The 64,579-nt window shown below is 41.0% G+C and overlaps 4 protein-coding genes across 7 annotated transcripts; 1 reads left to right on the top strand and 3 right to left on the bottom strand.

Annotated features, from left to right (window-relative positions):
- Positions 1–19,961: 19,961 nt before the first annotated feature.
- ccnq (cyclin Q) lies at positions 19,962–36,413 on the bottom strand. Its single transcript, XM_034140993.1, has 6 exons — positions 36,275–36,413; positions 36,024–36,199; positions 33,867–34,050; positions 28,349–28,481; positions 24,164–24,382; positions 19,962–20,987 (listed from the first exon to the last, which is right to left on the bottom strand). The coding sequence occupies exons 2-6, from the start codon at positions 36,166–36,168 to the stop codon at positions 20,898–20,900; spliced, it is 771 nt and encodes a 256-aa protein (XP_033996884.1). The 5' UTR covers positions 36,169–36,199; positions 36,275–36,413; the 3' UTR covers positions 19,962–20,897.
- A 319-nt stretch (positions 36,414–36,732) lies between these two features.
- Positions 36,733–37,877, top strand: cfap126 (cilia and flagella associated protein 126). Of its 2 annotated transcripts, none has more exons than XM_034140981.1 (5): positions 36,733–36,842; positions 36,939–37,004; positions 37,109–37,183; positions 37,314–37,529; positions 37,638–37,877. In XM_034140981.1, exons 1-5 carry the CDS (start codon positions 36,771–36,773, stop codon positions 37,764–37,766), a joined length of 558 nt encoding a protein of 185 aa, XP_033996872.1. In that variant the 5' UTR covers positions 36,733–36,770; the 3' UTR covers positions 37,767–37,877. The 2 variants fall into 2 exon arrangements, with proteins under 2 accessions (XP_033996872.1, XP_033996873.1); XM_034140982.1 differs by having other exon boundaries at positions 37,709–37,877.
- A 5,240-nt stretch (positions 37,878–43,117) lies between these two features.
- Positions 43,118–50,397, bottom strand: LOC117491125 (alpha-1,3-mannosyl-glycoprotein 4-beta-N-acetylglucosaminyltransferase C-like). 2 transcript variants are annotated; one of them, XM_034140976.1, is made up of 6 exons: positions 50,172–50,397; positions 47,691–47,807; positions 47,362–47,451; positions 46,997–47,141; positions 45,820–46,074; positions 43,118–44,447 (listed from the first exon to the last, which is right to left on the bottom strand). In XM_034140976.1, exons 3-6 carry the CDS (start codon positions 47,446–47,448, stop codon positions 43,549–43,551), a joined length of 1,386 nt encoding a protein of 461 aa, XP_033996867.1. In that variant the 5' UTR covers positions 47,449–47,451; positions 47,691–47,807; positions 50,172–50,397; the 3' UTR covers positions 43,118–43,548. The 2 variants fall into 2 exon arrangements, with proteins under 2 accessions (XP_033996867.1, XP_033996866.1); XM_034140975.1 differs by lacking the exon at positions 47,691–47,807.
- Positions 50,398–51,258: 861 nt separating this feature from the next.
- LOC117491153 lies at positions 51,259–56,607 on the bottom strand. Of its 2 annotated transcripts, none has more exons than XR_004556741.1 (3): positions 56,306–56,607; positions 53,590–53,742; positions 51,259–53,017 (listed from the first exon to the last, which is right to left on the bottom strand). XR_004556741.1 is itself a non-coding variant. In XM_034141017.1 (3 exons), the coding sequence occupies exons 1-3, from the start codon at positions 56,426–56,428 to the stop codon at positions 52,515–52,517; spliced, it is 903 nt and encodes a 300-aa protein (XP_033996908.1). In that variant the 5' UTR covers positions 56,429–56,605; the 3' UTR covers positions 51,259–52,514. The 2 variants fall into 2 exon arrangements, 1 of the variants encoding a protein (XP_033996908.1); XM_034141017.1 differs by having other exon boundaries at positions 53,590–53,866; positions 56,306–56,605.
- Positions 56,608–64,579: the final 7,972 nt, after the last annotated feature.

The following is a 64,579-nucleotide window of genomic DNA, read 5'->3' on the forward strand; positions in this document are numbered from 1 at the left end:
GCGTACCCCTTTCCTTTGCAGTGGTGTGCTTTGGCTCCTCCCTAAAAGCCCAAACTCACTCTTAGCCAATCGGTGGTATGTTTACTTCAGCTCAATGAAAATGACGGAAAGAGTGCCCTTTGTCGACAACAAAAGAGAAACCAATTTCAGTTATTTGGAAAAAGGAATTGTTTTCAAGGAGTCCCTATTGAAATAGTGATTCAGGTAGGGGACTGTAATAGGGCAGGGGTATTCAACACTAAAATTCAAACGAGGGTCCAGTTAGAGAAAATCTCCCCCATGCAAAGGTCCGGAACTTCAAAAATGTCTAAGTTGCTTTATGATTAGTGTGATATATATTGAGTAGCCTGTAGCTTTAATCAACGCTGCATTAATCACAAACTGACTGCCAAATCAAAATAAAGAAAAGTACAATTCATAAACAACAATATTTATTGTCAATTAACATTGAACTATACAGATATACAGTAAAATACTGTGGATATGTGTAATGTTCCTCTCGGGCTTGCATTTAAAAATAAAATAGAGAAAAATAAAATAAAATAGCTTTTGAAAAAATGTGTGCATCTTAAAAGGTGCTTAATTTCAGATCAATAAAATAAAGTGTAGCAGCAGCTTGAGTTTCCCTTTTTCTTTGTTAACCGTTTCACATCATGACTTAAGTTCAACAGCAGTCATCAGCCGATTAGAGAACAATATCAGTCTTTACACATCATAACAGTTGAACGAGTTTGTAAAGTTTCTCCTGTCTTTCCCTCTTAATATTACAGTCCCTCACAGTCACAATTTTTTATTCAGTTGCGAGAATTGAGCTTGAGCTTGTGCCTGCCAGGAGGTTTAAATTCTGGGCTGAAAATGGTGTCAGAGGGCCATTCTCATACACACAATGCAGGTGCTCATTGGTTAGCCTCGGTTAGCCTGCCCTGGAACGATATTTATTTTTTGTGACCTACAGTTCTGACTTGAGAGGGGATGTTTGGTCAAACACTTGTTTGTCTCATAGTGGGCGTTTTGGCACTTTTAAATTGAAGCGCCGCCACGGTCTCTGACAAATGAGACACACTGGGTTCTGTGCTCCCAGTGGGCAGGATGAACAGTGAAATGAGTCCGTCCACTCAGGGTTAAAAGCTCTGTTCTCACTGTCCACTTTCCACTTTCCCTCTTCTTGGAGAGCGCCATGTGTAATTATTTGTCCTCTCCCTGTCTGCCGCTAACACCGCATGTTCACTCTCCTCCTCTCCCGCTTCTCTCCCTGTAATCGATAATTACGCAACGCAGGAAACCACGCTCCGTTGGGCACCCGTGTCACAAAGAAACCAGTTTCCCGAGACACTGTCCGCTAACGAAGAAGAAGCCTGCTCGTGCCGGCAACGCTCAGGGCCACTACCGAGCGCCGGCCTTCGCGTTTCCCGGAGGTTTGTAACTGCAGGGAGCGATGCACTTCTTCGCCTTAGCCCCGAACCGTGCGTGGTAAAAACACTCTCCTGTGTCCCACGCCGGCTTGGCACCGTCACGGCCCCGCCCCCCCCCCCAAGCGTTCCCAACTGGCGAGGGGGCACCGAGCGTCACAGCTAGCACCTCTTGCACCGGGCTGTTGGGTCGCCAGAAAAAAAAAACGGTCTGCCTCTTCAACCAAGGCGCAGGGTTTAGTAATGGACGGGTTGGCCAGCGCCGTCTGAACCCGGGGCGGCAAGTGGCGCAGGAACGTCTCCACAAACAAAATCCGGGGATCTTCCCCCCCTAGCAGATTCAGCATCTTTCTCCATGAGCTGGGATGGCTTGCCTGTCTCCTAGGCCTTGGATCTCAAAAATCTGGCGAGCCCTCCTCCCTTAGCAGATAAGCTAAATGTCTTAAGGAGAAGGGCCTTAATCGCCTCATATTTGTCATGGCGTGGGGGAATCTGCGATAAAAACCAACCAACCTGGACGACGTGGAGCTCCCCAGCGCCGCCCACCACAATGAAAAATATTTCAGGTCCCCGTCACGGACATGGCGGCAGCAAAATGCGCCTCCACGTGTGCGAACCACGCCGCAGCAACATGCCTCCAAAACTCCGGCAGTTTAACAAAAACAAAAGCGGCGATCAGTCATGTTCATTAAGTCTTCGGAAACTTTCACGAAAACGTCAGGGTCACCAGTGTAAGCCGATGAAAAGGAGTCAGAGGCAGAGGTGGTTCAGTATGGAACTCCACACTTTAATTTCCATTTGCTTGAAGACAAGGTAAGTATATCTACTCGTTGCTACTGTCAAGCTAGCATGAATGACACCACACGGTACCCTCACTAACGGGTCCGTGTTGCAACACAATATTCCCAACGGTGAATTATGTCCCATAACGTGTCACCACAATATATAGAATAATTATGATGATGAGTGCATTTTTTTTTTTCCACTAAAATACAGCAACACATCTTTGATTCATGTCGTTTATAACTGGACTATTACAATTATTATTAACTGTGTCTGTAGTCTACAACACAACAAATAGGAAATAACAACAATAACACAATTTAAACAGACACAAAAATAAACCATGTAGAAGTACAAATGTCAAGGAAATATGCCCAAATCAACAAACTGCGTCTGCGAGCCTGCACGCACGACGCTCCGCTTCTGAAACGCTTCTGAAACGTGCCCGGTAGGTTATGACGCTGGAGGAGGTCGGACCAAAACCGCGCCGCAGCCGTGCCGCAGCCGTGACGCAGCCGTGACGCGACGCAGCCGTGACGCGGCGCAGACGGACCCGGTGGAATCTAGGGGTTAGCGTGAGTGTCAGCAGTGCACCTGATGACGATGGAATCTGACGAGGAAGACGCAACTATTTCTTGCACCGAAATGGGATGGGCACTGGAACCTATTTCGGTTAACTACGATGCTTTTACACCGCTCACTCTGCTGCTGACACGCACCTCATCTGCCCCAGTTACACACAAACCTCTCAAGATGGCACTCGTAGCTACCCACATTCAAATGATCTTCAAGCTTGCTCCTGTTTACAGACCTGCTGCGATCCAGTGTGATAGTGATGCCAAGTGACGACTTTATATAACAAAACTCTATTCAAACCAATGCTTTAAATGTACAGATATGATCATAACAGTTAATGAAAAGTACATTTAAGAGTAGCATTGCCCTTTGACTTCAAGCTGGAAACATTTTCATGATCGCTTTTTTCGTTTTACATTTTCATTTATTGTCATTTCCATTCAGTCAGTCATTAAGTGCTATTTAAAAAATGTTAATTGATCTACAGTGAGGGACGCGTCGTTTCCCTGCGTTTAGTCCCTCCCACCAGGGAAGCATGGAGAGACGCAAGGACACCACGAGAAAGCCAAGCCCCGAGGAAGTGCGCCGGACTCAGATGAAAATATTCGTGCTGGCCAAACGGCGGTACTTACACTTCCTTTGGTTGCCAGAGGCCCGGAAACACTTTGTTCCCATTGACTTACATGGGGAAAGAGTGGTCTGTAAATCGTTGGATATTTTTTTTTTAAACTAAATAAAACTACCCAGTATGAACACTTGTATAGCCCTTATTAAAAACATTCGTTCCTCAAGTTGTAAAAATGTGCTAATAACGTTATTCTGTGAGTTATTTCCCTCTGCATTATGAACGCGCATCTAACCCACGGGACCGCCCGCCCGGCACGTTCATGTTACGTGTTCAGCACTACATGCGTTTAATCTTTACCCATGGATGCAACAATAAGAACGGACCCATATCGCCTTACTGCCAGCACCACGGAGCTGTAATAATGGATATATTGCACATGTTTGCTGTAATTCATCATGTTGTAAAATATTATACTACATGGGCTGTATGATTAAATCTTGTACCGTAAATGTTGTATTAAATAAAGTTAATATTACCCGACGTAGATTAACGTCCCTGTAGCTTCTATTGCACTAAGAAGCTTATTGCAACTGTATATATATATATACCAGCGACGTGCAGTCAGTGGAGGCAGGGGAGGCAGAGCCTCACCTGTCATACTCCAATGTAACGGAAAAAACAATTAAAGAAAAACTAAATAATAATAATAATAAAATGTCTCCACTGATCTTGTGTAAATGTGATTTCTGTATGATTCCAATCGCATTTTATAGTCAAAATCAGCAAATTTGCCCGAGCTCCGCTACGGAGCGGTGAGAAGTGAGGCAGGCACGAGCACTACCTCACGTAAGCCCACAGTAACCAGTGTTGCCAACTCCATAGTAAGGAAAGTAGCTATTGGCTGTCCGAAAAGTCGCCAAAAGTCCCTAAATGACGTCATCGCCTAATTTGCATATCATGTAATGGCGGTAAAAAAAACGTTCCACCCCCTTCAAGGATCAAAACTTGAAACCACCAGAGTAAATCCAGACGACAGTAGATCAGAAATGTCTCTATTAGAAAAAGTAGAAAGTAGAAATTGTTTTAGTAGTTTTTAGTAGAAATCTCCCTTACAATAAGGCAGTATAGTATGCCCGTGTGTTATCTCCAATAAATGCCTTCAACCATCCTTTAAACTCAGGGTTTGATTCCCACTCCTTTCTGTACTTTTGTGAATAGGCTACAGTTTAGACTGTGACATGATGACCTATGTGGATGTTTAGCTTGTCACAGAGGCACACACACAGTGGACGAGGTGATTAAGTGACTGAGGCTGTGTGAGTCAAAGCAAAGGAAAGGCAGTTATTTATTATAGTGTGACAGTGACAGTGAAGAAACATTTACATTTTACATTTAAATCCCGCTCATGCGCAATTCATTTGCCGTCTCGACGCGGGAGTGTGGCTGTCTCCTCTCTGCTCTGACTGCAGCTGAGCTGCTGCGGGGAGGCGACAACTGTGAGTCTGAGCGCCTGTGAGTACTATGGGAGGGCAGAGGGGCTGCACTGCAGCACCCGCGGCTCGTTAACTGCTGAACAATATTTGAGTCCTCCAAACACCAGAAAAGTCCCTAATAACACCATTACAAGTCGTTAAATTAGTCGTTAGTCGCTTTTGACAAAAGTAAGTAGCCGGAGGGTTTGGAAAGCCGCCGAATTAACGAGAAAGTCGCCAAGATTGGCAACACTGACTGGAGCGCGGGCACTAATTTAGCGCGGGCCACTTATTTTGTGAGCGCGCTCAAGCCATTTACTGTGGGGGTGAGGTGAGGCACAGATGAGCCCTGCCTCACTTCAGAATGCGTCACCCCACAGAAACTGGCTGGAAAGCGGGCCCTAAGCGCATGCTGTTGGAGTAGAACACTTCTGCTACGCGCCGTTCGTTGGATGAGGCTGGATCTCTATTAAATTAAGAAAGGAATTGAAAAACACCGGAATCAAAGTTTATAACAAATTATCTGAGTTTACTTCTAGTAGGAAAACCAAACACATATACAAGTTATACAGAGTACTCGAGCACTCCGGACTTTCAGGTTTGTGATGCGATGCGGATAAAAGCGTCGGGAACCAGACAAAACTCATCAAACGAGAAGAAATTGGACTTCAAGTTTGTGATGCGATGCGGACACAGATATCAGGACCAACAAACTCACCAAACCCAAAAGCATTTTTACACTCAAAAACATCAGTATTCATATCTGTCCTTGGGGCGGAGATGGGTCATCTCTTCCTTCCCACTTTTCTCCCAAGCGAATTAGAGAGCCCCTGGGGAGGAGCTGTTTAAACTGACCCACCTCCCCAAGTGCCCTGATTGGCTGGATTCGCTTCTGGCCGAGGTCAATCAGAGTTCCGAACAGAGAGTGAGATCCCAAGCCACACCAGGTCAAAAGTCAATGTTTATATCTTTACCTTAATCTTTACTCTACATTCCTTTCCCAGGGGATCTTTTCACCTAAACTATCCTCCTTCAGACATTTAAACTCTTCTCCACCTATTTATACGATGTCTTTAATGACTTACACAACCGTCATCTGGCTTTAGGGATGATAAGAAAGGTATGTTGGTGTGTGACACACAGAATCTCTAAGCCAGTGAATTTAAAAGTGAGAATAACATTCTTTTTCTAAGTGATTATCAAAACCCGTTCAAACAATACATGTTCACTAAAATACAGTGTAGAATCATATCTTTTTACTTCCAATCCCTCTTTTGATCTCACCTCACGAGATCAACATATAGCATTTGAAACATTACCACTGTCAATTTTCTTCTTACTGTGTCTGTCCCAACATTTATATAAACCCATCAGAAGTTGGGATATAGAGCACTTTAAAACCTTCAGGAACAGTCCACAACAAACAACTTATTATGACAGTGGGAGGGAGAATAAATATGTCTAAAAAGCAAGTCCTTGTCAGCTGAGTCATCTTTACTCTTCCCTCAATGGTGGAAATGATGAGTCTTAACACACAATGAAGCAGATACAAGGCACACAAACAACAACCACATGTCACTAAAATGGCAATAAAAGTAGCCACAGAAATCAGAAAAGACATTATCATACTTTTCCCCTCTTTTTGGTAACACATAGTTCTGTAGAATAAAAATACAAATCCCTTAAATTATAGGATATAAAAATAAAGTTGAAGTTCCTCAAAAAAAATGGATTGTTCAGACAAAGTTCCACACCGGCTATATTCAACCTGTTTCAGCGGGAGGAAATGGAGTTCCCTGTGCCGTCTTGGTTTCCATATCTTCGTCCCCCCAGACCCGCCTGACGGCGGCTTCTGGGGTGCTTGCTAGAGAGATATGGCCTGATTGTCTTCCCCCGGCCCGCTGATGGCTCGGCCTCCGGGTCGATGCCTGGAGAGATGTCCCGATCCTCCTCCTCCGGCCCGCTGATGGCGCCTCCTGGGTCGACTGCCTTGACGAGAGCCAGATCTGTTCTGATGTCGTCTAGGGTCCTCGCGACGAGGGCCAAATCTGTCCTGATGTCGTCTAGGGTCCTCGCATGGTGTTTTTCCCGACCGCACACTGGCTCCAGTGGTACCAGTTGTCTCCCTTTCCATCTGGGCGGACGGCATGGGAGGTCCCCTCCAACCAGACGTAATCTGCTGTGATTGGCCTTGTGTTTCTCGGGTCCCCCTTTTGACGTCAGCAGCCTGTGTGGAGAAGTCTCATACCAAGAGCCCTTAAGTTGCTGGAAAATATGGTTTTGAAATCATCTTTTCTACTTCTTTAGTGTTTATTGGCGGCAACCAACTAGACTGGAGTGTGGACAATAAAAATAAAAAATAAAAAAATAAAAAATAAAAAATAAAAAATAAAAAATAAAAACTAAAAATAGACACAAAAATAAAAATAAAACAAAAAAGGAACAAACTAACACAACAAAAATAACCAAAGCTAGATTATTTTAAATGTATCAATTTACTCTCTAAAAGCAACAAATAAACAAAACAAAAAATACCATAACTAGTATTTTAAATTGATAAATTTCTCCTAAAAACGTAATAATCTCACATACATATTGTCTGATGTATATCCTATCTTTTTCCCCCTTTTACTGAAATAGAACGCCGTTAACGGTGTTCCTATTTTCAGAAATATCGAGCCTTATACATCAGTTATTTAATATCAGCTATATATTTATTATTACTATCACTTATATATCAGGCATTAAATGTCAGCCTTCTTCCATGATTGACCTCGTCTACATTATCTGACTTATATTGATACGTGTCTGTTTGTATTTATTTAATATACTGGGCAATTTATTGATAACTTTTGAATCTCCCTCTTTTCTTAACAACTGGAGCTATGGCTACTTTGAAATCTGACTTGGTTAAGAGATGATTTGTTTATTGGTGAGAGGCACACTCTTGCCCTCGTGATTGGGTGGGGGTGGGTAGTTAGGGAGAGTTCCTTACAATCTCCAGATCTTCCTCTCTAGAGGTCATGCCTGTCTCTGACTCTTTGTGCTGCTGTGAATCTGCAGCACCTCAGGAGCAGAGAAAGGGGAAGATCTCTTCCCAAAAGTGTAAGCTCCCTTTTGAGCAACATAGCTCCACATTTAACTCTCCCTGACTTGTTTTGTAAAGCGTTCTTTAAGGCCTGAATTGAGTCTTCTGTTGTGTAACGGAAAATCCCATTTCCAAAAAGGGTCAGTTTAATAGTCCTTATCATATTATCGCTCTGTGCTTGCATGCTAGGACCTATTGTCTTTGCCAGAGCTGCTGCTATTCTTTCTACATGTATTAGCTCCATATTAGCAGGGTTCACTAACATGGTTGGTTGATCCAGTTTAAGATTTTCAATATCTTCCATTACTATTTCCAACATTCCTTTTCCCTGAATATCAGGTCTAACAATGTGTTTTTCTTTTAGGAGTATTAGATGGGACACTCATAAGTGGCATTTGTGAGCTATTATCTCCGTAGGGTGGAGGTAGGGTCTCAGACATTATACCACCTTCTTGTTGCTCTGCTGTCTCTATGTCTTCTGCAATTCTTTACCCACAGTTCTTTTTACTGGATTTGTCTCTCAAGTATTACACAGATTTGACTTAAAAAAAAATCACACAGAGCTTTTCATACCTTATCATATCACAGTCAGGCAAATTTTTATTGTGCGATGTGTATTTTCAACAGATAGCGTGACTTCCAGAAGCAAGCTTCTACAATCTCTTCACGGTGATTGCGACTTCAGGTCAAGAGTTAAAACTCAGTCCAAACCAAAATCTCTTTATCGTCACGTTTAATGAGCTCTGGATTATCCCCACAACAGTTTTGTGATGAGATACGGTCGCTTCCAAATAATTAGTTGGAGGTCGCGTCTCTCTCCTCCTCTATCACCCACCATATAACAATTACAGACATTTTATACATTTAAAGCACCACGAAAGGTAACCGCATTAATCAATCTTATCATGATCTGCGGGGGAATTTAACCCTTCTGTTTTTTACCCCTCGTAGTCTTTAACAGAAGCACTGCAAAGTAACCGTATTAATCAATGTTATTTTGACTTACGGGGAATTTAACCTATACTTCTTGTACCGCCTTACAGTCTTCGTATTAGTGAGTGAAGGGTCGGGGACTAATCTACCCGCCTCTCTCTCAAACACTATTTTCGCTCTAGGTTCCAGGACTGAATACCCTTCTCTAAGCACTTCCCCAATATCCCCAACTTGTAATATGTATTGTATTTCCCACCGTGACTAAGAACACTGAGAACGCTGCTGACAACTCTAAATTTTTAGTATAATCAATCACAGATTTTTGATAGTCAAAACAGGTGTCTGCTCACCTTTTGTATATTGCCATGGTCTTAGTTGTCACCAGTATCTCTGTGTCCTCCCCCTGGACTGGATTCTGTCCCCTGGCTGTCGGTGTCCCTTTCTAGAGATCAGCTCACAAACGTCGGGGTCACCACTTGTTGGAGTAGAACACTTCTGCTACGCGCCGTTCGTTGGATGAGGCTGGATCTCTATTAAATTAAGAAAGGAATTGAAAACACCGGAATCAAAGTTATAACAAATTATCTGAGTTTACTTCTAGTAGGAAACCAAACACATATACAAGTTATACAGAGTACTCGAGCACTCCGGACTTTCAGGTTTGTGATGCGATGCGGATAAAAGCGTCGGGACCAGACAAACTCATCAAACGAGAAGAAATTGGACTTCAAGTTTGTGATGCGATGCGGACACAGATATCAGGACCAACAAACTCACCAAACCCAAAAGCATTTTTACACTCAAAAACATCAGTATTCATATCTGTCCTTGGGGCGGAGATGGGTCATCTCTTCCTTCCCACTTTTCTCCCAAGCAAATCAGAGAGCCCCTGGGGAGGAGCTGTTTAAACTGACCACCTCCCCCAAGTGCCCTGATTGGCTGGATTCGCTTCTGGCCGAGGTCAATCAGAGTTCCGAACAGAGAGTGAGATCCCAAGCCACACCAGGTCAAAAGTCAATGTTTATCTTTACCTTATCTTACTCTACATTCCTTTCCCAGGGGATCTTTTCACCTAAACTATCCTCCTTCAGACATTTAAACTCTTCTCCACCTATTTAACGATGTCTTTAATGACTTAACAACCGCATCTGGCTTTTAGGGATGATAAGAAGGATGTTGGTGTGTGACACACAGAATCTCTAAGCCAGTGAATTTAAAAGTGAGAATAACATTCTTTTTCTAAGTGATTATCAAAACCCGTTCAAACAATACATGTTTACTAAAATACAGTGTAGAATCATATCTTTTTACTTCAATGCCTGTTACCATCTCACTGTAGGTCACCAATGTAATGTTTGTAGATCCCTTTATTACATTTATCCTCGCCATCCATAGTCTCTAAATAACTTATTTCACGTATATATGATATTTAGGCTCGCTGGTCTCATCGTACAACGGCAATGAAAAAAGCACCAGGAGAGGCAGCCATAACCTCTGCCGCACTGAAGTTCTTGTTGCTACTGTTATTCTACCGCAAACAACAAACTAGACTTTTGAAACTACAGGAAGATAAGGAGGACTTTTACAAAACAGTAATAGAGATTGTTGTCCAGAAGGATAGCATGGACTTATATTCATCTTCAAGTCAAGGTAAGACCACAACTGTAATGAAAATGGGATCTTACTTAGAAAGAACAATCCAATATTTAGATTTTGGGTATCCTTTTGTTGATCGGTCTGTTTAAAATTAATCATAGCATCAGACTAAAAAAGCTTTTGAAAATAACAGAATATTTCGATTAAGGTCAAAATAGGCTATAATATTTGTAAATCTGACTCTGAAATAGTCAGTGCCTCACCAGCCATGAACCTCACCGCACGTCACTGATATATACCATATATATATATATATATACAGTGCAATAATTCTTTCATGCTAAATGAAGCTCTGTTGCTTGGATATCACTAGATCCTGTTACAGCGTAATATAAAAGTACATAACGATTGATGTGTAAATTAGCATAATTACTAGCTAACCGCTAGCTGCTAACTGCCGCCTCGTTAATATCAAATCTATCATAACAACCCATTACCATGCTGTCATGAACGTGCGGTGCTGTTACGTGTACGCAAATTGACGTGCTTGATGTGAACGAGCATTTTGGGGGGCATGGTTAAAGTTGCGCATGCACTATGAGCGCACATACGGGTACTTCTCAGGCATGCCGGATAATCTGTGACGTTTCGCTCTCTCAAAAGTTGGGCCATTTTATCATCATGCGCGAATGAACAACTCTCATAGGAATGAATGAGGCCCCGCCTCCCACGCTGTATCTAGTTCTTATTATACATCCATGCGAGAAGCAGGGAAATTAGTTTTAAGAGCAATGGGACGTCCTTTCCTCTGGAGCGTCACGTGAAGCGACGTCCGTTTGTGATGACGCCGCACAGCTGTTCGTCTGACAGCAGCCAACTCTGTCCCCGTTAATTTCACAAACACCCCCGCCACACATTTACCGACATAAACATTTGTATCATCTGTTGTAGACCCAAATATATTAAATAAAATAAGAACTCATTCTCAAAAAAAGATAAACGCCATTCTTAAAATGTATAAACGAACAATAGGCCTAGTTTGATTAATATTGATTAGAGTGCACAATAGAAATAACATAATTGAGAGAAGAAAAAGAGATATGTTATCTATCAAAACCCAGTAAGATTAACATTCATTGGATTGCACACTTTGTTTGTTTGTGTGGATATGTAGCAAATTAACATTTTAAATAGCACTTAATGACTGACTGAATGGAAATGACAATAAATGAAAATATGAAAAAGGAAAAAAACGATCATGAAAATGTTTCCAATCAATGAATAAAATGATTTTTGTCCACTCTGTTGTTCAGATATATCACATATTTGTAACTGAATGATGCATTAATTGAAACAAAACACAGTATAAACTGAGGAGTGAGTCCCGTGAGTTTCATGTGTTTTCTTCACTCCGCTGGGAAACTGCTCTCATGTCAAGAAGCATCAGATCAGTGCATGCGCTGCATCGTCCAATCAGTGAGCGATACACAGTAAGGGGGCGGGGTGAGTGTCTGAGGATTTCACCGGAGGATGGTCTGGTAGTTCCTCGATTATCGCTCCTCCGTTATCGCTCCTCGATCCTCAATCCTCCGGCACAAATAAGGCCACTGGGACGCTACTCAAGATGGCGCAGACAAATCAACTTCCAGTGATACCGAGACCGAGGAGCGAGGAAATGAAAAATAACCGAAGTGAGACGCAGCCAGTGACTCATCACTGAGGACCTGACATGGACTCATCACACAAACACCATCACCAAAACAGCGTCTCTTTAAAAAAAATTGTATTAGTCAATTTATTGAACATGTTAGAAACAAAACAAACAATAATGATAATTCAAGGTTCAAGGTATAAAAAAAATGTATTCTCAAAGCTTCTATCATGTTCAAAAGGGGCAAGAAGAAGCTTAAAAACGTTAGGGCCCGAAGACCAGGGTGAACAGGTGTGTTTTTAATGATGACTTGAAGATGTCCAGGGAGGCAGCATTACGGATCTCAGCAGGAAGTGCATTCCAGAGGGTGGGGGCCGCAACACTGAACGCCCTGTTACCAACAGTTCGGAGGCGTGAGCGGGGGATGGAGAGCAGGCCCGTGTCTGAGGACCGCAGACTCCGAGAATGGGTGTAGGGATGGAGGAGGTCTGTTAGGTACTGGGGGGCGAGGGTATGGAGGGACTTGTACGTGAGGAGGAGTGTTTTGTAGTGAATAGAGAGTATCCTGACTGGCTGCATCACGGCCTGGTACGGCAGTGCAATCATATTCCATTTACTTGCATATAGACTCTTCTATTTCTATTCTATTTTATTTGTATTTACTTGCACTATTTTATCTGTTTTATTTGTTCTATGTTCTATATATATGTTGCACTGTTGGAGGAGCCTGTGACTTCAGTTGTTCATTGCCATGTCTACACTGAAGCTAATGTACAAATGACAATAAAGCCTTGAATCTTGAATTTACGGTATCTTTTAAAATGACAACAGTAATCTTCTGTCTTTAAGCTTTTTTTATCATTTAAAAAAATATTGATACAGTTTTTTTTAGAGGTGTATGACTCTATTCTAACAATCAATATATGTTAAAAGAAAAAGATTTCATGGAATTAGAAAAACATTTCTTGTAAAATTACAGATATTTAATGTAAACTAAGGCTTTTGCAAAGTAAAACGACGTTCTTTTCTTTGTGTTTGACTTGTAAGTGGTCTTAGATACACGGTACTTTTTTGTAATAATAAAAGTAATTTTCTGTATTTTAGCTTTTCTTTATCATTTTTTAAAGATAATTATTCTGTTTTCTAGAGGTGTATGATGACTCTATTCTAACAAATAATATATGTTAAAAGAGAAAGATGTCATGTAAAATGACAGTAATAGAGGCTACTTGTCAATGTGAACAGTCACATATTGTTTCCTTTCTTTTATTCTTTATAAAAGAAATAAACCGTTTTTTCACATCTGTATCAAATAAAAATGTATGTGCCATCACAAAAATAAATATGACTTATTTATGGTTTCAGTTGTAGTTGACTAAGATTTCTTTAGTACATTTTATTCTGTATTTTCTTACATTTTATGCAAAAAATGTAAAGGAAACTTATACCATCAACAGATTTGTAACAACTGTTCAAGAAAACGCATTATTCAACTAACTCACTAACTAACTGTTGTTAAGAATACACATACATTCTAATTTAGTATTTTAAGACTCCCCAAATTCAAAGTCAGTACAAAGAAAATGTCACGAAGCTGGAGAGAATGCCGTGAGCAGAAGGCAACAACATTCATATACTTTGGTCATTTACGACTTTTAAGCGGCTTCTGGGAAACACCTTTAAAAGAACTGTCAACTAGTTCTTGTTTTTCTAAATAAAAACCCACTTATCCTACTATTTGGAAAAACAGCAGAAGAATTTAAAAAATAAAGATTCTCACTTATCAAAATAAGAACAGCAATAATCAACACATTTACAAGAATTGGTAAAAAAAAATTACAACCTCATCAACCCTGAATGGAAGGATCTTGTCAATGAAATAATGCAATTGGAAAAATAAATCAGAATTCAAGTGAATATATCTGATGATAGACAAAGCGACCCAAAGCGTATGACACACACACACACACACACACACACACACACACACACACACACACACACACACACACACACACACACACACACACACACACGTACACACACACACACACGTACACACACACACACACACACACACACACACACACACACACACACACACACACACACACACACACATTACATTACCGGACTGGTTACTGTCAGAGCTTGTTATGCAGCAAGCCAGTGCGTGGAGAAAGAGGAGAAATGTATTTATAGATGAATCAGATGAACTTATTAATAGATATCCTGTACACTGCAGGGAGATGGACCACATGCATGCCCCACACACACACACACACACACACACACACACACACACACACACACACACACACACACACACACACACACACACACACACACACACACACACACACACACCTCTTGAATCTATTGTCTATGCATTAGGCATTAAGAGTGTGCAGGAGCTCGTCTAATTGTTCTGAGGCTGAAGGCTGCAGAGCTTTTATCAGTTCAAGGGCGCTCAGCTCCCAGACTGCAGGCTGATATAACATCCCCAACTGTCATTTTGATACGAACATACACACTCATTGGGACATACAAACACAGCTGGCCATGTGTGTGTGTGTGTGTGTGTGTGTGTGTGTGTGTGTGTGTGTGTGTGTGTGTGTGTGTGTGTGTGACCTTGTGACTTCCCCTGAAGCCCATTTGAAGGCTGAAGTGATGTGTAAGCAGATCAGAGCATGCAGCGGAGTGTTGAAGTGTGATGCAGAGATAAGCTCCCCTCCTTCACTTTGCTATTCTCCCTCTTCACCTCCTTTTCCTCCTCACCCCTGCTTCCATCTTCCCCTCATCCATTCACGTCACTCTGTTTCCCTTTCCTCACTACTCCTTCCCATCTGATGGTTAATGCATGAAGTCTGGCTGAACATGCACCCACTCCATTATGAATATAACATTAGGGAGACAGAGGGAGAAGGACGGAGGAGAGATGTGGGAGAAGAAGACTGAAGGTGAGAAGAAGGGAGGAAAAGGAAGATGAGGAATTAGGGAGAGGGTGAGGAAGGGAGACAGAATGGATGGAGAGATGAATGTAGTAAAGCTTAGAGAAAGAGAGAGATTCTTCCACAGCTGCTACATCAGGACGGAGGGGAAAGGTGTATTAAGGGAAGAGTGTCCGACGAGAAAGAGTGTGAGGAAGAGGAAGACTGAGAGACACATGAAGCTATTTGGAAGTACAATAACTACTGATATCTTAAAGGGGACCTATCATGCAAAATGCACTTTTGTACGTCTTTTATACATGAATATGTGTCCCCGGTGTTCCAGGGAACTCACCAAGTGTCAGAAAACACAACCCTCTCTATTTTCCTCCATACCCAAATCTCTAAAAAAGGGGCTGCAACGGATCTGATAAAAACTGATCCAGATTTGAACACTGTCCCGACGTCAGGACGGTGGCGCTACGGCTATTGGGCCAACTCCACCAATCAGGAGGAGACAGCCACGGCCATTGCCGTTCGAAAGCGCTGGAGACGCTGTAGTACATATGCCAGGCCTGTAGGTGGTGCTGTTCTCACAGAATCAGCCCTTGCAGAGCAGAGCTAAAAAAAAGTGCAAATTGAGCGAAATGAGGCATGGCTAAAATGCATGATCTGTTTGGTATTTTGAAAACAGAAACGTATAAATATACCTTATATAGGTATGGCCCTACAATATATCATTTAAATATACCATGATAGGTCCACTTTAAGTGAGAGTAGAAATACCAGTGTAAAGGAAAGTAAAAGTAAAAGTACAAAAGTATTAGCATCAAAATATTCTTAAATAAAAGTATACATTTTTTTGTATTTGCCCATTTCATAATATTATTCATTATATGTTTTTGATTATAAAGATGGATTAATGTGTTTTCACAGCTAGTTTTAAAACATTTGCATATTGCAGGGAAGCTTGTGTAACTAAAGTCTGATTTAAAGGGCCCATGTCATGCTTTTCCGGTTATTACCCGTCCCCTTGTGTGTTATGAAGGTTTTTATGCATGTAAACGGTGTGCAGAGTCAAAACCCTCAAAGTACACCCTGTAGCGAGTAAAACTCTAACACAGAAAATACCTCCCCAAAACGCCTCGTTGGAGATACGTCACTGCCCATTTGAGTCTTCCATTTAGTTCCGGGTACGGCATGATGTCATGCGGTACCCGGAACGAAATGGACCAATCCCGAAGAGCTATGGCCACACCCTCTGCCAGCCTAACATTTACTGTTGGAAGCTCTGGTTCAGTTCACAATCGATCCAGTCATGCCAATGCCAAGGACCTGTTTCCTGAAATGTGAGGAGAAATCTGAGCTGTTTGTCCTACCGACGGAAGAACCACGACGAAGTCAGTGGTTGAAATTTCTGTTTAACACTGTTCCTTCAGAGGTTCGAAGAACGTTACTGTGTGCGCGGCATTTCACAGACGAAAGCTTCCAAAACATTGCCCAGTTTGAGGCCGGATATGCACAGCATTTGAAACTGAAGGACGATGCTATTCCTAGTTTGTTTGGACCGTTTGGAGCAGGGGAAGATTCGGGTACACAACCTGTAAGTTTGCATTGTTATTTGTGTATTTATCAAACAAGGTATCTACCACGACTGTTTAAATGTGTAAACGTGTGTCGGACTGCTAAGCCAGTGCTAACTGTGCTAACTAAGTTGCTAGTGTTTCCATATCAACTCTAATATCAGCAGATGGCCTTACATACATGTATCTCATAGCAGGAGAATGTCTGCATTCACACACGAAATACTCATAGACAGTATACTCCGGGTGATTTACCGTACGGTCAGTCGCGAAACGTAATTACATTATAGCTGGCGTTCCTAGCGTGTATGCTACCGAGCTAAACAACAGAGCTAGACATTAGTTTGCTCGGGAAAACATTGTTGTTATGCCAGCTACAATGAATGTAGCAGACTACCCGTATAAGATTGCAATTGTAAACATGTTCTTGATAGCCTAATATGAACCACTATCTGTTGTTCATAGCATAGTATAGTATAGTATAGTATAGTAGCCTATAGCATATTACACTGAACAACTAGCAAACGTAGGTTAGCATTGTAATCCAGCTGGCAAGCTGACGAACATAGAACGACTAAGTTTCAATAATATTTTGTGATTGGCACTTCATTTCGTTAGGAATGTCTCCCAAACAAGGTATCTACCACGACTGTTTAAATGTGTAAACGTGTGTCGGACTGCTAAGCCATTGACACAGTGCTAACTGTGCTAACTAAGTTGCTAGCGTTTCCATATATCAACTCTAATATCAGCAGATGGCCTTACATACATGTATCTCATAGCAGGAGAATGTCTGCATTCACACACGAAATACTCATAGACAGTATACTCCGGGTGATTTACCGTACGGTCAGTACATTATAGTTGGCGTTCCTGGTGTGTATGCTACCAAGCTACCGTTCATAGCGTGTATGCTACATAGCTAAACAACTAGGCTACCTCAAGCTTACTGTGTTGATTAGATAGATGGATTAGATAGATCCACACTCCTACCACAACTACTACTAACGAATCTAAAACTAAACTAAGTTTCTCTAATATTTTGTAATTTGCATTTGATTTCGTCCAGCCAGATCAGGAAACTCCTGGCGTATCTGGCGGACAACACACACACGGGATGACCCACTCTGATGCCTCGTCCTAAAAATCCCCGGCAGCCGCTTACAAAGCTGCGATAGGCAAGATGCCGAAAACGCCTATAAGGGGAGGAATGGATGATATACAGTGTATATATGTATATTTACGCATGTTCATTTTGTACATTTCTAAAAATAAAGTTTGATGGAAATACTTAGTAGGCCTATCCTTTCTTCCCTGAATTATTTGCTCCTATAACATATCATTCATATATAGCAAACCATGATTTGATTTCTCATCAAACAGTAGTAGTTTATTACAGGTAAAAATAACTTACTCTTCTATAACAACAGTTGTAGGTACAGTTCGGTTAGTTAGCGTATAAAATATACGGCTGTACCGAGGCCATTATAAGACTGATGTTCTGAGAGCGAGCCGAAAAAAGCACTGTTAGACATGGGCGGAGCCTCTCTGGTGGTTGACTAATCAGAACAGAGTGGCCGAGCTGACCAATCGGAGCACACTAGGCTCACAGGGAGGGGGGGGGCAAGAGCTCCAATGAGCCGTTTAGTGGAGAGAGTGAATACTGCTGAATACACATACTTTACAGAGATGCTGTATGCGAAACCAATGTGAGTTTGGAAAATTGCACAGCATAAATCTATTTTAGTATACCTCAACAATGGAATTATGATCAGTGGAAATGGCAATGACATGGGCCCTTTAAGTGTTGATTATATTTCATATCTAGTCAATGTACTGTAAGTAACTAAAGGTATTAAATAAATGTGGCGGAGTAAAAGTACACTTGTTACCTCTTAATTGTATTGGAGTAGAACTACAAAGTAGCATAACATTGAAATACCTTTTAGGTATCTCAAAATTGTACTTAAGTACAGAAAGAGAGACTGAGATATGCACACACACACACACACACACACACACACACACACACACACACACACACACACACACACACACACACACACACACACACACACACACACACACACACACACACACACACACACACACACACACACACACACACACACACACACACACACACACTTTAAATAATGGGTAGATTAGTACAGTACGGCATTATCAGATCAGCATATTTATAAAAAAAATATTCTAACTTTAAATGTTAAATAAATGTAGTGTAGCAAAAAGTACAACATTTGCTTCTAAAATGTAGTAGAGTAGAAGAATATGTAGCATAAAGCATAATAAAGTAGAATTATGTCAAAAAAAAACACTTATCGGCAAAACTTGAGGAGATGCACTTTGTTACATCCCATCATTGCTCGTCCTGACTCACTTTTGTGTCCTAGTTTGAGCACTGGTGCGCCTTAAGCAAGACAAAGCTATGATATAACTGGGCAGGATATTTACACTGCAAAATGTAAAAAGACTAACCCTACTATTAGGTCATCCTACTATCACCTTGAGAATATCTTTAAGGACCTTTTCTCAGCAGGATCTGGACAAACTTGTCGGTGCATTTATCTTCAGTAGACTCGACGACTGTAACGGTGTCTTTACAGGTCTCACTCAAAAAAGAAATCGATCGTCGAGCTGCAGCTGATTCTGTGGATTACATCACTCCAGTTCTCAGGTCTTCACACTGGCGTCCTGTCTGTCAAAGACTTCTAAATACTGCTGCTGGTTTATAAAGCCCTGAGTGGTTTAGGGCATTTCTGGTCTCCTGCTACATCATGAAGCATCAGGTCTGCTTCCTGTCCCAGAGTCAGAGCTCAACATGGAGCAGCAGCGTTCAGTTATTCATATCTTACTTCACTGTACATTTTATTATTGTATTTGATACCTTACTTCATTCTATATTAGCTTGTTTGTGTTCTCTTAGCTTTTTGCCCTGTCTTAATGTTCTTTGAACGCTTTTTGTAAAGCTTTCATTTGCCTTGTATTGAAATGTGATATATAAATAACCCTGCCTCTTGTCTTGTTGAAGCCAGCCGGCAGCATTTTATATATTTGTATTTAAACATGATTCAGCCTTCAAGTATCTGGAGCTCCTTTGAATGAAGCTGCTAATGTGATTGTTGTTCTGCATATCTTTGAATGTGTCCTGTCTGAGTGTGATATGATGTGTTTTACTGAAGGCTTCCCTTTTTCATTGTAGATTTAAAACATGCACATTTCTGCCTTTGCATGCAAAAAGTAGACAACTAAATGTTCTCCATTCTTTAGCCCTGGGAGGTCCCGCTGCTGTGTTCACAGATGGGCTCATCGTAGATTCTTCTGAACTAGATGAGATTATATTATGACAACTTTATTTGTGGTTTTTTGCTTTTATTCCAAAAACAGAAAAGAACAAAGAAAAACCTACTAAAGTACAATACTTGTTAGTATTCAAATCATTTTATTGTTGGTCTTTCCATGTCAATTATTGACAAGAATAACATATAGTTCATCAGCAGATATATCCTTGAAACAGGATGGAGGAGGAGTTCATTTGAACAATACAGAGTCCAAATTCAAACTGACATTTAAATAGCACAAACATTAGTCTGAAAAATACAGCAGGACGCGCCCTCACATCTTTTTCATCCAATAGGTCCTCCACCAAAATGACAAGCAATCTATGAGTTCATCCATGAGAACATCTCTGCAAATGGCAGTGCTGAAGAAACACAGAATATGCTAGAATATCCCATAATAAAAAATACGATGTACAGTATCAACACTAAGCGAGGCCGATTGCGTTGATATGTGAAATTTACATTTGATATAATAATATGCAATGTCAAGACCATTTAAATGATAGTTTTAAATCCCGTTTGATACAGTAAGGAACATTGAATTGTCCTTGTTATTATGTAGATCTATGCAGTCTGCATCCTAATTAAGACTCAACTTTAATACATGCTTTAATCTTTATGCACAAACATGTAGGACAATGCCACTCAATATGCAACGCATTTTTACCATATGGTGGAATTATTGATTATTATTTACAACAACTGTGTGATGACATTAGATTTCAGCATTGGAGACCACAAAGCAAGAAATGTCTCCCCCCGGTGGGAGGACACGGTAGTGCAGCTGGGATTTCTCTCATCTGTGAATAACTGGAGCAAAAACAAAGTGATCCTTTCTCTCACGCAAGTACACACCTGAACCCCGACACTGACATGCAGAATGGAGCATGCACATGATCTCCATGGCCCCCAGACACACTGACAAATCAGCTGTCATGTGCGCCCTTCAGATACACTTGGCCTCCATGTCGTAGAGTTGCAGAAGGTCAGAGATCACAGCATCGATGTCTGCTTTGGTCACGTCCACACACAGCACCTGAATACACACACAAACACACACTTCAGCTCCACACCTGGCCTCATTAAACATCAAAGCTCCACACAGCGTTTAGAGCGACCTACATTTCACCGCCTTGAGGACGTAAGTGGGAAACCGTAACAAATCTTAACATTTTCTATTTGCATTTGGATATAATGTCTCATAAAATCAAAGCTCTTACACGGAGACTTCATTTGTAAAAACTGTTTGACAATGGAAAACTAAAATTGCCACCACCCTCCACTTAATACTAAAGAGGCCCCTGTGCTTTGAAGACAGCTGCAGCTGCGTGCTCAGGTGCTAATGTCCCTTTGGTAGAAGAGCACAGTGGTACAAAGCTGGAGGACATCCTTGCTCGTCTCCAGCTGCTGTCAATCATTCGGCACGGTAAATGTTATATAAGGTCCCGACAGGATGGCACTACTATTTATTTAAAGGTCACCTATCATGCTATTTGTAGGCAATAGCATAGGTCTCAGATATATACAAATATATAAAAAACATGTCTATGAAGTGTTTTGCTCAAAATACCAAACAGATCACCCATTCTAGCCATGCCTCATATCCCTCTATTTCACTTCCTGTTTCAAAAGTGCTGATTTGGGGTATAAAGCTTTACAAAAAAAAAAGGAGGGGGCTGAGCTCATGCGGGAGATTCTACCAGCAGATTCTGCCGTGATGAAACGCCATATCATGGATTATCAAGGATTCTTTCTGAAACAGTATGGAGCTCAAAGGCTTTCTCTCTTGCCGGTTATACCACAAGGTGAGTTCCTTTTTATTTCCTGCTTCTTCACACACATGCTCTCAAGTACAGGTTAGCTCTGAGTGTTAGCGATGCTAATGTAAACACCGACCATATTACGTCCAAAACAGTCGGGCATTGTTTCTGATTGTTTCTTTACACATATTTATGTATAAAAGACATCAAAAAGTGCATTTTGCATGATAGGTCTCCTTTAAAGGCCGTGTCTTAATCTTTTGAAATGATTTTTGGGGACTATTTTTGCCTTTATTCGATAGTTCAGCGGAAGTTGAAATCTCAATGGCTCCCTCAACAAAAAGCAATGGGAATTTTCCATTGGATATTGGACTATGGCAGAAAATAAGATACTTAAGATCCACATATAGAGTATAAATTCCACTTTTATAATTGTGAAGAGTAAATACAATCAAAAATAAATAAAAAGCCAATGTTAGGCTATACAGGAACTGCATCACGGTCGCATGACTTCAGGTAAAAAGTGCTAAGCTAAAGATGGCTAATGTTTGGTGTGATAACGCTGATTGTCATTATATTTTCTCTTTTAGCTTCTTGTCAGCAACCGCTGTTCTTAAAACATGTAAACGCTTGAGAGGTTCACCAGGGGGGTATAAACTGACATATTTATGTCCTAGAGTAAATCCCTTCAGCTTGTATAGACCATATTTCAGGCATCTCACCAAAAACTCATAAAAAACATTGACTGGACCAGATCGAGGGAGCCTGGAAGTGCTAAAATGCTGACTCATTCCTGGGTTTACAACGTGTCTCTGCACCAAGCTATTGGGAATAAATAGATCCCTGAACTCTTCCTTCCTCATCATTTGTTCGGTAACACGTCTATTTTATGAAGTAAACATTTGAGGTACTTATACCTTACCAGAGTGTTTTCATTTGATATTACTTTATACTTCTACATTTTGGAAGCACATTTTGTTTTATTTACTAGTTACTCTATACATTCTGATTTTGACAGATAACAATAACTAGGAAAAACTTTTAAAATATGATTATTTTGTATACATTAAACCACTCTACAGTGCAGTACATTATAAAGAGTACTTTTACTCCCAATACTTTAAGTACATTTTCCTATTTGTACTTAGAATATTTTACTTAATTCTCAATAGCCGCTTTCACACCAAGTACTTTGCCGTACTTAGTGCCGGCACTTCGTGCCCCGGCACTTATTACCCCAGGGCACTAAGTACCAATCGCGTTCACACCGGAGTACTTTTCCCTGAGGGAAGATTACTCAAATGAGCCTGAAGCCTTCCGAGTAAATCGCCCGAACGCCGACACCTCCTCATCTCCCATGTTTTTTTTTGTGTTGCCATAAGTTAGTTTCTCTGCGTTTCTGCGATGGGCTAATGCTAATGCTAATAATGCTAATGCGAGGATAATAAAATGGCAGCTTCACAAAACTTTTTTTGAGTTTTACGGGGCGTGGTTTGCAATTCGCCCAGCCAATAGAAATTGGTACTTTTTTGGTACCACCTCTTTAGCAGGCACTGAAAATGGGGGTAAAAGTTCCAGGCACTAAGTACTCTTTTTGGTGTGAACGCGACATCATGGGTACTAACGGAACTAAACGGGAAAAGTACGGGGTAAAAGTACTCCGGTGTGAACACGCCTAATGGAGTAGTTTCACTTGAATGTTAGTATTCCTACAGTGTGGTTTTAGTACTTTAACTCAAGTAAAGAATGTGAATTCATTTCCACCACTGCATCAGAGGGCCTTTACTCTCCAACTGACGCTTTAACTTGTGACACTGTTGCCACTGTTAGCTAGCCTACTGTTTCTGCTTACACTGCGTTAACTTTGCTAAAAATGACAACAGCTTTTGTTGTTTAAAGTTCATGTGTTGTTTTCATGCTCTGGCAGGCCGCAAACCACTTCACGGCGTATACTGCCACCCGAAGACCCCGGCCGGAAGTCCCCGGAGTTGGGGACTCCGGGGAAGCCTTCCGAGTAAATCGCCAGAACGCCGACACCTCCTCATCTCCACCGCTCCCATGTTTTATTTTGTGTTGCCATAAGTTAGTCTCTCTGCGTTTGTGCACTGGGCGAATGCTAATGCTAATAATGCTAATGCGAGGATAATAAAATGGCGGCTCTACAAAACATTTCAGAGTTTTACGGGGCATGGTTTGCAATTCGCCCAGCCAATCAGAACTGGGGCACTTTTTTCCCCCAGGAAAGTACCATCTCTCAGCAGGCACTAAAAATGGGGGTAAAAGTTCCCGGCACTAAGTACTCTTTTTGGTGTGAACGCGACATAAGGGGTACTAACGGAACTAAACGCGAAAAGTACTCCGGTGTGAACGCGGCTAATGTGTGACATTTTTCATTTTGTAACACTTCTCTCTGTTCAGTGTGCAATTATCAGCACTTTTCATAAACACCCACCTGCCACCACTCTCTCTCCCCGACCGGCAGCTCCACTCCGTAGCTGTCCAGAGCCAGGTGCAACGTTGCTATGGCAATGTGTTGTGGTGTGTGGCGGATGCACATGGCTCCATGGTAACAGTCTCTCAGCAATGCCCAGGAAGTCTCGGCAACGGGGGTTCGAGACCACGCGTGGCGGTTCACCAGCGACTTCACAGACATCAGGTAGTGGAGCAAATACTGCAGAGAAAATATACAGCAGCATCACAGTGCTTTAGTTTAGGCAACAAATAAATAATGTGTGCAAGGGTGATCAGCCAATCAGGTATACTTAAATGGACTCTTCTGCACTAAACACTTTATACCTGATTTAAACTTGCTGTACCACTAAAGCAAGGCCAAGAAATAAAATACAGAAATGAGAAAAGCTTAAAGATTTACATCAGCAAAGGCAAGTAATACACATATTTGAATTCACTTATTCAGCCCAGATCACACTGCACTCACAAACAGTGGTGTAAAGTTACTAAGTACACATTTGTACTTCTATCCCACTACAATTCAGAGTTAAATGGTGTACTTTTACTCCACTAAATGTATTTAATCCCTTTTGTTACTTTACAGATGTGAAATATAACCAAGTGTTAAATCAGACTTTAGTTCCACCTGGAGTAAATTCACAAGCTACCCTGCAGTATACAAAGTCATTCAAACTAGCTGCACCTTTACCAGCTTTGAGAACACTTTAATGATCAATCATTATAAAACAGATCATATATATTATTCTGAAATGAACCAATCTGCATAATGACTACTTTTGGTACTAACTGCCCATTTTCGTATTTTGTACATATTTCTTTTACTTTTGCCGTTTTACTTTTAACATGGTTCGCAACATGCTAGCCGACCGCACCTACTCTGCCATACAATATAGCAGAGAGGAACTTTTCCAATTGCGAAACTTCGTGGACAATATTAACCCTCCGACAGACAATGGAGATTCACCATGGCTACCTGTTGCTGTTCTACCTGAGAGACGCAAGAAGAAGACAAAGCGGGGATGCCGGGCCGGGTTGCTGGTCAAACTGAGAAAACGTGAGAATCGGCCCCCTCTTCCGAGTATTCTTCTGGCTAATGTTCAATCCATTGAAAATAAGCTAGATGAACTCAGAAGCCGGATTGCTTTTCAACGGGACATTAAGAACTGTAACGTGTTAATTCTCACTGAGACTTGGCTCAACCCCCGCTATCCCGGACTCCGCTATTGTCCCTGACGGATTCTCTATTTTTCGTCAGGACCGGACTGCAAACTCGGGGAAAAGTAAGGGAGGCGGTGTGTGTGTAATGACTAACAACAACTGGTGCTCAGATGTGAAGATTATTTCATCGGACTGTTCCGCACAGCTAGAGCACCTCATGATCTCATGTCGGGCCTTCCATCTGCCGAGGGAATTCACATCTGTTGTGATAACAGCAGTGTATATCCCGCCGCAGCCACTCGCCGACAACAACACGGCACTCGATCAGCTGTTTGGGTTTATTGATAAAACCGAGACTTCACGGCCAGATGCGGCGTTCGTTGTGGCCGGAGATTTCAACACCGCCAACATGCAGAAGGTTTTGCCAAAATATTACCAACACATCAACTTCCCGACGCGCGGGGGAAACATACTGGACCATGTTTATTCCCCTTTCCGGAATGGATATAAGGCTCTCCCTCGCCCTCCCTTCGGCAAATCAGACCATATCTCACTACTGTTGTTGCCTGCTTACAAGCAGAAACTTAAAAGGGACAGACCGATAACAAGGACAGTACAACGATGGAGCGAGGAGTCAGATTCAGCACTGCAGGATTGCTTTGCATCTACGGATTGGAGTGTGTTTGAGGACAATAACATCAACACACACACGGACACTGTCATCTGCTACATTGGGAAATGCATCGATGACGTGGTACCGAAGGTTTCTGTACGGACATTCCCAAATCAAAAGCCCTGGGTAAACGGTGAGGTGCGCGGCAAACTGAAAGCGCGCACTCTCGCGCACACAGCGGGAGATTTGGAGGAGTACAGGAAGTCTAGGTATGATCTCCGGAGAGCAATAAAAAATGCAAAGAGACAGTACAAAGAGAAGGTGGAATCTGACTTCAAAGGCTGTAACACTAGGAATATGTGGGCGGGACTAAGGACAATGACTGACTACAAAGGAGCAGCGGGGGGTGCTGCGGGAGTGTCTGCGTGCGCATCTCTCCCAGATGAGCTAAACAGTTTTTTTGCACGCTTTGAGAGCAGCCAGGCTGTGGAGGTACAGAGGGACCAGGAGCTACACTGCCCTTTTGTTTTAAATAGGGCAGATGTGTGTAAATCCTTTAAAAGGGTTAACCCACACAAGGCTCCTGGACCTGATGGCATCCCTGGCCGTGTTCTCAGGGTGTGTGCAGTTCAGCTGGCAGAGGTGTTCACAGACATCTTCAACAGGTCCCTGCTGCAGTCTGTAGTCCCCACATGTCTTAAACACTCCACCATCATTCCTGTCCCCAAAAAGACAATCATCACCTGCCCCAACGACTACCGCCCAGTAGCACTCACCTCCATCATAATGAAGTGCTTTGAGCGGTTAGTCAAATTATTCATCACCTCCTCCCTCCCTGAATCTCTGGACCCCCTGCAGTTTGCCTACAGAGCAAACAGGTCCACAGACGACGCCATAGCCCTCACCCTCCACACTGCCCTCTCACACCTGGACCCGAAGAAGAGGAACACATATGTGAGAATGCTGTTCATTGACTACAGTTCAGCATTCAACACCATTGTGCCCTCGAAGCTGGCCATCAAGCTCAGAGACCTCGGACTCAACAGCGCCCTCTGCGACTGGATCCTGAACTTCCTGACGGGCAGACCCCAGGCAGTGCGGGTGGGAAATATCACATCCTCCACCCTGATTCTCAACACCGGTGCCCCTCAAGGCTGCGTGCTCAGCCCTCTCCTCTACTCCCTGTTCACCCACGACTGCGTGGCCACACACAGCTCCAACACCATCGTGAAGTTTGCTGATGACACGACCGTCATCGGCCAGATCACAGACGATGACGAGACGGCATACAGAGAGGAGGTCGAAAACCTGACATCTTGGTGCCAGGAGAACAACCTCCATCTCAACATCAGCAAAACAAAGGAGCTGATTGTGGACTACAGGAAGCAGCAGGGAGAGGGACACGCCCCCATCGCCATCAATGGGACTACGGTGGAGAGAGTCAAAAGCTTCAGGTTCCTTGGGGTCCACATCACTGAGGACCTGACATGGTCTCTTCACACCACCACCATCACTAAGAAAGCTCGACAGCGGCTCTTCTTCCTCCGCAGGTTGAGGAGGTTCAAAATGGATTCCAGGATACTCTGCAACTTCTACAGGTGCACGATAGAGAGTATCCTCACTGGCAGCATGACGGCCTGGTACGGCAGCTGCACCGACCTCGATCGTAAGGCTTTACAGAGGGTGGTGAAAACTGCACAGCACATCACCAGGACGGAGCTGCCATCCATGGAGGACCTTTACTCCCAGCGGCTCAGGAAGAAATCACTACGGATTATCAAAGACCCCCATCACCCCAGCCACAAACTGTTCTTTCTGTTGCCGTCTGGCAGACGTTACCGCAGCATCCTGGCAAGGACAAGAAGATTCGGAGACAGTTTCTTCCCGCGGGCAGTGAGACTGTTAAAAAATTGAACTGTTGAAACAACTTCAAACATTCAACTGCTACTCAGTAGTATGTATCTAATACCTAATATATATATATCATTCCAATAACTTGTATATAGACTCATACTGCACTATTCCACATCATAACTTTATTTCATTTTTATAACTATTATTATTTTTGTATTGCTCTTGCTCTTATTGTTATTATGTTATGTTATTATGTTGCATTGTTGGAGAAGCCTGTGACATAAGATTTTCAACTGCATAATTACTCTGTAGCTATGTCAGATTGACAATAAAGAACCTTGAACCTTGAACCTTGAACTATATTTTGATGATAATACTTTTGTAATTTTACTTGAGTAACATTTTAAATGCAGGACTGAGTACTTTTCCCACCTCTGATCACAAACACAATTGAAACACATGACAACATCTGGCTGCAACAGCAAGGGTCCACACTGAAAACAGGAATCAGGCGTGTGCACTAACACACTCATCCCCTACCTTGTGAGGGTGTTCAAAGGAGACGTGGAAGTTGAGCTGTCGGAGGATGAGCAGCTCGCACTGCACCACACTGTCCCTCAAATCCCAGAACTCCTTGTCACATTCTAGAGTAACACTGCCACTGTTGAAATACCTGGGGAGGAAGACAGGGAGGGGGGAGCATTCAATAGGACGACATCCAACAGTGAAACATCTGCTAAGTTACTTGTCCTGTGTGAGGCATGAAATAGCCTGTATGCAAAATTGGTCTGGTGTTACTAAGAGGTGTAGTTGGGCTACAATTTGATTTGTTTTCATTATTGGTTCTTTTGGCAATTATTAAAGAATCAATTAATCACATGAATCATCCAATCAATATAAGGAATAATCCTTTATGCAAAATTGTTGCAGATTTAAATGCTGCTGATGGCTTTGACTACTATCTGCTTAAACTGTGGTGTAAAGCGAGGTCATGTTCCTGGTAACACCCAGTGGTGTAGTGGGGATTTTGTTACTGGGTGGCGGGGGGGAGAGATACTATGGACGCACTCCTGAACTGTCAACGGGGGGGGGGGGGGGGTACACTGTGGACCTCTGTCGCCTATCAGCGCAACTTACATGATGCCGTTTAAAAAATATAATAATAAAGGGCGGTGCCGGCCGTCAACGAACCGAGCCGGGCTTTCTGCGCGACTGTCACTCAAATGCGGCACATAGTCTCAATTTGTGGGACACGGGACAAATGATAAAAATGCTGTGTGTGCAGTCCCGCACAAAGCGGGACACCTGGTCACCCTACACACACACACACGGTGCTGCCTCTCACACACACGCTTCAAATCAAGTTGCATAAATACTTGAGCTACGTTTTTATTATAATTACTGTGAAATGTATTATGTTTTCGTCATTATTTAGTGGGAATGCTGACACAGCATTCCAACTATCTGTTATGCTACGCACGAAATTCTATATTATTCCGCCGGGTTATTTTGCGCCTCTTCTTCTCCCACATTGAACATCGCAGAAACTCCGTTCAAATCAAAACGTTCAGCTCGGTCGGGAATCGATGGCTATTACTTTTATCATTCATAACTTTCATAATTCCAGAGATACATCCCATAATTCATCACATTTTTAACATGGAAGTCAATGGAGAAACTCTTCAGACTTGAACAATCTTCATGCAACTTCAACTGCTAACTGTTCATTCATACTTTCACTCAGAAACCTCATTCCAACTTTAAAATGTTACACATCTTTCTGACATTATTCGTGTAACACAACTTTTAAATCTGATTCTTACTTTTAGAGATATTAAACATTGTTTAGACCTTGGTAAAGAGGCCTTCTTCAGATTTTAACATTAACTAGAGTGCGTGATGTCACAGCTAGAGTGGAGGACAGATTTAATTTTGCCTTCATATTTTCTTTGAAACCTGCCATAATTCCCAAACCCTACATTCCTGAGACATAATTTTTCATGACAAACGTAGGAAAACATCTCGTAGCTTGAAAGATAAAAACAAATTAAGCAAAATAATTAAACAAAATGCCTCTTGAGGGCATGAAGTGACACAAACTTTCAACATGTCTCCATTAAACCCCAATGTAAGTTCAGCCTCACCTTTCCCCACCACAGCAGCCGCACACCTTTAGTTAATCTGCCAAAAAGGCCACATTATTAACCCGAAAGTACACAAAAAGTACACTACAGATGCTCAAGTTCCTTGACATGCTTCACGCTTTGATATTTGTTACGGTTCTTCAACAAAACGTTCACATGTAAGAGGTTTATCTCTCATTCAGAAAAATGAAAATGCTCTCCTCTCACTGATCACCATGGAAACCTTTGATCTCTGGACACGTCGTTAGCTCAAATATAAACACCTGTTTCATGGAACACGATGATGTCATAACTCCAATTGCCATAATTAGAGCAGCAGACTAATGACGTGGTCACTGGAGTTTAACAGACCGTCTCAGCCTATTCTTTTCCGTCTGATGGAGACTTCATACTGACTTCATTTATCTTTATCTCGATATGGACATAAACGCGAGTGAAGTCTAATCTGACAGGACGGAGACACGCAGCTCCTGCCGCTGTGATGCAGCGGGAGCAAAACACACACTTCAAGTCAGATCATCACCCTTAGCTATTTTAATTACCTCTCAAACTACCTAAACTAGTTTTAAATATGTTCATTTTTACTGTCGGGTCACTCATTACAGGATCAGCTGCTGCATGAGACAGACACTGACGCTGTCAGAAGAGAGGAAAAAGAGATGTATTTGATGATTATATATCATTATATCGTCGTTATTCATTTGTTTTAAAGCTCAATAAATAACAATGAAGACCTTTGACCGGCACTTTTATAATTTTGTCCGGAAGATTTAAACTTTAACACACGCTGACCGGCGAAAAACTTTGCCCGGTTCTGTCGGCCCCCACCGCGGAGAATACACAGAAGTGCAGCCATGACAACCATTCTTCTTCGCTGCTTTTGTGGAGGAAGTTGCTGCTTTTGTGGAGGAAGTTACAGCGCCACGTACAGGTTCGGCATATGTACTGCAGCTTTTCCAGCGTTTGGATGTAAACGGAGCCGTCTCGTGGAGCTTGACACAATCCGGTGTATATTGCGTGGGGACGGAAGGTTTTTTGCGGTTGCATTTGCGTTACTCCGATGCGTTTTGCCGTATTTGTCCTCGTGGAGCCGGGGCCTTAGACTTTTATTTTCTTGTTCTTATTTCACATTCAAGTCCCCTCTATTCATGAACCCTTTAAAGTACTCAGCCACACCACTTATATACCAGGTGCGACTGTTGCTATGCGAGTTAATCTTTCAAATACAAGGTTACTTGTTTGATTCAAGCTCTTGTAGTCAATATGTCAAGGTATTGATCCCTAACATTTTATCAGCTAACTAATGACACACACTCAGAGGACCTTTATAAACGTTTTAAGTATTGCACATCTTTAAACATGACTCTTATAAATCACTTTTAAAACCAGCGATGCACTACAGTGTCAGCTTTTCTAAAATAGAAACTTCAATGTTCACATCTTTCTAAATGATTCTACTTTTCAATGACCTACAAATAATCCTATCTCCAATCTTCCAACTGTTCATATTTTTTGGTCAATTAACAAACCTGTTACAAATGTGTTGTTCAACAAATTTGAGCCTTTGCCACATTTATTTGATCACCATGGAAACCTTTGATCTCTGGACACGTCGTTAGCTCAAATGTAAACACCTGTGTCATGGAACACGATGATGTCATAACTCCAACTGACATGCTCAGAGCAGTAGACTTCAGATAATGGTTAATGGTCCTGCCCTCAACAGCTCTACGTCAATTATGGGGTGTCATCATATGCCGTTTCCATGGAAACGCATCCCTCGCCATAAAACACAATGTCGCTGTAACTCCAATGGACACGGTCCGATGGTCCCCCAAACTTCGCTTGTATATCACCGGTCCATGCCTCAACAGCTTTACGCCAAATCTGAGATCTCACCATAGGCTGTTGCCATGGAAATGCATCCCTCGCCATAAAAGACGATGTCGCTATAACTCCTATGAAAATGTTCAAAAAGTGCTCAAACTTCACATGTGTGCTAACAGTCCAGCCGTGAAGACATCTACGGGACAGTTTTGAGATTTCTTCAAATGCCGTTGCCATGGCAACACAATGCTCGCCATAAAACACGGTTTACTCATAACTTCAGTGAAAATGCTCCAAATGGCCCAAAACTTCACAGGTTTGGTAACGATGCAGCCATCAACGCATCTAAGCGTATTATGGGATGTCATCAAATGCCGTTGGCATGGCGACAGATCATTTACCATCAAGTTAGTTCAAAAGTTTGCAGTTCAAATATTCTGCTGCTTTTCCAAGCCTTTTTACTTTCTTTTCTTCACTCATCACACATTCAAGCCCCCAGTGTTCATGTATCATTTCAATCTAAATTCTTCACTTTCTTCTTATACATTACATTTCAGCATAGCAGTTTAGCGTCAGCTTTTCAGCATAAAGCATTCCCACTAGCAATTTCTTCAGGAATTTCATTCTCTATTTACAACTAATACACACTTGCAACTGATAACACCGGCTGTAGGAGCCATTTCATGGGTGTTGTTGGTGTCTGAGTTTACTTTATTTATATTTATAGTGCAATACTATTTTGAACGCTTGGCGGCGGGGTTTAGCTGCACCGGGTGTATAAAAGGGGTCACAGGTGACAGGAAATGACAAGGACACAGGAGGAAGAGCACACTGATTCGACCAGCCCGGCAGATGCTCATACCACAACCCTTTGACACAGTATAATTAAACCTTGGTATGTAAAGCAAAATAAACATCATTCTAAACTGCAGCAAAAGACCGGAAATCATCTGCTTGTTTCTGCGTCTGGATCACACTAAACCCTCCTGTGAAGTAATGGCAAAGGATATAGAACATTGGAACAGTTCAAATTGCCATTACACTGGCAATGATTTTATATTTATTAGACTATAAAAAAAAAAAAAATCATGCTTCAAAAAAGTGGGGGCTCCAAATAAGTGGGGGGACGGCGATCCCCCGCGTCCAACGACCACTACACCACTGTTAACACCCAAAGAAACCTGCTGATGAAGAGCGAGCTCCAGAAGAAGTTAAAAGCTGACACAGACGGAACATTTCTTAATGAATAGAACGGTGATCAACACAGTGTACATTTGCTGAAAGAAATAATACTCCTGGTCCTCTGATCTACCGTTGTATCTTAACCATGCAAATTCTTAACCATGCAAATTCACATTACCATAACCATGCAAATTCACATTACTGACACCATAAACATATCAACTGAGATAATCGACCATGTTAGAGCCAGCCATATACTTGACTTCCACCCTTTCTGAGATTCTACAGTCCAAACCATTACTACAATAAAAAAATTATTCTGCAGACTGATCAGTTTTGAAAATAAAAGTTAGATTTAAGACAAAAACCTTTAATTTTGAGGTAACAATCCATATCCTAAAGCTTACTAACTGTGTTTCCATGTGAAACTTAAATAAAGTTGTTTACTTTATAATAGCAATTCATTTGATAATATCAAGAATTAAGCACTCAGCAGTACAATTTAACCCTTAAATGGCTTCTGTATCCTGGGGTATACATTTATTTGACAGGCTGTGTCCATGTGTAAAATGAGTTTAATAGTCTAATTACGGTGTACTAAGGGTGTAATATTGGTGTTATAATGGTGTAATATGGGTAAAAAAAAAAGTAACATTGTTATAATAAGGGTGTAATATGTGTGTAATCAGTGTAATAACAGAGTAATGTGGGTGTAATACGGGTGTAAGAATTGTGTAATAGGTGCATGTATTTATGTGTATTATGGGTGGAATAGAAGTGTAATATGGATGTAATGTAGAAAATACCAAACGATTATTTCCCAAAATATTGAATGCCCATTTGAGGGTTATGTGGGGCGACAGAGTTCACTACAAGTAGTATCAACTCCTGACAAAGCATATTACCTATGGCTGACGTTGATGATGTCACGGGTCCTGGTGTGTTGCTCCTCCACTTTGCCAGCCAGGTACACACAGCTCATGGCCACCAGGTAGGGTTCATACGCCTGTAGTCTGGCGCGTTGAAAGAACCGGTGGTACAACACGCAGGCTGTGGCCACGGGCACCGAGCGCATCCCCAGCTTCACTCCTGAGCAGGGAACCAGCAAACTGTTTGGGGTTCACTCATTCCAAAACCAAATGTGATGTTTTATCATCTTTGATATATTACATATTCCTGTTTCCCATCTACTGACGGCCTTTACATCTACTTAGTCAGTTTGATTGCCACTTACCTTTACTCAACATTACATATTGGAATCACCATTTACTTGTGGAAACAATGGGCAGCACGATAGTATCAGTATGGCTTAAAAGTTCATTTCTAACTTGCTTCATATTGTGATTAACAAAAATCAAGGATACATTCGATATGAATCAGGGCTGCCAACACTCATGCATTGAGCGTGAGAGTCACGCAATTAACACATATCTCACGCACTCACGCCACACATGCCTTTCCTCACGCTAAGTTTTCGAAAATTACCAAAATAAATGTATATAAATATAAAAATAAAGTGAAGGAACAGCAAACCGAGCGGTCTACGAAATGAAACGGTCTGGTTTACGGAGGACTTCCTGTTTGCGTCACCTGACACTCGCGGTCCGTAGCACTGTCGCCTAGCAACCTGGACAGCGACACCCTGTTGTTCATGTTTTACAGGTGAGGGCCGGTTTGATAGACTCTCCACCAGGGTTGGAGTTATGTGGGAGCCAATGGGAGCTGAGCTACCATGAAAGTTATTTACGTTAACGAGGTAAATCGGCTAAAAGAAAAACATGTTTTCCAAAAGAAATACGCATCGTATTCTCTCTTGAATGACAATATGCCTGCACTCAGGGATGTAGTGCTGCCGCCGGAGAGCGCCGGAGAGCACCGGAACGCGGCTCCGAGCGAGAAAGAGAGAGCGCACGGTACCTGGCATTGTTGTTGTTATCTCAGTGGGTCTCAAACGGTTTGGTCCACATTTATGTAAACAATTATATGATCATTATAGTTATAAAAAAATAAGAGAATAAATGAAAAACAGGTATGAAATACTATATGACTGTAAAACAAGAATACAGTTTAAAAGGAGAGTGATTTGTAAAATATCCATAAAGAAAAAGTAAATCTGTTTACAGTTCTGTTTCATATGGGTGTTGAGAGATGTATCCATAGATCTCTTCATGTTGCTCTCAAAGTGCACCAGATTGATGCATTTAACTTCAATATTTAAAAATAAATCTTCCCGGGGGAGCATGCCCCCGGACCCCCCTACAGGATGTTAGGTCCACCCCCCACTTAGAAAAAATAGCACTTTACCCCTGCTTACACCTTTATGTGAGCTGATTATCGAGCCTTCATTGTAAGAGTCGTGGGTACACTGTGTATGTGCGTATTCCACTGTAGCGCCCGGTACATTAATGGGAAACCCTAAATGTTTGAGCACCCTCTATGAAACGTCAAGCTACCCCACAGCACCCCAAAAACAAAAATATCTGGCGCCGCCACTGGTTTATGGAAGCGACCTCTAATTTATTAGAGTTAATCCCTGTCAAATTATGTTTGTCAATTTTGTATGTAAATAGTTTGTACATGTTCAATACATTTGTAACACTGGACACATGAACATTTCTTTTTTTTGTTCACCCCCCCCAAAAAAAGTCTCACTCCAAGCTGAACTCAAAGGTTGGCAGCCCTGTATGAATTCTGTGTTCTCTCTATTGTACAACAGAGGAACATTTGACAATGGCTGATTAGTACATTTCTATTCTCAAACCTGTATCCATGAGAGAGGCTTACAGACACCTGAACAAGATATACATGAACATAATTCATGATATATGTTTTACCTAATTAATGCAGGTTATATGATAGTAAGTCAGATTTCTACATAAGTCGAATGTACAAAAAATTCACTAAATATTTCATAATTCGGGTTTAGTAATTAGGTACTTTTATTTTTATCGTGCATATTTTCTCCCCATTTTTTCCTAACAGAAATGTACTTACATAGTAGGCTACTCTATTTATGAATGACCATACATTATTAACACACACACACACACCCTGTGGCTTACCTGTCTCCATAATGAAGCGACAGACGCGAAAGTGTTTCTTCATGTCCCTGTCGGTCTCTGCCTCCCCGCCGGACTGTCTCCGGCCCGCAGCCGGCCACACCGGCCTGTCTCTCAGGACAGCTAAACTAGGAGACGGTCCCTCCATGGCTCATGTGGCCTACCACCACCACGACTGTCTACGTTGGACAAGACGGAAGCTAGTTATTTTGCGACAAAACCGTCTGAATTAAGCTGAAGGAAAGCTCACTCACTGGCTGGATGTAACAGGGGGTGGTCTGTGTTCCTTATTTTTTTTTAAAACACGTTTTCAGGACGTTTTATCTAGCTGCTGGCTAATGTTTGGCTAGCTAGGCTACATCCAGCAAGTACGCCACCGGAAGATAAACAGCTGGACGTCCGGTCGACGTTCCAAAATAAAAGTAGTTTCTAAAATCAGTTATTATATTTGTATGTAAAAATGTTTTAAAGCAAAAACATAGGAAATTAAGGTGCTACATATTTCAATGTACATTTATCACAATAGGACACGTAACAATAATGCAAATAAAAAACGACTCAAATTGACATATTTGACAGTCGGCCTACACAAATTGATTAACTTATTATTTCCCTAAGAGGTCATATCTGTAAACTGTTTTTCCGTGCGTATACATGATGTGTCCCCTGAGTAGATACGTATTTTCCCATTAGGCCTACTTCGGATTTCCTGCAAGTCTGGAAAGCAAAGGTCAGTTCGATTGCGTTGCTATGCAACGAGTCAACAAAACAAATGCGGAGGCTCTTACAGATGCAGACATGTTCAGTTACTCAGCTAACCAGGTAACCTAAATATTTGCATTCTGGGTGATGGTAGTTGGAAAAATTACATATTCTGCTGTAATGTTTTACTGATACAATGACACTTTCCCTCCTCAGTATGACAGTGCCTACAAGCCGCAGAGGCTGCAGAACTGGGGGGAGACAACTAAAGACTTCAAAAAGGTAAATGTCATGTCAGCAGTAGGCTATTCTTCTTTATTCTGGCAATTTTAAGAGTAGAATCGCCTGAAAAGTTGATGAATGACTTCAACTCTGTGTGTTTGTAGAGACCCTCTGCACAGGAGGGTCACACCACCTTCATTGCTAATAATAGAGGACATCTACTCCCAGGAGTGGTAAAGGTGAGATCATATCAAAGTTGTGTGTCTTTTACTTAAAACATGCTATTGATATTAAGAACACATGTAGCCTTTGAATTCACTCCATTGTGTGTGTGTGTGTGTGTGTGTGTGTGCGTGTGTGTTGATATAGCGTGGCAGTGCATGGCCAGACTTTAAGGGGACCTGGGATCTACCGGTCCGTATCCCGGCCCAGCGGATCAACCCCACCGGCCGCTCTGTGGAGGGTCTGAGCCGGCTGAAGTCCTGGGGCTTAGACCCAGAGGACACAGGCCCATCTCAGCCACACAGAGGCAGCAGAAACACGGACAGGCTGGAGGATGCTGGAGGGCTGGATGCTGTCGAGCAGGTGATACAACCACATAAGATATATTAAGAAAACATTTATTTTCAAACTATTTTCATTGTCTTATAAATTGCTCTCGTATAGTTTTTATTTTAACCTCTCTTTATACAGTATATTATTTCCTGCTACTCCTGGATTTCTCTCTGGGCATCAACGAAGGCTTGTCTTATCCTTCCTTTCAGAGCAATGAGGATGTCCAGCAGGACGATGGGGCCCTGTCATCGGAGTAGCCAGCCCTGAAGCACCATCATCCTCTAAGCAGACACACAAAGATGAACAGCAAGAACAGTAACCTTCATTTATTTCTAAGTGGATGGAAAAAATACATACAAAAATAAATAATTATTTGAGCATGGCTGAATTCTTTTCTCACAGGTTGAAAGGTCAGCATATTCTTATCAGGGAAATAAAATACAAAACTTCATTTTTTTGTTACAGATTTAGCTTAATATGATTACTGACTGAAGGTTCTTACTCTTTGTTTTTTGATCTTAATGTTCTGTGAGCTGAACAGAGTAACCATAAGACTTTGAGCGCCATCAAAGTCAGTGGTTTCATTTGGTAGCCTCTACATTTCTGATTGTGTAGCATGATGGTATAGTAATAAGACAATCTAAATCATTATACTGTCTGGTGGGAAAAACGAGAACACATTGATACAAAGGGTCAAATAAAATGCTGTGCTTACAATATAACAGGAATTCCGTAAATGTGTAGTTGACCATTATTTACTTGACAGATATATGCCCCTCTTTAATGTGTGTTGTTAAATGTAGTTTACAATCAAAGCAGAACAACTTCCTAATCGCTGCCAGGAAACTTTGAGTCATACAGTCAAAGTCACAGCATAAATCTCTGACTTCACACTGTCTCGTGACTCATGAGTGATGAGAAACCACAAGTGTTTCAGGGAGTTATGTGTGTCCGAGATAAATGAAAATATGCGCCTAATGTGAAATTCAGACAGTCATCAGAGAAGGAAAGAGAAAGCGATTTACTTGGGGTTCTCAATTCTGGAATCACGAGCATTACAAAAACTCCTGCAGGTAAAAGAGGAACAACAACTCGTACGTTCAGAACAAAGATCCTTTCAGTTTACCCTTATTGCAACATGTGAGCAGTCAATTGCTCAGATTACAATTGAGACAATTGTATGGAGCTAATTTCCTGCCATAACTCCACAAACAAACTAAACAGGTTTTACAAATGCCTTATGATTCACTAACAAACACAATGTGGTTTGCAAATACAAAACACCATCTACAAACTAATGAATTTAGTTTTGCAAAGAAAAAACGTATCTATCAAACAAACACATAACATTATTCTAATAAATCATGTTTCAGAGACAAATTCAGCTTAGGTTTTACAAGTACACAACTTTTTTTTACAAGTGCACAAATTTGTTTTACAACTACAACACTTTGTTTTACAACTACAAAACTTTTTTTTACAAGTACACAAATTTGTTTTACAAGTACAAAACTTTTTTTTACAAGTACAAAACTTTTTCTTCTCACGGCGGAATATTACTGCCAAAAGTCACGTGAGTGAGTCACGTGACTTTTGGCAGTAATATTCCCCCGTGGCTGGCTCATACACAGTCACACATGCTACACGGCAGCAGGGGGCGCTACTGAGTCCATTGGGAAGACGGGAGGTTGAGCAGAGCATGGAACAGCTCTTGCCAGTCTGATGACAGGTGTTATAGTGATAATATTATAAACAAGGTGAATTTAGCGATCACAACGAAAACAGCCAAGACACATATTGAGCCCAGAAAATAAATGTTATTAGGGGCTGTAAATATAATAAGCCTTTGTCTAAAATGGACAACATTGTAACTAAAGAGATTTAAACTATATATACAGCCAGGGGACGTTCGGGACGAATCCCGATGGGCCGGTACTGAAGTGGGCCGGTCGGATAAGTCACTGCTCACCCCCCCTTCCCCCCCTTCCCCCCCGTCGACAATTTCCTCGCGGTATTTACTTGCGGCACCACCGAGGTGGGCCGCTTACTTGCGGTACCGAGGTGGGCCGGCGGTACCGAAGTGGGCCGGTCGAGAGTCCCGGGCTGATTTGTTGTCCCAGTCCGCCCCTGTATACAGCGATTCTGCACTCGGTCAATCAGCTGCTTTTCATTTTTATTCCTGCTATATTCAATGAGTGATACAAATATTTTTTACCACAAGTTCTTAATAAAACTGACACTGTTGGACTTGGTACTAGTTGACTGCAACCAGAAATAAAATGAAGTACTTTACTGTGTACTTTGTGAGTAATCCTCTGTCAGAGTCCCCTCCATAGTACATAATGCATGTTTTTTGCTATCTTTGATGAATGATAAAAATAAAATGTTACCATTAGTTCTTAATGAAATTGATACGGTTTGACTTTGTATTAGTAAGCCTACTACTAACAATACATTGAAGTACTTTTACTGTGTATTTTTTGAGAAATACTCTGTCAAAGTCCCCTCCTGTGAACAAAATCAAGCCACTTCTGCTAAGTTTGATGAGGGAATTCTTTTTTGTTGCCATTAGTTCTTCGTGAGATTGATCCTGTTGGACTCAGTACTACTGATACTACTCCCACAAGTACTATGAAGTACTTATTGTGTACTTTTCCAGTAATCCTCTGTCAATGTCCCCTCCTGAGTACAAGAATGCATGTTTTTCTTTTAATAAGCATTAAAAAACATTTCTTCCTGAGACTGATATTGTTGGACAGAGTATTTTAAGAGGATGGTAGACATGATATCAGCAATACTTCCAGTCAGTACTCCGGCAGCAGCATTTTCACACCTTGGAAAGTCTTTAGAGTCTGGCCTGGAATGGATAGCTGGTCACAAATATCCTTCAGCAAAGTAACACACTCTGTCACATGGTTGCCCTCTTATGATGCTGCTGTCTTTTAATATATAATTATTCCTCTGCCGCTAGTTCGTTCCTCGCAGATTCTTCAGTCTCATCAGCCTCATCCTTCCATCAGTCCCAGTTAACGCCTCCAGCCCACTTCCAGTATCTGACTCCATATGATATTGTCCTGATGCTGTAAGGGTGATGCCCCATGATCACAAAATGACCCCCCTATGAGTGCCAAGGACCTCATATTATGTCTGTCATTAATGTTACATCACCCATTAAATCACCCAAAAAATATTTTTTTCCCTCATCAAACTTAGAAGAAGTGGCTTGATTTTGTTCTCAGGAGGGGACTTTGACAGAGTATTTCTCAAAAAAATACACAGTAAAAGTACTTCAATGTATTGTTAGTAGTAGGCTTACTAATACAAAGTCAAACCGTATCAATTTCATTAAGAACTAATGGTAACATTTTATTTTTGGGTCATTCCAGAATTGGAGGACATTTCATGTCCCCCATATAAAAAATCTAATAATCCATGCCCAAAAAGCTAAGACATGCACTTGTTGTGTTAAATATACTTGTCTTGAGACAAGATGCATATAAAGTTGTAGAAAAAGTGGTTTCAAAATATTATTTAAAATATCAAATAGCTCTCGAACACCCCCTAAAATTGCCCTTTTCTCTTGTCCCAGCTTCTTGGTGACCAACTTGCATGTCAACTATAACATTTAAAATAGGGTTTTTATTTACTTTTTTGGTATTATTCTATTGATATATGTGTCTTGTAATGGTAAAATCAATTTGTTAAATCATAAACACATTTTAAATAACAGTAATTTTGCACAGAAGGTGTGTCCCTCAACATGCGCGCAACCCTGTTACCGAAACCTTTTTAGCTTGGCAGAGGAAGTGAAAAAACTGTTTGCCGCATGACACAGTGGAAAGGACATCAGCAAGCCATGTGCTACTACCATGGGTAGACCAAAACTAAGTCCTCTCTTTTATTTGTAATATATTTCCAATCTTGTCACTCTTGAAGGAGTGTGGCACTCATACAAACGCAACCCTGTTACTCAAATTATGAAACAAAAACAAATTAATTTCAAATGTATCTTTCTTTTGTTAAATATATATAAATATAAATATAATATAAAGTGTGTCCATTCCTTGACAATAGCATTACATTGTGCAGCTAGCATTAATTCCTGAGGTAAAAGCTAAAATTAGCATTGATTTTCAACCCTGTTACTTGCAACCCTGTTACTATAATTAGAGTAACAGGGTTAATTCTTCATTGGAAAATATACATTTGATGCCTTAGCTGGGCAAATCACTTTTTTTTATGGTTTATTATCTGTTTTTCCTAAATACATAACAAAAAATAATAAAATGAAAGGTTCATTTTTCAAAAATGTTGGTGTCTAAATTGTCCTCCAATTCTGGAATGACCCTTTTATCATTCATCAAAGATAGCAAAAAACATGCATTATGTACTATGGAGGGGACTCTGACAGAGGATTACTCACAAAGTACACAGTAAAGTACTTCCTTTTATTTCTGGTAGCAGTCAACTAGTACCGAGTCCAACAGTATCAGTTTTATTCAGAACGTATGGTAAAAAATATTTGTATCACTCATTGAATATAGCAGGAAAGAAAATGAAGAGCAGCTGATTGACCGAGTGCAGAATCGCTGTATAGTTTAAATCTCCTTAGTTACAATGTTGTCTATTTTAGACAAAGGCTTATTATATTTACAGCCCTAAGAACATTCATTTTCTGGGCTCAATATGTGTCTTGGCTGTTTTCGTTGTGATCGCTAAATTCAGATGCTGGATCGCTAGAAACACGGCTGTCATGATCAGGCTGGCAAGAGCTGTTCCATGCTCTGCTCAACCTCCCGCCTTCCCAATGGACTCAGTAGTGCCCCCTGCTGCCGTGGAGCATGTGTGAGTGAGCATGTGTGAGTGTGTATGAGCACAACCACGGCGGAATATTACTGCCAAAAGTCACGTGACTCAGTCACGTGACTTTTGGCAGTAATATTCCAGTCACGTGACTTTTGGCAGTAATATTCCGCCGTGAGAAGAAAAAGTTTTGTACTTGTAAAAAAAAGTTTTGTAGTTGTAAAACAAAGTATTGTAGTTGTAAAACAAATTTGTGCACTTGTAAAAAAAAGTTGTGTACTTGTAAAACCTAAGCTGAATTTGTCTCTGAAACATGATTTATTAGAAAAATGTTATGTGTTTGTTTGATAGATACGTTTTTTCTTTGCAAAACTAAATTCATTAGTTGGTAGATGGTGTTTTGTATTTGCAAACCACATTGTGTTTGTTAGTGAATCATAAGGCATTTGTAAAACCTGTTTAGTTTGTTTGTGGAGTTATGGCAGGAAATTAGCTCCATACCATTGCAGATAGACTGGCACATTGGTGAAAGGTGCTGAACCAGTAAACAAACACACTATTCTCTACTCTAATTTAAATTAACAGACAATCAGCAGGAGAAAAACAAATAAAATACAAGCAAAACAAATATCCGCCCAGAGCAATAACTGTTGTTCCAAGAACCCAAAATAAAATGCAAACACACTAAACAAATCAATCCCTACTCAGTCCACAAAGAAAAAACGGGCGCCTAAAGCTGTTAACACAGCCGTTTACAGAATGTCTCAATAGAAAATAGTTTAAATAACAAAAACGTATTGGAACATATAACAACATCCTGTGTCTCACCTTATTTTTATTTCCACGTCTTCATATCACACCAGGCTATCTGGATCAATGTATGCCTGGTGGCATGTTATGTGGGAGGGCAACACATTCTTACTAAACACTCTTCCTTTATAATGGATTTAATAAAGCTGCTGAACCAGTAAATACAAATCACATTATTCTCTACTCTAACTTAAATGAACAGACAATCTGCACTCTTCCTTTATAAATACCAGTTTATGTTTTTAAAGAGGCAAAGCATGGTTTTATGTGCACACATCGTCTATACATCTTGCCTTAATCAAACATTATATTGACAGTAGCTTCAAACTGTTTCTGGATAGATGTTTGGTCAATGGAACTGTTCAACAAGGCACATGTTTAGCCTGCATCCAGCAGATACAAAACTATTCCCCTGGCAGGAAGGCAAGTGTCCTTCCTAGGCTTGGTTTGTGGATGTACGAAGCTTTGTTGAGATCCTGATTTTGGTAATGATCAGCCAATCCTTCTGCGCAGCTGTGATCTGTATCCTCAGACAGGAAGAGGCAGAGGTGTACTTTTTGTCCATCTCTTGGATCTCAAACAACCCATTTTTGAACGTCCCAACTGTCTGGAACTCTTTACAACTCCTGTCTTTCTCTGTGGTGATCACGTCATGGCCTATCTCCACCTGAGCTGACTCTAGGAGGTCTTTGCCCCCTGACCCTGTTTCTACCATAATCCCTGTCACTAGTGTAGGGCCTCTGAACACCACAGTCAGGTGATTACCCTTTTCTGGGGAGCGTCCCCAAAAGAAATCCTCCCCAGCGTCCCAGGCCAGTTTGGGAAAATGTTTTTTGTAGGAGGACATATCAGTATAAACCTCAGCGGAAGGATTGGTATACTGCTCCTCAAAGTCCTTGTCCTTAAGCTTGTTGTATGTGCCTTGGAACGAGGAGTAGGTTCCCATGTGTTGGAACAGCGAGGGTTTGAAAAGGATTGGCTCTTTCTGAGTCATCAAATCTCGGAAGCGACCCATTAACCAGTCGCAAGGCATTTCCTGGTAGAAGAGGAAGAGAAAGCGTGCCAGGAGAGGAAGCTGGGCTGATTTGTAGAGCTTGCCGATGTAACCGAGGGCCGAGAACTCCAGCATCGCCCAGGTGGTCTTCTTCGCCTCTTGCTCCGCCACACGCCTCTTGATGGTGGAAAGGAAATTCTTGGCAGAGAAAACGTCGTCCTCGATCTGGAGGTAGTATTGACCAAGACTAGCACTGTAGAGGATCAGGAAGGAGTAATCCAGGTTCTGCTTGGAGCGAAACGATACCCTTTCTGGAAGATCGTTGTAGTTCCTCTTAAGACCTGCAGGATAACCACAGAGACTTTGATCAGAATCACAGCATCGAACAGGAGGGAGACCAGGTGTCCCACCTTTGCGGGCCTGCAAAGCATTTTTATCATTTGTTCCAGAAATGAGACAATTTCCTGCATTTGATTGACAGTTGCCAGAACAGTCGAAACTTGGCTTTTATCCAATGGCTGTTCAGAAAGCAAAAGAGGGCTATTAGCATTAGCTCTGTCAGATGTCAGTCAATCAAAAGTCTGGAAATGTATTTACTTATAGGTTAAGCGGGCGGGGGGCGATTCCCAGAGAGTTTTTGTCAGATTTGCCAGAGTTTTTTTCTCCAGCTCCAGGGTCAGAGATTGCAAAAAAATATTGTGTGAACATGTTTTGTTGGAAAAAAAAATCAATGTACAGTATAAATGTCCTCTAGACTAGAGCGATGGAGGAAGTATTCAGATGCTTTACTTGAGTAAAGTACCAATACATTATTGTCAAAATACTTCATTACAAGTAAAAGTACTGCATTCAAAATCTTTAAGTAAAAGTACAAAAGTTTTATCAGCAAAATGAACTTAAAGCATAAAAACTAAAAATAATAGTTGTGCAGAGTTACATAAAGACCTTTATGTGTGTATATAATTATATTTATACATGACATTTCCAGATAATATTGTTGCATCACGTAGAATTTGACTAACAACATTAACATTTTGTTAAATATGTATATAATTTGACTCTCTTGTAACTCCACTAGTTTAATTTGAAGAGATGCATTTTGTTAAAAGAAGATAAAGCTGTTAAATGAATGTAGTGGAGTCAAATTACATTATTTCCATTTTGAATTTGGTGGAATAGAAGTATAAAGTAGCATTAAATGGCTATACTTAATATAGTACCTCAAAATTGTATTTAAGTACAGTACTTTAGTAAATGTACTTAGTTACTTCCCACCTCTGGTCCTTTACTTGCATAGTTTGTGCAAACAAATCAATCTATAAAGCGTTATATTCATAAGCTAATAGTTTCAATAGAATTTTTGATTTTTTAAGGGTCAGAAGGACATTACTGAAATCTAAACCACCTCTTAGCATCGCAGTAACTTGTCCCACATTGTCCCACACAAACTCTTTGCCCCACATGTGTCCTGTGGCATTTTTTTCCCATCACATCTCAAAACACATCACTTCACACTGGCTTATCCACCCTGATCATATCACTCGTCGTCTGTTTTTATGATTATATTGTGTTGTTTTTGCGCTAATTTGTTTTGTTTGGTGTTTTGTGTACATTGTCGGCAACCTTGAGAGCCTTGAAAGGCGCCTTTCTAAATAAAGTGTATTATTATTATGAATGAATGTGTCCACTGGTAGGAGCACACATGTACTACACCTGTATAAGGAGGGTACATCTCCTGAGGAACGTGGAGGACCACCAGCTGGCCTTGCTCCAGCTCCAAGGAAAATGCAGTTTTGATCTCAGTCACTGTGCTGACTCTCCAACTGACATCGAAGTCTGCTAGCAGCACCACCACCACCATGGAAGAGCGCTCTTCAGGAGAAGACTGGGAGAAGAGGGACTGCAGGGTGGGGATGAGATAGCTTCCCTTCGCCCTCTTCACAGAGGACAGTCCTACTGATAAAAACCCTGAGACAAGTTAAAAATATTTGTAAAGCAATTAATATTAACATTAGCAGCAAGTATATAAAAACTCATAATAGAAAGGACATATATCACTAAAGTATCTAAATAATGCACAATATAAAGAAAATATTGAATAAAATATAAAAAAATATACAATCTCGCTAAGCTACAGACATATAGAAATATACTACAGACACATATTGGCATTGAATTATATATACATTACAATTATAACATGCATGCAACTTGATCCCTACTAATTAATCTATTTGGCATATCTCTATTACCACATCTTTTTAGAAGCTTAAATGCAACATCCTGAAGTAAATAGCTACTGTGAAGCGTGGTTTTGTATTTCACCCAACAAACTTCCATGTGAAATGCAAAACAGTGTTTGTGTAACCTGATCTGCCTGAAGTCGGCTGTGTGTTTGGTATGCAACCGTAATTTAGTTCCTTTATAGCAAAACGTTAGCTTTTTACTTCTAGCTTTTGCATTCAAGCTTTACAAAATATAAAACGGGTGTTAATATGTGGAGATATTTAAGTATCATAAACGTGTTTGTGCCATAAATGTATTTTTTGCCATTCTTTTGAAAACCAATGTAAAAATCCCATTGGATTTTGTGGAGGGCACGATGGTAACCTTCACGAATACATCACCAATGCACCGTGATTGTGATATATGCAATGTGAAGGGATGTGTACAAAAATGCATTCCATATTTCTCTCTGTCAGATCTAAGGCACTTTGCACGCCTAGAAAGCGTAACGATGATTTGGAAACAATTTTTATTTTCAACTCTTTCAATAGCCTTTTGTTTTCAAAAAGACGGCAGGTTGGAACCAACTTTTGTTCACAGTTAATGAAGATTGCATCACTTTAACTTTATATGAACAAAAAGGGTCCGACATTATGATACTCACTCTGTTGAGTAGATGGTGCTCCAGCCAGCAGCTGGTAGGACACATTGAGAGGGAGGTAATCCCCCTGCTCCACCCAGGACTCCTTACTAACCAGCCTCTGTACGCTCCATGTTAACTCATTTGTAATCACCTTCTGTGACTGGCCCTGCAAAACAAATACAAGCATGTTTGATTAGAATCTGCATACATGACCTCCCCTGCTTTGTGATGAAGCGTTATGACATCGTTTACATTCCAGTGAAGGGCATGAAACAGAGATCAACCTTTGATGTTTTGCTCTTTGTAAAGCAACAGCAGAACAGCTGAGGTTTTCTTTTAAGGCCACACCTTCAAGTCTCATTATAAAATAGGGTGCGTGTACTTACAGTAATAAGGAAGTTTGATTGGCTCATGTAGTACAATCCTCCGACAAGAAGCAGCACTGCCAAAATGTTTTTCCAAAAAATACGCATTTCCTGTTGTATACCCACGGGCACACACAAACAAAAACACACACACAGGATACTTGGTTACGCTGGTGTGTAACTCAGTCAGCACCACAGTAAATAATTCAGCTAACAGTTAATGAATGTTTTAGAAGGCTCAGAAACAGCAACAAGTCATTCTGAACCTAAAACCAGCAGCTCTGCTCTGTGTTGCTTTAGAGCCTCATTTACAACATCATCAGTCAAACGAGTATCAGTATTGTTACAACCCTGGGTCGTTATGTCATTTGTGTGCAGATATTTGTCCCTCCTCCTGTGTCTGTGAGTGAGCAAGCAGGTGGTGCCCGTTAGCTGATTAGCTGCCTTCCACCTGCTGATTGGTCCACCTGAAGAAGAGGGGAGCATATTAAGCTGCAGCCGTGCAGTCTCTCTGACTCGACTTCTCCTACTCCCACTCCCAACACTGTTGCGTATTTATATCTGTCCTGTTGTGCTGTAGGTGTACTTATACCGTACACCGGTCCTCTTGCTTGTTTTGAAACCTCCGAAATAGAAACTACGTTAACCTGTCCTTGTGGACGCTTTAATTTGTGTGAAAGTGTGAAACCCTTTTCTTTTGGTTAATTCTCGTTTTCTACTGTTTTTACGTCCGAGTAGGTAAGAAGCCTGCACGTTTATTTTTCTTATTTGTTAGGCAAGATTTATGTGTTCAAAGATTTGTTTGTTTTGTGGGTTATTGCGCCGCTTTGTAAAACCTTTGGTAATTAAAATTACCAAATGGCATTCTCTGTCTCGGTGTCCATGTTCTTGGGAGTGGGGAGAGTGCACATTTTGTGCTGCGCCTAGGTTCCCCTAGGCCTGGGCGTAAAAGTATAACAAGGGATGTTTTATAGTAATACTATATGTTAGGGAAATATTTCCCTAGGCCCATAACTTTGACCCAGTTTATCAGTCTGTACTGCCCTCACTGAGCACCTTTAACCTTTGGTGCTGTGCTCTCAGGGTTTTGTCTCCCTGTTCCTGCCTGTTGGCGTCAGCTGATAGAGGTTATAGTGTTTTAACTTGTTATGCACAAGGTTGATCATTCTCTCAGTTAAATACATGGGCCTAGGGAAATATGTCCCCAACACTATAGAATTAGACAATGCTTATAATACACTCAGAAATATTGAGTAAAATACACTTTTTTGACTATCACAATACGGCCCCTCGTTTTTTACATTATTTGTCAATTGATATGTTCTTTGTAATGTGTTGTTTAATTTGCTCTTTGTACTGCACTGTTAGTGTACAGTTTTATTATAAGTGTTACTATTATTATTATGCTGCTGTGTATTCTATATTTTGTAACTGGCACAAGAAGTTCCTTGGAGATAAATAAAGTCTTAGCCTCTTATTTTTCAAAAGTGACTGCTGTCTTTTACTTTCTAGGTTAGATATAAACATGTTTCTAGGTTTACATGACTTAATCCCAGCATACAGTGGAGTTTTTTTTCTTAAATGTACAGATGTTATTTACAGTAAATTCTGTATATGAGATGTTAATCTGTCAACTGTAACTCACCAGCATTATTTTGTACTGTAGTTACCATAAATGGCCAACAATGCGGGTAGTGTAAAATAAAGTCTACTTGAGCTACTATCTAATAACCTCTTGGGGCAACAACAACTATTAAAAAAGATCTACACAAAAACGTGTTATGTACTTTTTGCAGTTTTTATTCCCTATTTCCACCGTTGTTCACTTTGTGTTTCATTGTATCTTCTCTAGTTGCATTTGGATTATGGCTCTGTTGCCAAAATAATGTTTAAGAGACAAAAGAGGTAGGGCGTTTATAGTAGAGAACGGGGAAGCAGAGGAACTGTACATCTAAAGAGAATTCACTGGAAGGTCACCCTTCGATTTATATTTAGCAAAGACAGGCAGCTCCCCCCTGCTCTGTTCCAACTCACTGGCAGACATGGATTACATTATAGTGCAGTGATCGAGGTATAATGTCTTAATGTCTGTCCAACAATGAGAACATGACTTTATTCAGGTTCACACTGTATTTGTTTTAATCCAATTTACCTAGCCTCTATTGCCGTCATAAACTATAAATTCAGACTTCTTTCTTATCTTTAATTATATTCATCTACTTCAAATTGAAAATCAAAACGATACTTACAGCAGAGCGGATATTAAATCGTGTTGCCTAAACATGATTGACAGGACAGGTGTGCCTTTGTGGGTTGAAGGGCAGAAGAGTTTTCTTTTTTTGCGCAATATCTATAATAAAGCAACCAAAGAATACTGTATTCTGAAGGGACGTTTTAAAGCGATAGCCCAGATATGACCGCCTGCTGTTTTCAGTGGTACAGTAAGTTACATTAGGAACTTTTGTGGAGTTATGAAATGCGTGTGTTGGTTATAACAGAGAAAACCATGTTCATTCTCTACATGAATAGGCTTATTTGTAATTGTACCTACGTTTCAACTGCGAACTGAGCCAACTACGTTAACTACGCCAGCCTCATTACGTTTAACGCTAATCACATACAGCAGCCTCGCGACAGTATAAACAGTAGGCTATGTATCGGTAATGCAATATCAGCTAATAAACATAACGAAAGCACGTACGACTTTCCATAAAGTAACAACATAAACAAAGACAGCTTAATGTATTACGCTAAACACATAAGTGTCCGCTACGAGCAGTTACGGAAACATTTCTGCTGATATAGAAACTTCTATCCATGACGCCACTCACCGTCCGCGGGTCCTGCTCCTTGAAATGTCACTTGTAATGGGACGGCAGCATCGCAGCGGGGAAATGACTCGCCTGTTGACTGTAACACATTAACCGTTGTTAACACCCACTGTCTACTGCACTGAAACCCCTATATGGAGGTTACCACATCCTCTCTTTCTACCACCCTTTCTTCACCACGCTGCACGCTGTATGGGCGCGAGGACATTGAGCCAGCAGGTGGCCGCGTGGCTTCAGAAGAGCAGGTATGTCGTCACTGTCAATGTTGTCGCGACTGTAGGCCACTGGATGAAGTAACTAAGTACTAAAGGTGGAAAGTAACTCAGTACCAGAGGAGGAAAGTAACTGAGTACCAGAGGAGGAAGAATACTCAGTATTGTACAAGTAAAAGTAAAAATACTACAGTGTGAAAATACTCTGTTACAGGCAAGAGGGTGGTGGTGGCGAAGTCCATAGGGACTTGCAACTGGAAGGTCACCAGTTGAAGTCCCGGAAAGACCAAGTGCTACCGAGGTGTCCCCTACACTGCTCCCCGGGCGCCGTACATAATGGCAGCCCACTGCTCCTAACACTAGGATGGGTCAAATGCAGAGACCTATTTTTTTAGTCCGGCAGTGGCTCAGTCAGTAGGGGCTTGGACTGTGGGGTCGCCGGTTCAAGTCCCCGAACAGACCTAAATATGGAGTGTGGACTGCTACTTGGAGAGGTCCCAGTTCACCTCGTGCCCTGCCGTGGTGCCCTTGAGCAAGGCACCGGACACCCCCCTTCCCCCCTCACTCCCATTGCTCCCCGGGCGCTGTACAATAGCTGCCCACTGCTCCTAGTACTAGACTCCTGGTGCTAGGATGGGTTAAATGCAGAGTTTCACTGTGTGCTGTGTGCTCTGCATGTGTGACCATTAAAGAGGGGTTTCATCCCTCCGATTCAATTAAAAAAAGTCCTGCATTCAAAACAATACTTAAGTAAAAGTATTGGTATCAAAATATACTTGAAAGTACCTATTATATATATGAAATGAATGGACTTCATTTTTGTAAGCATTAATGTGTTCATCCCAGCTGGTAAAAGTGGAGCGAATTCTCACCACTTTATCAAATCAAATCAAGCTTTATTTATATAGCACCTTTCATACACAGTGGTAACACAAAGTGCTTCTCAAAAACAATTCACAAATCGAAACAATACTTTATCCCCCTTCCCGGTTAATACATACTGTATATACATACACACATACTCTATGTACTGCTGCTGGCTGTCTTAACCTATAATTATATCTGATAGTTAATTTATATTGTGTTTAAGCACATATTCTGAATCTGTAAAATAACTACTAAGTAATTATGTCAAATGAATAAAAAGTACAATATTGGCTTCCAAATTGTACTAAGGTAAAGTACAGGTGCCCCAAATCGTACTCAAGTACAATACTTAAGCAAATGTACTGTGTTACTTTCCACCACAGCTAATAACTGAAGGTACTCAACAGGCAAACTGATAACAGTTCTTGCTGAAAAAAGGGTTGACCAGGCTGGATTTAGCTCACTATGGTTTTAGAAGGGGTCTGGACATTTATAACTAGAATAGCTGATTGAGCTGGAAATAGCTAGGAAAGCAATCCACATGTTTTATTTGTTTTTAATCAGTTCATTTACATGTCTCCAAGAGCCCTCCAAAAAAATCTGGTATATATTGTCTGCATTTGGGCACTGGGGTACACAATCCTCCCTTGTCAAGCTCTGCCTCCTGTGAAAGGTGGTTTCCATCATGTTTGTCTTTGAGCATTATTTTTCTCTCAATCCCAAAATAAAAGAGAAGTATACATTTGTGCAGTGATGCTAGTCCTCCATATGGCCCCTAAAGTGGCCAGCCAGATTCTTTTTCCCGTAAATACAGGAAAGCTATTAGAGTGTGGTTAAAACCAGGCCAAATGCTAACCTGACTGGTTTCTGTCATTCTGTCTGTGGTTTACGCAAGTTCAGTTTGAGAGGGAATGATTGTGATCAGTGAGGGACTTCTTAAAGACATAGTGAGTTTCAGAGAAGTGGTCTTCAGTTCTAGTTTGTTTCAGTTTTAATTAAGAAGAAATGAAGAAAACATATTTTTTAAAGTTTTGATAATTTTTTTTCTCTAAATATCTATAATATTAATAAACAATCGTCATAGTTTTTGAACATGTTAGATGAATTGGCCAATATTATTATGATGAGACGGGTACTAATTACTTTTTTTTTTGTAAGACAGATAAGTGGGGTGGGGCTTTATCTGAGACTTGGACCGAATGACTCAACACATCTAGGTAGGTCCAATGATGCTTGTGTGTGTGTATGCATGTGTCATGCATATTTACGCCCTCTCTGAGGACAGTGTGTGCAGTACGGTGGTGAGGATGGAGAGAAACCCCTTCAGAGCGCTGTCATCTCTTGGTTGCTGCTTCAGAGTCACTTTCACTTCCTCCTCTTCTCCATTTTCTCTGGCAGACTCTCTCAGCCCAGCAGATGTGGGGTCTCCTCCCTCTCTCACATGCTCCTCTTCGCTGCCCTCCACCAAGTCTCCATCATCCGAGCCTGTCTTTACCAACCTCACCCTCCGATTTGCCTCTCCGGTGTACAGCAGCTCCCCGACTATGAGCGTGCTGTGTGGTGCGTTGCCACTGTGTGTGTGCTGGGTGTGTGTGAACAGGTACACCCTCCAGGGGAGTGTGTGCGGCGGGGTGAAGGCCAGTGTCTGGATGTTGACCAGCTGCATTGCAGCCTGAAGGCTTTGAGGGGAGCAGTGTGCTATTGCAGGGCCTCGGATGTGTTCCACAAGACATGCACAATCCTCCTCCTCTTCTCGCTTCTCAGCATCTAGCCGCAACAGTCAGAGAAACTGATGTCAGACAGACAAATGGAAGTTGAAATATAAAGTGGCCAGCCAGAAAATAATTCCCGTAAAGACAAATATTTATTTCAAATCCTGAGTGCTGCTAGCAGGAAATCCATTACTAGAGTGTGGTTAAAACCAGGAAAGACCTACAGTGGATTGACAGTGTTTTTGATATGTATTTTTGTTATAATATTTTTCTATGTCCGCCTTACCTCACTTACACTTCCATAACCTTGTTTATGTTCATAATACATTTTTATTTATAGCATGTTTAACAGTCATGGAGTCATGCCTCTGTATTGTACACACAATTTGTAATACATTGATGTGTGCATTCATTGTAAACTACAGAAAGCTAAAAGAGAATATTGATATGTATTGTCAATGAATGTATAGACTTGAATAAAAAGACAATACAAAAAAAATACTTGTATGGCACTCTGTTTTAAAATGAGGTTCTAAATCTACATGATATGCAGATATTTATTGTTAATTTGTTTGCTATTTGAGTAGTCAAAATAGAAACAGAGAAGCTTTCCTTCCATCTCGTTACCTTGCTCAGTATGCAAATCCTGTCGCTGCAACCACAGACGCTCAAACTCCTCCGGGCTGAGAACCGGAGTGAGGGACAAACTGAGCGGGGGGGCTACACTGGATGCCAGTCCCTCAGCCGAGGAGTCCGAACACCCACTGGCTCTGTCTGAGGCTGGAGAACACATGGAAGCATGAAGACGGGAAAGATGGGAGGTCACAGGGAATGAAGGGAAGAAGGTCAAAGAAGAAAGGATAAGGATGCAGCTACAGGTGGACAGACGGAGCGTTTGGTTTTTCTAAAAAACAGATTGGCCTTTATTGTCATTGAGCTAAGAACACAGTTACAGTCAGCCACTCTAATAGATGATCATCTTGGCTACAACAACAGTTTTGCTTGTGATAAAAAAGGTTGAACAAAATGTGTTCCATACAGGTAGGTGCTTAATTTTATATGATATGTCTACTCCCAAGAGGCTGAGACATAAAGTACAGCAAAGACTGATGACCCTTAAAATAAGGGAGAAGAAAAGAAACTGAATAATCATTAAGAATTAAATACCAACACATAGAACACACCATTTGTATTTTACATAGCTCCTTTATTATTTATTGGTAATTGTTTTTGTTTCATACTAAAGCCAATTAGGGGCCGGTGTGTAGGAGCCCTTTTATGGGTGTTGTTGGTGTCTCAGTTTACTTTAATTTATATGTATAGTGCAATATTATTTTTGAACACTTGGTGGCGGGGTTAAGCTGCACCGGGTGTATAAAAGGGGTCATAGGTGACAGGAGAGGACGAGGACACAGGAGGAAGAGCACACCGATTCTACCAGCCCGGCAGATGCTCATACCACAACTATTGACTGTAATTAAACCTTAGTATGTAAACGCTAAATAAAACGTCATTCTAAACTGCAGCAAAAGACCGGAAAATCATCTGTTTGTGTCTGCGTCTGGATCACTCTAAACCCTCCTGTGAAGTAATGGCAAAAGGATATAGGACATTGGAACAGTTAAAATTGCCATTACAACTGATATGAACCTGAACATTTGATAGACTTTTCTAGGCCTGTCTATTTCGGTTTTCCCTTGAAGTGTTAAAGGGGGTTTACTGCAGGAGATGTGACTCCTGCTTTCTTACAGTGCAGACGCTTTTCTGCTTGCTCTTGCCTCTGCTTACTTTTCTATGCTGATTTTCCTATTTTTCTTTTCTGAAAACTTTGAGCAGCGGCTCCTGGACATTAACTTATCACCGGGACAGTTATTCTTCGTAAATAGATGGAGGATTTCAGCCATATTTCAATATTTTTACGACGACCTCAGTCTTACAGTAGCGTGGCCTAGCAACAGCTAAAGCCTGGTACTGCATGCTATTTAGCTTAAGCTAGTTAGCAGCAAAATGCCTCCGTTCTCTACAGATGACTTCCACAAACTTCTACAGAAGATGGCCGTGTTGGAAATGAAAATGCAACGGTTGGAAGTTAACGTGGAAGTGAATGGACTATTTTGGAATGACACCACTTTACCAGTGCTGCAAAAGAATGGACAAAGGCATGCTAACTCACAGCTAGTTAGCAGCTACAAGGATTCCAAGGAACAGGAGGGCTGTGTACCGGGTAATAAATCTACAAGTGGTAGTCCTCCCTGGAACTCTCTGGGTGCAAAGCCTAAGAGTAAATCATTTCCATGGGATTTGGGAGGACGAATAACAGGCAGAGCCTAGCGCTCTGAAATCTGTGATGCGACCGGCTGGCCTGCATTGTTATCACCCAGTAAAAGCGCCTCTTCAACCCCTATTCATACTAGGAAACAGCAGTGGACAGCTGCTAAAGGGAGAACTACAAACAATCCTCCTAAACCACAGAGTGTGCCAATCCAGAACAGATACGCTCTGCTGACCCAGAACCGGAGATCTCTTTCTGATGACCTGGATAACCTGTCCTCTTCACACAGCAGGGTAAGGACCAATAGCTACTCCAAAAGTAAAAGGCTAGAGGGAAAGCTAATGACTGGGCCTGAAACTCTTGATTGTGGGTGACTCTGCTGTAAGAGATGTAAAAAGTCTGTGTAGTAAGAACAACACCAAAGTACTCTGTTTTCCCAAGGATATGGTCTCTGACTTGGCTGAGAAGATCCTGCATATTGGGGTTGAACATCCGACTGTGAAGAATGTGGTACTACATATTGGAACAAATGATGTTGTGAAACAACAGTCAGAAGTGCTGAAAGAAGACCTTAAAATGTTTGTTGGAAACTGTCAGCTCTCTAAATGCGGAGGTGTTCATCAGTGGCCCTCTACCGCCAGTCAGAAGAGGAGTGGAGAGATTCAGCAGATTGTTTGCACTGAACATGTGGCTTTCAACTGCCTGTACTGACCATTCTGTCCATTTTATTGACAATTTTAACTTTTTCTGCAGACATCTTTTTAAGGCAGATGGAGTTTGCCTGAACAAATCAGGAGTGAAATTGTTTATATCTCAAATATTCAACTGCCTGCGTCATCAATCTGTTCCCTCTGCCAAGGACAAGCGAGAAGAGGAATTAAAACAGCAGAAAGACACAACACATCGCGCAGAAAACCTTGAAGAAGTATCACTGTACCCGCCTGAGGAATGTCTTGATTATGGGAGACCTATGACACAAATGGAGGAGTCTCCACCGCCCCTCACCCCCTCTACCAACACCTTTGAGGATACTCTTCCTTCATCCCCCAGCGCTCTCTTCTCTCCGCTCACCCTTTCACACTCGCCCCCCCTCCTGGAGTTCGATGACCACATGAAGGAGATACACAGGGTTGCCACCAATTCCTTCCTGGAGTTCACTGAAAATATGAAGGCGATACAAAGGGTTAGCAGCATATCCTTGACCCCCGTCCCTTAACGACGCCCACCAGAATCATCGAAGCAGAGACGCGCACCATCTCCCCCGTCTTCATCACCATGCCTACCACAATCATCCGTACCAAAACGTCCTCCCCCCCTTCAAGAAAGCATCTGCGGTCTCGGATGTGCTGGGTCCAGGCTCAAGGGCGTATGGCACTCTCAACTCTTTCCAGGACAAGCCGGGGCCCTGCCTGCCAGTAGCTTTGCCGATATCTGTGTTGATAGGTAATAGATTAAGAGCGGTGAATCAGCTTAGAAACAGGAAGTGCTCAAACGTTTGTGTGAGTTTATCACATTTAGCAGTGACTCCATATCAGCCACAGCTTGTCACAAAAAATCTGACTGATAGTGTATTTAACAAACTTAAAGTGGACCTATCATGCTATATTTGAAACATATATTGTAGGGCCATACCTATACAAAACATGTCTGTGAATTTTTTTTTTCAAAATACCAAACAGTTCACCCATTGTAGCCATCCCTCATACTGCTCAAACCCCTCTTTTGAAGCCCTGTTAGAGAAACGCTGATCTTCGGTCCTTAGCTTGAAAAAAAAGAAAGAAGAGGAGGCGGAGCTAATGCCTGATTAGAATTCTACCGGAGATAAAGTTAAATTCTGCTGTGATAAAACGCCATCCTGTTTAAACCACGTCAAGGATTATTTCTGAAATAGTATGGAGCTCAAATGCTTTTTCTCTTGCAGGTTTATCACAAGGTGAGTTCTTTTTTTATGTCCTGCTTTTTAAACACATGTGCTCTACAGTACAGGTTAGCTCTGAGTGTTAGCGAGGCTTGCTAATGTAAACAAAGATGAGATTACGTCCAAAACACGTCAGGTATTGTTTCTGATAGCAACTTTCGGTGGGTCCGCCGCCGCTATTACGTCACAGCGGATGGAATCTGTATCCGCTCGTTGTACACCCGTTTTTAAAATATTTAGGTACGGAGGAAAAGAGAGAGATTTATTTTCTGACGCTGCGTGAGTTCCCAGACGCACCGGGGACACATATCTATGTATAAAAGACATCACAAAGTGCATTTTGCATGATAGGTCCCCTTTAAACTAGCTTTATTAAATGTCAGATCTTTGCCTGGAAAAACATTTTTAATCAATGATTTTATCACTGAGCACAATCTCGGTTTTATGTTTTTAACGGAAACTTGGATTGAACAAAATAACAGTGCAGCTGTTCTTATCGAATCAACCCCTCCCAACTTTAGTTTTATGAGCCAGGAAAGAATGCATACTGTAAGAAAGGAGGTGGAGTTGCTATTTTGTTCACTGATTCCCTTCAATGCAGGAAGACATCTTATGGGAACTTTGCTTCTTTTGAATATGTGGCCCTTCAGCTGAAATGCTCCTCTCGAGCTCTGTTCCTAAATATCTATAGACCACCCAAATACTGTGCAAGCTTTTTTGATGACTTTACTGAACTGCTGTCTATAGTGTGTATTGACTTTGACCGTCTAGTCATTGTTGGTGATTTTAACATCCATGTTGACAACCCCCAGGACAGAGGGGCTAAAGAACTGTTTTGTGCTCTTGATAACTATGGAATGACTCAGCATGTGACGGAGCCCACGCACAATAAGGACTCTGGACTTAATTATCTCAAAGGGTCTGAATATCTCAAAGGTTGTGGTGACTGATGTTGCACTCTCTGATCATTCCTGTGTTCTCTTTGAGAGCTCTATTTCTGTTCACAAATGTTCAAAAAGAGGTAACCACAAAGCGATATTTAACTGAAGATACTAGGGAAATGTTTACTCATAATTTTTCTTCCACACTTGCCCCTGCTAACATCTCAGTAAATGAGCTAGTAGATCATTTTAATTAAAAAATTAAAAATGTTATAGATGCCATTGCTCTAACTAAGATAAAGAAAGTGACTGGCAAGAAAATATCTCCATGGAGAAAGGCCATGACCGTGAAAATAGAAAAAAGAGAGTGTCGAAAAGCTGAACGTAGGTGGCGAAAAACAAATCTCCAGGTTCATTTTGAAATCTATAAAGAGAGACCTGGCCTTTATAATTTTGAATTGAAAAACGCACGACAGTCTTTCTTCTCTGACATCATTACCAAAACCAAAAACAACGCACGTGCCTTATTTGCTACTGTCGACAGACTAACAAACCCCCCAGTGTCAGTAGCCTCTGAATTTCTATCCACCAGGGCCTGCAATGACTTTGCCTTCTTCACTGACAAAATTCAGAAAATCAGACAAGCAGTCAGTGCCTCTGTATCAGGTACAGCAAATGTGTTGTCCCTATGTCCACCTAATATCAATTCAAACACCATGACACAATTCCATCAGATTAATGATAAAAACCTAGAGGACATTATTCAACATCTGAAATCATCCTCCTGCTGCCTTGATATTATTCCAACAGGATTTTTCAAAAATGTTTTTCATTGCTTGGCCTCAGATCTACTTCATATAGTAAACAAGTTTCTTCACTCAGGTGTTTTTCCACAGGCCCTGAACACTGCAGTCATTAAACCGCTCTTAAAAAAGAATAATCTAGATGCTTCAGTAATGAACAATTACAGGCCCATATCAAACCTCCCATTTCTAGGTAAAATCATTGAAAAAGTTGTTTTTCAACAGTTGAGTAATTTCTTGCATTTAAATAACGGTTTCGATGTGTTCCAGTCAGGCTTTCGTCCAAACCACAGCACTGAGACTGCTCTTGTAAAGGTCTTCAATGACATCCACTTAAACACAGACAGTGGCTTCAGTGTTAGTATTATTAGATCTGAGTGCTGCGTTTGACACTGTGGACCACAACATATTACTAGACCGACTAGAAAACTGGATGGGAGTTTCGGCAACAGTTCTAAATTGGTTTGAATCCTACTTAAAGGACAGGAAAAACTTTGTTTCTATAGGTACATACACATCTGAGTTGACAAATATGACATGTGGGGTACCTCAAGGCTCCATCTTGGGGCCTCTTCTCTTTAACATCTACATGCTAGCACTGGCTCAGATAATGAAAAACAACAAAATAAGTTACCATAGCTATGCGGATGACACCCACATTTACATAACCATTTCACCAGGAGACTATTCTCCAGTTAAAACACTGAGTAAGTGCATTGAACAAATCAATGAGTGGATGTGTCAGAACTTTCTCCAATTAAACAAAGATAAAACTGAGGTAATGGTTTTTGGAGCCAAGGCAGAACGTATAAAAGTTAGCGCTGAGCTTCAGTCTGCAATGTTCAAAACAACAGATAAAGCCAGAAATCTAGGTGTAGTCATGGACTCTGACCTGAGTTTCAACAGTCACATTAAAACAGTTACTAAATCAGCCTACTATCACCTAAAGAATATATCTAGGATTAAAAGACTAATGTCACAGCAGGATTTGGAAAAACTTGTCCATGCTTTTATCTTCAGTAGACTGGACTACTGTAATGGTGTCTTCACAGGTCTCACTAAAAGATATATTAGAAAGCTGCAGCTAATTCAGAACGTCGCTGCTCGAGTCCTCACTAACACTAAGAAAGTGGATCACTTCACTCCTGTTCTGAAGCTTTGAATGGTTTAGGCCCAAAATACATTTCTGACCTACTGCTAAATTATGAACCATCCAGAACCCTCAGACCAGGCCCGGCTCCAGGATTAAATGAATGAGGGGGCTGTTAAAAAATCAGAGGAGGTAATTTTTTTTTCACAACAATGAAAAATACTGGCAATGTAATGAATTGACACACCAAGCTTTTTTCCTTCTCACTGCTCTACAATCTCTTTGCTTCTTTATTTGTATTCTGGGTTTACCCCTCTCATTCTGTTCTTTTCCTCTGATCTTTAATAATAGATAGTACATTATTAGATGGCTGCACTTTGGTTAACAGACTTGGTTAAGCTGCAGCTAATTCAGAACGCCGCTGCTCGAGTTCTCACTAACACTAAGAAAGTGGATCACATCACTCCTGTTCTGAAGTCCTTACACTGGCTTCCTGTGTGTCAAAGAATAGATTTCAAAATACTGTTGCTGGTTTATAAAGCTTTGCATGGTTTAGGCCCAAAATACATGTCTGACCTACTGCTAAATTATGAACCATCCAGAACTCTCAGGTCTTCAGGGACTGGTCAGCTTTCTGTCCCCAGAGTCAGAACTAAACATGGAGAAGCAGCATTCAGTTATTATGCTCCAAATATCTGGAACAAACTCCCAGAAACCTGCAGGTCCGCTGCAACTCTTACTACTTTTAAATCCAGGCTGAAGACTTTTCTTTTTGCCGCTGCTTTTAATTGAACTATTCACATCTTAAACTGCACTGTAACTTTTATCCATGTATTTTTTCTTTTAATGTTTATTTTATTATATATTTTTTTTAATGACTGATTTTAAATGCCATTTTCTTAATGTCTTCCATTTTTGTAAAGCACTTTGAATTGCCTTGTGTTGAAAGGTGCTATATAAATAAACTTGCCTTGCCTTGCCTTGCCTAACATTGATTTCCTCAATTTATAAATTGACAGGCTCTGTAATTATACCATAACCTTTTCTCCTCTATCCCTTAACTCGTCTTCCTATACAGATTTACTTACTATCTACTCTATATCAGGATTAAAGAAAAATTAATCTGGTTGATTTTTTATTTCCAGGATTGAATGTTCAAACCAAGGCCTAAAACCTGGCATTTCATAAGAAAGTGACTAATATATAAACCAAATGTAATATTGGATGAAATACTACACCAAATGGACAGACACAGATTAAAAATAAAGTCCCCTGGTTTGTCTCTAGAGTCTAACTGCCATGAGAAAAATCAAATCAATGTTCCAAAATCCATCACTAGATGTCGCTCATTGTACCAATACGGTTTATATAATACATAACATATTATTATTATAGTAAAAGGGCTCGCTTTGGCAAAATCCTGATCCATACAGGCAGCCCTAAATAATAACAAGTAACCATCAAGTGTGGTGCTATCTGTAGATGTCTGTCTTATTTTTTGTTGATTTCATATTGTTTTCACAGAGATGTGAACATGAATTTCCCCCTGGGGACAATACAGATGGGGCATCTTATTTCGGACGCCAGCATACAGCTTCCTGCCTACTGCCAGCCAGTTACCTGCCTAAGACCTGCCAAAGACCAGTATCCAGGAATGTTAAGCCCTCCCACTATTCTCCAATTTCAGGGTTTAACCAGGAGATGGCGCTATATATTAAATAACTATGGCCAAACTAAGACTTAGTTTTTCACAAGAGAAAATGCAGATATTATATAAAAAACTAAAGTTAAAATCTTGTTTTTAATGCCCCAAGAGCAATAAATCACCGACCCCCCTCTGAGTGAATACCTGTTAACTTAACATCTTTTCACAAGCTTTTTGGAAGAAAAGACTGACCCAAGAGACCTGTAGTTGACTAATTACAGGCCTCAATAAAGTTCTGCCATTGGTTGTGAAAAACAACGGTGGACATAGTGGAAAGTGAAATTGACATTGTCGAAAAACACTTGTTAAAAAAATCCTGAGTGAGGCTTTCATAAATTGCATTTAGCTGATGCTTTTATCCAAAGCAACTTACTATTTGATAAATGATTATTCATAACAAATATGAGTGATGTGTGATTATTATTCATGCTATATACTGATATAGGGCTAAGTAAGCAATCAATCCTGCAAATGAACCCTTAGTTGTTCAATATATTTATTCAGACAATGTGAGTAGAAATACAGAAATTCTGCTCCCACCTAAGGCCAACGTTGCAATATTACAACATTTCCCTAAAAACTTACCAAAACGTAAACATTTTTAAAACTCTTTCATTTCTGCTCCAGAGCAGTTAAATTGGGATTTGATATGTGGGGGGGTTCTGTTAGAAGGTGCGACGGGGGAGGGGGGAGAGACGCTCGTGAATTGTCAACGGGGGGGGGGGGGCTCTCTGCACGGAGGAGCCGCGGAGAAGAGACACACGTTCACTAAGCCGAATCACAGTGATCTGCTATTTTAAAGTAAATTCAACACATATCGACCCTAAATATAGCATATATTAAGAACGAGAAAGTGTTAACATCGTTTTTTGTAAACATATGACAAATGTGCGAGGGTGATGACATCAGAGCATCGTCCTATGGGCTTAGCCCCGGACAGGTACAACAGGTATTCACTCAGAGGGGGGTAGTTATCCATTTACATGTCAAAAAGCAACATACAGTAGGCGGGTGGGGGATGGTGAACGTTTACATTTAATTTAAGGGGAGCAGTTACTGAGAAGTATATAATGAGAACTGCTACCAATGGTGGCCTATTTAGTTAAAACAAATGAATAACGACTATATATTATAATAAAATAAACACCGGCTGTTGTTATGCCTGCTGTAACGTTAACTTACTCCGTTCTCCGCTTAAGTAATTATGCCGTTACAAGCTCCATAGTTGTATTTATCATCTAAATTTGCCGAAACAAGTTTAATATTCTGAAAGCCAAGACTTTGTTTATTTGAAATCAGATGAAAACAAACTGTAACGGACCCTGCCGTGTTATCTTGATATTTCCGGCACAGACCCTTTCATACCGGCAATGCGCGATAGAAACAAGAGGAACTGCGACAGCATAAATATGCGAACACAAACCTACAGACTGCTGGAGAAGAGATATCACAGGGGGGGGGGTTGGGATGGTTGGGACACACACATTCCGATGGCCAATTCGTTTTAAACAAAGAGTAGGCTATATTCAACATAGGGGGGTGGGGGCTGGTGAACGGTATGGTCAATGTTTGTAAACACTGTGACATTTTGACTTTATTTGATCATTTCAGTTAAAAACTAACGTTCATATTTCATATTACTGTTTTGCCTGGCTGGACCTGTAATTTACAGGAAAGGAGTGCACGCTACTAAAGAGACACGCTACCATGGAAACCAAACAATGGTGTTGCTGTATTGAAGTCCGAGTGGAAACAGTCGTATTTGGAGCGTTATGTTAGAATGAAACAGCGAGGTTGTGACTCACAAAAAAAAAGTGTTACTTCACTAACTGTAAGCTTGTCACTCAGAGTAACCTACAGTTAACTTAACTGTTGGAAAAGAAAGATCAAGGGGGGGGGAGAGAGCTGTGATGGGCCATTAGGAGTGTAAACACACAGCTGAGAGCTGCCGTTTCATTCTGACTGTTTAAAAAACGGTAACAACGGACTATTTTTCTTAGCGGATGCATGTAAATTTAAATCAATACATACAACTATTTTTTAAATCAATAAAAATATTTTGTAAATCCATAAAAGCATTTTAATTAATATTGGGAGTCATGTCGTTACTTTGTTGAGAATGTGGCCATGTAATAAGCGGGATAATTTGCAGCGACTTGGTCATTATGGGGAAAAATAACACCCAGGGATCAGTAATATTTAGTGAATTACTGAGTTTAGGCACGTTAATAACATTTTAATGAAGTTGAATACAGTCAACTGTAAATAAAAAGTCATGAAAGAGATAAGGAGGAGAAAAGGTTTAAGGAAGTAAGCAAGGAATACAGAATGTTTCGTTACGTAACTTTGTTGAGAATGTGGCCATGTAATACACGGGAAAAATAACACCCATCCTGATCGTTTCAATGAAGTTGAATACAGAATATTCATATTTGTCAGTGATTTCATGTCAATTCGGCGAACATAAACAATGATGATGATTAAATTAGGATTAAAAATCGGGAGAGCCGGCTCGTTCGTTTTTTTCGACTAAACAACATTATTTTGTTAAATAACAACATGGTGATGTTTTGTAAATGATTACATGTCTTATTTAGCACAGACTATGATCCTATCCGTGACATATGGATCTTAACAAAGATCCGCTATACATTAGTACCAGACATACTGTACAAGACTCCACACATGACTCCAGTGTGGAACCCCACTGCACCCCCTGGTGGATCAATGATCCATTGCAGCTGGCTTCACAATAATTAAATGTATTTATCACGGGGGCGGTATCAAGTCAGACTGGGGGCCGGCCGGCCATCACGGACCGTGCACGAACCAATCACGACCCTCGCGTTTTAAACTGTCCAAAATAAGACGCTCCATCTGTAGAGCAGCATTTAATTGCCAAAAATATACAATTTATGAAGATGATGGCATTGCCCAAAGGTGGGCAA

The sequence above is a fragment of the Trematomus bernacchii genome, unplaced genomic scaffold, assembly GCF_902827165.1.
Source record: "Trematomus bernacchii unplaced genomic scaffold, fTreBer1.1, whole genome shotgun sequence".
Classification (NCBI taxonomy): Eukaryota; Metazoa; Chordata; class Actinopteri; order Perciformes; family Nototheniidae; genus Trematomus; species Trematomus bernacchii.

Coding starts and splice junctions, on each gene's coding strand:
- LOC117491153 (XM_034141017.1), bottom strand. CDS start 56,428: ATGCTGCTAACCCTTTGTATCGCCTTCATATTTTCAGTGAACTCCAGG. Junction 53,867..56,305: donor GGGGGGGCGAGTGTGAAAGG/GTGAGCGGAGAG, acceptor TCTGTTTTTTAG/AAAAACCAAACGCTCCGTCT. Junction 53,018..53,589: donor GGATTTGCATACTGAGCAAG/GTAACGAGATGG, acceptor TGTTGCGGCTAG/ATGCTGAGAAGCGAGAAGAG.
- LOC117491125 (XM_034140975.1), bottom strand. CDS start 47,448: ATGCGTATTTTTTGGAAAAACATTTTGGCAGTGCTGCTTCTTGTCGGA. Junction 47,142..47,361: donor AATCAAACTTCCTTATTACT/GTAAGTACACGC, acceptor TTTGTTTTGCAG/GGCCAGTCACAGAAGGTGAT. Junction 46,075..46,996: donor AGCACCATCTACTCAACAGA/GTGAGTATCATA, acceptor AACTTGTCTCAG/GGTTTTTATCAGTAGGACTG.
- cfap126 (XM_034140981.1), top strand. CDS start 36,771: ATGCAACGAGTCAACAAAACAAATGCGGAGGCTCTTACAGATGCAGAC. Junction 36,843..36,938: donor TCAGTTACTCAGCTAACCAG/GTAACCTAAATA, acceptor TTCCCTCCTCAG/TATGACAGTGCCTACAAGCC. Junction 37,530..37,637: donor GGCTGGATGCTGTCGAGCAG/GTGATACAACCA, acceptor CTCTTTATACAG/TATATTATTTCCTGCTACTC.
- ccnq (XM_034140993.1), bottom strand. CDS start 36,168: ATGGAGGGACCGTCTCCTAGTTTAGCTGTCCTGAGAGACAGGCCGGTG. Junction 34,051..36,023: donor TCGCTTCATTATGGAGACAG/GTAAGCCACAGG, acceptor TTCCCTGCTCAG/GAGTGAAGCTGGGGATGCGC. Junction 28,482..33,866: donor ATCATCAACGTCAGCCATAG/GTAATATGCTTT, acceptor CTTCCTCCCCAG/GTATTTCAACAGTGGCAGTG.